Source organism: Notamacropus eugenii, chromosome 4, assembly GCF_028372415.1.
Source record: "Notamacropus eugenii isolate mMacEug1 chromosome 4, mMacEug1.pri_v2, whole genome shotgun sequence".
Classification (NCBI taxonomy): domain Eukaryota; kingdom Metazoa; phylum Chordata; class Mammalia; order Diprotodontia; family Macropodidae; genus Notamacropus; species Notamacropus eugenii.
Genome location: NC_092875.1, coordinates 182,987,093 through 183,059,181, shown reverse-complemented (window position 1 = coordinate 183,059,181; position 72,089 = coordinate 182,987,093). Strand labels below are relative to the sequence as shown.

Genomic DNA, 72,089 nt, shown 5'->3' with positions numbered 1-72,089 from the left:
CCAGAGAATGAAATCATGACAAATGGCAAAGGCCTGAGCTAAAGCTTTCTAAACAAGCAGAGCAAGAAACAAAGACAGTATGTACAACTGCTCTTTGGTAATGGTGCTGTTGTTAAGGCAATGTGGAAGGAACAGAGTGAATAGGTCTATTGCTCATTTCCGTTCTCAAATTGCGTGTCTATTAAATTAGCTAAAAAGAAGCGAGGGAGAAAAAGAGGCACCCAATTTCCATCCTTTCTTCTTAGGCTAGATAGAAGGGCATGCTATTTTTTCCTTGCTCAAGAGCTATTGAAGCTTCTCCATTACTTATGAAATAAATTCAAACTCCTGATTCTGGTATTCATGGCCTTCCATAAGCTATTTCTAGACTGTCTTATTTACTAAATCTTCACTAAGGAAGTAGTTAGGTGGAAAGAGGGAACTCGAGTCATACACATATGTATATGAGACAGGTAGGAGACAAATGAATGGTGTGGTTACGAAAACACTGAGATCTGAGAATGATATTGAACTGAAGAAACTGAAAAAACTACAGAATTCTTTAATATGAATAATACAGCATCTTAGATACACCAAAATTATTTTAACTATTCCTTAATTGTTTTTTCAGTGGTTCTAGAGCAAATTATAAGAATATGTCATCAAGTCTTGGTCATTTACCAGGCTGATTATCCTTAATTTTAGGTTATTGGAAAGAAATATTGTTTTACTGTTCATATCTGCTTTATTTTCTCTGTTGATCTCTGTGGTCAAAGTTGCCAATACATGAGCTCTGCATATAGAAAAATCTTGAAAGTCAAGCACTTAATCACCTACTTCTTGGTCCAGGGGAAGGCTTGAAATAGGTAAGCCTCATGGAGTCTTGGATTTAGAGCTAAAAGGAGTGGTATCCAGACCAACCCCCTCACTTTATAAATGATGAAACTGAGGCCCAGCAAGGTGTGGTAACTTCTCCAAGATAGCAACCAGCAGAGTGAGGATTTGAACCCATATCCTTCATCTCCAAAACTAGTATTCTTTCATGACTCTAGCGTTGCTTACAGAATGGCCTGGGTTCCCCAGTGCCTGAGTCTGAGTCACAAATATTTTGATTGAAATGAATTCCCAGAAGTTCAGGCACACCTACACTCAAACGTGAGTACAAAAACACATTCCAAAGCCAAAGGGAATTTCTTTATGATTATTACTTGCCATTTGGAATGATTACTGCCTCCTTGGTGTCCTACTTTGTACAGAAAATTGAGAACTAATTGTAATTTCAAATTAATTTAATACTAAGCTTTATCTACTGGTGTCATCACTGTCTAAATTTCAGGTTTAGTCTGAATTAGGGGAGGTCAGCAGTTCCTAATTTTGTTTCAAGGAATCACAAGGAATCTGATTCCTTAGGTCATGGGTTCCTAGAGCTATACTTGGCATTGATTCCCAATGTAATCAGTAGATGGCTCATTTTTTCCATCCTAACCAATGAACTTGCTCTGCAATGCCTCAGGGTATCATCTGACAGCAAGCAGAATGTCAAGCTTCTGCCCAACAGAGATCCCCAAACATTTGCCATTTGCAAATTTACTTTCATGATGCAAGGCCACACTCCTTTTTTCCTGTTGTTCAGTTTTGTAATACCGGGGCTCAGCATGTCCAGGAAGCCTTAACAATGTTTTCTGTTTTGACTTAGTAGGCTTTTCCTGCCCAGATAATTAGTGGTGTGGTTTGGACTAGTTACGCTGCTTCAAAAGTCTGAAACCCAAGCCTTTTGACTTCTCTAGGAAACAGACAGTTTTTGCTTGTAACATCTGTCTTAGTAAAGAGCTGGTGATTCGGACATACCGGATACTGATTTGGGGCCCTAGAAGTTAGAAGTTTTCATCCTGTTCCATCTAATAAAGGTTTATTAAGTGCGAAGTACAGCAGAAAGTTTGAATTTGACGCTCAAGAACTTGGGATCAAATCTAGATTCTTAGGTCTGTGTGACTTTGGTCAAGTATTGGTCAGTCTATGGGCCTCAGTTCCTCATCTGTAAAGATTAGAGTGTTGATGACTTTTAAAGTCCTTTCCAGTTCTAAATGTCTGATTCAGTGGTTCTACCATGTGTTAGGCGCTTCTGACAAAAATAAAACACTAACAAGCATTCCCAAAAGAAATTTTTCTGAGGACACACCTGAGCCCCTTGGGTTTTTCCCTCCCTTCTTTGAGGCTCAGAAGCTGCCTGTTCCTGCAAGTAAGAGTGAGTGAGCACTTTGGGAATTTGGGCATACCAGGGGTGTGCCCTGGCTCCAGACTGAACATCTGAACCCCTTGGGCAATACCTACTTGTAGCCAAACAGACTCCAGAGGCCATTTTGAGTTTGCCAGAGAGCTTTATTGGCTTCTGACCAAAAGTATAGTCTGCATCTCAGAATGGGCCTTTGTCTTAGCAAATGAATAACTTTGATAACAGGCACTTTCATTTAAACCAAGAATAAGAACAGCTATCTGGCTGGAAGGATAAAGTGAGATTATGGATTAGAAAAAGCTTTGAAAGTAAAAGTGCTGCACAACGGTATGGGAGGATGCCAATTGTTCCTACCCCATTGATATTGGGGCCTGAACATCCTTTTCCTTGGATACTTCTGCAAATGCAAACAACTGATGGCATAAACAAAGAAACCCATACTTATTGTCTAGACTTGGATTTTTTTTTTCATTATTTCCCTCCTTTACTCCTAGTAGGAAAATTAAAGTTGAAATAATAGCAAATTTGGAAATGGACAAAGACACCAACAGACAAGAACAATGAATACAGTAGACACTCAATTTACTTTGTTGCTTGTTTGACAGAGTGACTGACAATGAAGCCAAATCCATCCTCATCTAGAAAAGTCTCTAAGAATAATAGCTCTCATTCACATTCATTCTTTCCCTTAAGAGGAAGAAAAAAAGGGGGGGCAATTTCCATTTACTGGAGCAGAAAGTGAAGGAGACAATAAGGGACTTGAGCTTGTGACATAGAGAGGAGGAAGGGAATCTGAGAAGAGAATTCTGTTGACACAATCCTGCCTGGTCCAGTACGTCAACTCTTCAGACCCCTTTCAAAATGTATTACATCGGGCAAAATTCTACATTCCACCCAAATTTGCATAGGCCACACACACATTTGTCCAAGCTACTGCTTCCCACCTACCTCTGCTACCTTTGCCTATTCCCCAGTCCCAAAACCAACCAAACAAAAATTGAAATTCTATGAGTTTAGCCTACTCACTCTTTTAGGACCATAGAATTCATAGATTATCAGAAACCAAAGAAATTAGATGATTTGCCCTACATTACAGTTGACTGAGTTAGGATTCAAACCAAGGTGTTCTGATTCCAAATCTAGGTTCTTTTAATTGCATCACACTGCCTGCCTGAATTGTTGGTCATCCCACCAATGCTGAATTCCATGTAAGTTCTCTGAAGGAAAGGGTAATTGTCTTATTTAAAGGCTGTATCTCAGAATCATAAAACCTCAGAGTTGGAATGGACCACAAAGGCTATCTAACCTAACTCATTGCTTGAGGAAGAATTCCTTCTAATGTGTTCTCATCACAGCTGACAAAGTAATGTGACTAATGGGGTGAACAGATCACATCAGTCCCTTGCTCAAGAAGTTCCAGAGGCTTCCCATTAACTGCCCCCCACTCCCTACCCAAATGAGCTCATGATAATGGTATTCAACAACCTCTACAACTGAGCTCCAATCTGCCTTAAAGAGATTTGGGGATTTTGAGTCAGGAAAGGCTCAGGTTTAGATCTTGTCTCTGACACTTACTAGTTCCAGGACCTTGAGTAAATCACTTAGTATATTTGAGACTTAGTTTCTTCATTTATAAAATGGGAGATAATAATATCTCCAACAGAGTTGTGGTGATGAAAGTGTTTTGCACACTTTAAAGTGCTCTGCAAATGTGGGGTTTAGTTTGGCTTGGTTTTCGTCCACACCTGTGATTTCAGTGGTGTGGGAAAATCCCAGTGAGGAAACTCCCTCTCCCAAAGCAGATGGGGAATGTTCTTAGAGAGTCTCTTCTGTAGGTACAAGTTATATTATTCATTTAAATTCCAAATTAATTACACACACACACACACACACACACACACACACGCTTGTTAATGCAGACCATTTGACTTTCAGATAGCACTTTGGGTTTTTTTTCTTTTGAATCTAGATTTACACAACTTCTACTCATTGCTCAGAGTTCTGCCTTCTCTAACCAAGAGCAAGTCAGTTCTTTTTTCCACATGATAGTCTTTCCCCTACTTACAGAAAACATGAGAGCTGTCTTCAAGTCTGCCTTTCCTCAGGCCCAATACCTCCATTTCCTTCATCACCCTGAGATTGTAGTCCTCCATTACCCTAAATACTCCTTTTGGAGATGCTCTCTAACTTATTAATGTCCTTCCTAAAATGTAGTACTCCTAAATGAATACCGTACTTTAGATTTGGTCTGACCCAGGTAGAGAGCAATGGGTCTGTCACCTTCCTCATTCTACACACTGTTAATCTATTTATATGGCCTAAGGTCCAATCAGGTTTTTTTGGCTGCCATATTTCACTATTAATTCATTGATTTTTTTTCAAATAAACTAATATCTAGCCAGGGGTAGCTAGGTGACACAGTGCATGGAATGCCCGGCCTGGAATCAGAAAGACTCTCCCTAAGTTTAAATCTGGCCTCAGACTAGCTGTGTGACCTGGGCAAGTCACTTAACCCTGTTTGCCTCAGTTTCCTCATCTGCAAAATGAGCTGGAGAAGGAAACTGACAAACCACTCCAATATCTTTACCAAGAAAACCCCAAATGGGGTTATGGAGAGTTGGACATGAGTGAAAAATAACCAAACAACAATATCTAACTAGATAGTCTCTATATCTTAAACTTGTGATGATTTGGGGGGCCCAAATAAGACTTCCATTTCAATGCTTTGATAATTCCAGTAGTTTTGTCATTATACCTGTTTTCTACAACAATACAGATTCTAACTCTGCCATTTAGTAAATTTTCTACAAGACAATCTATCAAGAGATTCTGTGGCTTAAGATTAATTACCCTCTGACTAACCTGGTAATGAACCTCTCTGAATTTAGTGAGGCAGGCTTTACACCATGTGGGATCCTTGAAGAGTTTCTATTGACATAACTTTCAAGAGTCACACATAAGCTAATATGAGGTGTCAGAGTAGCACTTTAGTGGAGAAAGACTATATTTATCCACATAAAACTTGATTTTGTTAGAATATGCTCCATATTTTAGCCTTTGAGATCTTTTTGGATCTTGACCCTCTCATCCAACACAGTATCAAATTCAGCGTTATCAAGTTGATCAAGTCACCTAACCTATCTCAGTCTCAGTTTCCTCATTTGTAAAATGACAATAATAATAGCAGCTTTCTCATGGTGGTTGTGAGCATAAACTGAGATATTTGTAAAATTATTTTTCAAAACCTTAATGTGCTATATAAATGCTGCCTCTATCTTTTGTCATTATTATCCATTTTCCTACTTTTGGGTCATCTGCAAATTTGATAAGCATATCATCTATGCCTTTACCCAAGTCACTGAGAAAAGTGATAAATAGAACAGACCCCTGGGGCACTCTAGCAGAGACTTTTTTCCAAGTTGATATCTGATCCCTTGATAGCTACTCTTTTAAATCTATTTTTTTAACTAGTTCTGATCCTAATAGAATTCCGTATCATCTACCCCATATCTCTCCATCTTCTCTACAAGGACAGCCTGAGAAAATTTGTTTTCCCCAGACTCTAAACACAGAAGGTGCTTTAAAAAAATGTTTGCTGAATGAGTGAAAACAGTAAAAAGAAGAAAAAGTTAAATGGAGGCCAGTTCTCTGGGGTCAATTACATGATTCTCAGCACAGCCTTCATTTATTTTATTGCCATTCGTGGATTGGTGCTTATTTCCACAGCTGCAACACTCTACACTTTCTGACTATTACCAGGTTTAAAAGGCATGCCCTTTGCAATTTAAAAAGGGGTCAAACCTTCTTCTCTTGTGATTGGATTATAGTTGGTTTTTGTGCAGGGCAACAAGCAAAGCAGGGGAGCCCACGGCTAACAGCAGCTGAAATGACTGGTGACCATGTGCTCAGCCGATAGGCAAGTCATAACTATCTTTCAGGGGATTTAATTTATGTTGGCTGGTTTGGCTTCCTGAGCCTGTACATATTTGGTTTACGGAATGCAAGGAATTTGCTTGCTGAGCAAATTTATTCATTCTCTTTTCTCTTTGTCTCTAGGCTCTTTTCCACTGATGCATTTTTTTTTATTTTTGCAAAGTTTTTTTTTTTTAAAAGGAAAATTCCATCAATGGGCATGACCCCAAAGTTACAAAGTTGGGGTCTTTTTAAATTTGGAGCAAACCCTCTGTAGGAATGAGCTTCACTGTGCATATTTAAGAAAAGACTTTGGCCCTGACTTCTAAAGAGACACATTTGAACTTACAAATAAGGGTCAAGAACGACCACACAATGTCACCAGGTACACTGATGGGAATTCTCTGATTACTTCTTTTTAGCTGATGGCAAATAAGGATGGCAAAGGAGATGTCTTGACTGTGCACTGAAATAGATCAGGATAAATGCAAACTATCACTCTGTGATTTGTCTCCAAAACTTGTTGTCCACCAAAATAAAATAAATAATGATCATTATATTTGTGAGAATAGAATGATAACATTTTGAAACTCATTTCTATGAGTTCTGGACCCCTTTGGCAGTCTGATGAAGCCAATGGAACCTTTTTCAGAATAAAATTTTTAAGTAAAAAAAAGATAGGATTATAAAGGAAACCAATTATATTGAAACATAGTAATCAGTTTTAAAAATTCCTGGTTCCCCAATCCCTCAAGGTAAAAAACATCAACAACAAAGCAATCATCTCTGTTTTAAAGTAACTTTTAAAAAACCTAATTGAAAGATCGTTGAAGCATAGACTTACAGCTGAAAGAGACCGAGAACATTTAATCCAAACTCATCATTTTATACATGAGAAAACAGAGATCTAGAGGAGTGAAGTGAGTTCCCTAAGGTCACCCAGGTGGTAAGTGGTAGAGTTACAGATTTGAATCCAGGTTTTGTTATTCCAAATCCAGTCCTTTTTCCACTAAACTAGAAGACCAATCTCTTGATTTTATAGGTTTAAAAAAATGGAGGCCAAGAAAGATGAAATTACTTTGTCCAAAGTTGCGGTGATAGAATTGGGTCTAGAAAACAAATCTCTAGAATTCAGTTATGTTTCTACCATGGCACTGAATCTTTCTAGATATGCAGCAATATCTAGTTCAGAAATGCTATAGAATATCCCTATGCAACGTGAATATTTCCCTCCGAAACACCCCTCCAAAGAGTCCATATCAATTAAAGATATACAGTGGCAGGTTGCTGTTCAATTTGGACTTGCAAATACCCTTTGGGAAGTCATTTGCCTTTGTATTTACAAGCTGTAGAAGACTTCTATTTGCTCATGATTTATCTACTTCTTTATAGAGTGTGTACTGCTTTCAACACATTCTTCTTCCACTCAGGATAGTCTGATGCGAAAGTAGGAACCGAGTTTTCAGGCAACCCAAAATGCCCAAATCAAAAGGAAAAGGGGGAAAAAAATTTAAGAAAGATCTACTATGCCATCTAGTGGCAAACCTGGCACTCTACAAAGGAATTATTTGAAATAATCACCCCTGGCACCTGCTTAGAGAATCATGCATTTTAAAAGAAAAGAAAAAAAATGGAAGAAACTTTGGAGATCACCTAATCCCACTCCTTCATTTTAGTCCTGAGGAAACTGAGGTTTGAGAGACAGGACCAGGGTTCAAGAAGAAAAGCCTGAACTATATGGCCTCTGATGATCCTTCTAGCTGTAGAGCTGTATAAGTTCTAGCATTTAAACCTATATTCTCTGACTCAACATCCAGTGCATAGCAGAAATAAAAAAAATGTATACATAGGGGACTATATACCAGACAATACAGAGTAAAGGAGCCCTCCTATTGCGAGAAAGATAACTCAGCTTAACCAAGAGGTCTTGCCCAAGGGGAAGTTCCCTAAAGTCTCTAGAATACCAAGCTGGGGACAGGGACATGATGGAGACTGTCACCTCTGCATGTCAGACTCTTCACAGAATCTTTTCAACAACAACCTGAAGTGGGTTTGGCATTTTCTATTTCCTCTCTTACAGCTCAAAGTCAGAAGTGCCCAACGCAACTCAAAGCCATACACCCAAGGCATGAGAGGTTTTTGTTGTTCCCCAGACCAACCCTGGTGTTCTGAGCATTGTATTACTGTTCAGCTCATGTCACAAAACTGTGAGCCTATAGGATGTTCAGCTCACTACCCCATGGACTGTCTCCCATTTGCAGGATGGAAGTGTCATTGTGTGGCTCAAAGGGAGTCAGAGTAAACATCTCTTGACTCTTCTCTCCCCACCCTTTTCTAAGGGAGACTTTCATTCCCACCAGGAGGAAAAACAGGAGGTTGGGACTCAAGGCTGTTCTGCTGTCCTCAGAGAGGGAATATCAAGCTATGTTCATTTCTCCCTTAGATGTTGTTAGTCTAGGGAATATAGCTGGGTTCTGATCACTATGTCATTATTGGGAGGAAGCAGGATTCCAGGCAGGATTGCCAGTTCTGCAATGAAAATACATGGTGGTGGTTGTCCTTTGTCTTCGAAGAGGACCAAAATGACATCACTATGATTAAGTGAAATTTCAGTGTGTCTGACTGTGGCTGATCAGACCAATACAAGCTTGGAATGCTCTACCACAAGTTTGGCACAGATAGTCTGTGTGAACATTAGGGGTGGATATCCCAAATTTGTGCATCCTGCATTTACTCTGTGCTGTCTCAACTCTGCTTTCCTCAAAGAACACAGCACCCTTTCTGATGTGCACACGGCATGCTGAGCGGTCCTGTGCCAGTGTCTCCCATGTTGCACAGTCAAATTCAAAGTTCTTGAGAGAGACCTTGAGACTGTCCTTGTATTGTTTCTTCTGGCCACCATGTGATCACCTGCCCCATGCAAGTTCTCCATAAAATAGTTTTTTTGGCAAGCATACATCTTGCATTCGAACAACGTGGCCAGCCCATCAGAGTTGTGCTCTCTGAAGCGTAGTGTGAATACTTGGTAATTCAGCTAGAGCAAGGACTTCAGTGTTTAGTACCTTATCCTGCCAGGCGATCCTCCGAATCTTCCTGAGACAGTTCAAATGCAAGTGATTCATTTTCCTGGCATGGCGCTGGTAGACTGTCCATGTTTCACAAGCATAGAACAGTGAGGTCAGCACAACAGCTCTGTAGACCTTCAGTCTGGTAATGTCTAATACCTCTTCTCTCCCAAACTTTTCTTCAGAGTCTCTCAAACACTGAGTTAACTCTGGCAACGTGTGCAATCAACTTCATTGTCAATGTGTACATCCCTGGAAAGTATACTACCAAAGTAAGTGAACTTATCCACAGCATTCAAAACTTCTCCATTTGTTGTAACCAGTGGCTCCACATATGGATGGTGTGGTGGTGTCTGATGGAGCACCTGTGTTTTCTTGGTGTTAATTATTAGGCCAAAATTAGCACAGGCAGCAGAGAACTGATTCATACTTTGTTGCATTTCAGTTTCAGAGGCTGCATTGAGTGCACAATCATCTGCAAACAGAAAATCATGCACCAACACTCCCTCCACTTTGGTCTTGGATTGTAGCCTTTTCAAATTGGAGAACTTGCCATCAGTATAGTAGTTTACCTTGATGCCGTGTTCATCCTCATTGAAAGCATTTGTCAACATAACTGAAAATATCATGCTAAAAAGAATGGGAGTAAGCACACAGCCCTGTTTCACTCCATTGGTGACTAGGAAGGCACGAGAGCATTTTCCACTCTCCAGAAACCAGGCAAACATGCCATCATGAAATTGACATACAATATTGATGAACTTCTCTGGGCAACCAAATTTTGACATAATTTTCTATAAGCCCTCAAGACTAACAGTGTCAAAGGCCTTGGTCAGATCTACAAACATTGTGTACAGACCTCTGTTCTGCTCCTGGCATTTCTCCTGGAGTTGTCTGGCAGCAAACACCATATCAACTGTTCCTTGGCCCTTTCTGAAGTCACACTGGCTCTTGGATATATGACCATCTTCCAGATGAAGGATCAGTCTATTGAGGAGGACTCTGGCAAGAATCTTGTCAGCAATGACTAAGAGAGAGACATCTCTGTGATTGTCACAGGACAATCTATTCCCTTTACCTTTATAGAGATGGACCATGGAGGCATCCTTGAACTTCTGGGGGATAATCTCCTCTTGCCATGTAACCTGGAAAATTTCAGTCAACTTTTGTGTGAACCATGATCCCCCTACCTTGTAAATTTCAGCTGGAATAGAATCAGCACCAGGTGCTTTGCGACATGAAAGGAGCCTAATGGCCCTCAAAACCTCTTCTTCAGTTGGAAGTTCAGCTAAGGAGGGATTGACTTCAACCTGAGATAAATGGTCAGTGGCCTCAGCATTCATTGCTGATGGTCTGCTGAGAACGCTATGGAAGTGTTCAGCCCATATCTCTAGGATCATGTCTTTATCACTAATCAAAGTGGCTCCATCAGCACTGAGTAGTTGTGATGCACCATAGATTCTTGGTCCATAGATGCCTTTCAGGGAATCATAAAAGCATTTTGGATTGTTCCTATCAGCATAAAACCGAATTTCATCTGCCTTCTTACTGAGTCAGGAATCCTGCATCTCTGTAAGCTTTGCTTGTACTTTGCTTTTGATGGAATTAAATGCTGCTTTCTTAGAGGTGGATGATCTTTCCTGCTGGTAAATCCTGTGGAGTTCCCATTTTTCATTTAGCAGTTTCTGAATTTCCCCATCATTTTCATCAAACCTGTCTTGGTGTTTGTGAGTGTTCTGACCCAGATGAGCAAACGCAATGCTGTACATCAAATCTCTGAGAGCTTCTCACTCCTTCTCTGCACCACTGTTGACAACTATGTGTTGGCTCAACTTTCCCTCCAAGTCAGCAGCAAATTGTTCACACGCAGAAAAGAGCTCTAATTTGCTGACATTAATTCTTCTGGTAGTCATTTTGCCTTGGGGGAGGCGCTTTTGTTGAATGCAAATATTTAGCTTGGAAAGGATAAGTCTATGATCAGTCCAGCACTCTGCACCACACATTGCCTTTGTCACTCTCACATCTTATCTGTCTCTTCTCCTTACAATCGCATAGTCTATTAGATGCCAATGTTTGCTGTGAGGGTACATCCATGAAGATTTTTTTGCGTTTAGGTAAACAGAACACAGTGTTGATGATGAGAAGGTCATGCGATGCACAAGTCTTCAACAGTAAATGACCATTGCTCTTGATGTTTCCAACTCCATTCCTCCCTAGGACTCCCCCCCCAGTCTGGTAGTCTGAGCCTACTCTAGCATTAAAGTTACTCAGAATTATAAGCTTGTCCTCTTTTGGCACAGTGATGATAAGGGTCTCTAGGTCTTCATAAAATTTTTCTTTGATTTCATCAGGGTTTGTCTTGGTGGAAACATAGGTATTAATGATGGTGGCATGTCGTTTTCCTGAGAGTGGCAATCACATTGTCATGAGCCTGTCATTCACTCCTTTTGACAGGCATACCAGCTTGCTGATTAGATTAGTTTTGATTGCAAAACTCACTCCAGCTTCACAGTGCTCATCTTCACTACACCCACTCCAGAAAAATGTGTATCCAGCTCCAACTCAGTAAGCTGGCCTTCATTTGCCAACCTTGTTTCACTGAGGGTTGCTATTTGGATGTGATACCTGTTGAGTTCTCTTGCAGCAAGAGCAGTTCTTCTTTCAGGTCTACTGGATTTTGTATTGTCTATTAGTGTACGCACATTCCATGTGCCGATGGTGAGTGGGATTAGCTTTGCAGATGTTTTCATATATTTTGTACATTTTTTTGTGTTTCTACTGCATAGTGGGATTCCCTGCCTGCTGCAGTAATCAGGCCAGGGTTGGATAAGCAGATAATGTTTAGGGTACCTTTTCTAGCCCCATTCCTCACACCAGGAAATGAACAGTGCGATCCTTAAAAGGTTGCTCAGATACCCAGGGAGCTACGGAGTCCCACTGCTGCTTCCAGTGAGAAATGACCCTATGGCCTGGGCTGTCTATGTGCAGGGTTGTGACTACAGCTTCCAGCATATCCATACCTGCTGCTTCATCACTTGCCTGTTGCCACAGGACTTTGAGGCATTATAGTGAAATGGTATGGGTAATGTCTTTTGGTTCGTGCATAAATTGGATTTAAATGAGGTAGAGTTGAATGAAGTCATCAGCCTCACTTCTCCAGAGTCATCTTAGTCCAGTGGCATGACAGAGTCAAAATGGCTGATGATGGCTCAAGATGCAGTGGATGACCTTGGTGTCTTCAGTGTCTAACCAAGCTCTAAACGTTCCACATCGCCTGCTTCATCTGCCTTCATGGCCGTTGAAACATATTGTTTTCATCCGCCCATTCCACCAGATGAAGTCTTCCACCAGATGAAGTCTTCACATGCTTGGGGTAGATACCCCCTTAACTCACCAATGGGTTTGAGAAACCTTGGTTACCCTCAACCTGGTTTGACCCATCTGCTGAAACGGTATAGTGTGGTGTGGCCACTGCACATGCTGCAGCTTCTTAGAGCCACAGGTGAGAGTTAGGTGAAACAAGTGGACACCAAAGGTGGAAAGAGCCCCAAAAAGGGCTTGGAAAGGTACTGGTCCTTCCTGAACACACTCTACACTCCAGTGAAAACACATAGCACATAAGCAAAGAAACCCATTTATCCAAATCGTAGCAAAGCAAATCAGAGAAGGTCTATATAGGAGGATATATACCAGACATACAGAATGAAGGAGCTATTCCATTGAGAGTGAGATAACTCAACCAAGAAAGAGTTCTAGATTTCACCCAAGATCAAACTCCCCACAGTTTCTAGTATAGCAAGCTGGAGACAGGAACATGCTGGAGACTGCCAACTCTTCAGTCTTCCGTGACATCTTCTACCTTCCTTCTCTAAGCTGAAAATCAGAAATGCCCAGAGTGACTCAAAGCTCAAAGAAGACTGGAGAAGACTAGAACGCTACTTCTCTCTTAATTTTACCGTGCCCCTTATGCAGGGCAGAACATTCATCCTTGAAGAAAAAGGCCCATACCAATCGATTTTAGAATAGGGATTATAGCAATATGTAGCTTAGTAGCAGGAATCAAATGAAACCTGAAGTCTGAGACTCAACAATGCTTCAAGGAAGCCTCTCTCTTTGCTTCTCACTTTCCATTCCCCCAAGCTCTGCTATGTCTCCCCCCAACCCCATTCTTCTGGACCAGTGGCATCCAACTCAGATGGAAACAGGACCACTAAACCACACATATTGATTTAACCACTAATTATATTATTAAAGATATTATTATATCTTATTTATTTTATTAAATATTTTCCAATTCCATTTTAATCTTGTTCAGAAAACAATCAAGAGCGTTGCACACTGTAGTGTTTGATACATCTGCCCTGGACTCAGGGTAATGTTATACAAAGATAATATAAAAATCTATCCATAATAGCTCAAATGCCCTTCCTTTTCAGCTCTATGGATCTCTAAATCAACATGATCACCTTGATGACCTGAGCCGCAATTCAGATCTGCCAACATGTCCTCTGTAATTCTTTTGGATCTATTCCAATTTCCCACACAGGCAGGCAATAGAAACACTCCTGAGAGTAGTCATTTGAATTCCCCCTTTTGCATTATACTTCTTAGGCTTTTGATAAATCTTTCCTTTTATTTTCCTTTAACAATCTCCTAAATCAAAGCTTCATTGACTATTTCTCCTACCGGGGAAAGGGAACCTGAGACCTTGAGGCCACATATGACCCTCCACGTCCTCAAGTGTAGCCCTTTGAATGAATCCAAACTTCACAAAACAAATTCCCTTTAAAAGGATCTAGCATCTAGACCCAGATTTTTTTAAAATTATTTTACTTATTCATCATAAACACTGGAAAAACTGTCCTCAACACCTGTCATTGTGTCATGATCATAGACTTAGAACTGAAAAAAAATAATAGAGGTCATTTAGGTCCAGTGGTTTCAAAGTTGATATTGTAGAATTGCCCCAAGTTCACTTTGCTGGACTCCAAGTGAAGTCTTCTTCTCCAATAGGAGGTTAGGTATATAGGTTTCATCCCATCCTTGCTATGATAATCAGTTGTGTCCAACACAACCACATCTTTCCTAATCCTCCAACAATCCTCCACTCTGCCCTTTCCCTCTTCTATGCAAAATATCAATCTCTGAGAGAGGTTTTTAGCCGCTTAGGGCGCTTCTAACCTAAACTTAACTGATACCCACAGCAACTGTTCAAGTGCCATTGGGAAAATTATGCCTCATCCCACTCCCATCCAACCATCCAAGATCAATCTCACTCTGCTTTTAATTACTGTTAAGAGCCTCAGCCTCCCACATTTTCATTTTGGGTGGGACAAAAGGAGCCACACAAGCTAAGTAGGCATGGATGGATTGTGATCTGGATTGCAGATATTATTATATTATCTTTCCCTCCAAAAAAATCAACCCATCTTCCTAACTTCCCTGGTACTATTGAGGACATTACCATTCTTATAGTTACCAAAGTTTTTAAAATCTTAGTGTCACCTTCAACTCTATTTTCCTTCACCCCACATCTACAAATAGAATCAACTGTCAAATCTTATCAGTTTTAGCCTCACCACATTCACATTTGCCCTCTTCTCTCTACTCACACAGCCACCACTTCAATTTAGGCCCTCATCACCTCTTTAATCTGGACTATTTTAGTAGCCTTCTAATTGGTCTCCTTACCTCCAGTATCCCTCCTCTCCAATTTAGCCTTCCGCATAGATGCCAAAGTGATTTTCCCAAAACAAAAGAATGAGGATGTCACTCCACTACTCAGATTTTGGGGACCTCCTATTTATTCTAGGATTAAATATTATTTTATCTTTATCTCATCCTTCTTAAATTTCTATTTTTGTATAAGTTTTATAATGTACATAATTATTAGTACAGTATTACATGGAAAGGGATGGGAATTGAACCTCTGAGTTCATTAATAAGGAGAATTCCCAGGTGAGCAAACTCTCTTCATCAATAAAGTCTACTCTCTTCTCTGTACCTTATTTTTATAGCGTTGCCTAAATAAAAAGTGTCAAACACGTAGCTGATGGCCACATACAGCCCACAAGCCTCCAATTATATTGAACCAGAGAAAAATGTAATTTGAAAATACTTAACAAAATAAGTAAAATTACAATAAAACATAGACAGTATTAATATGTACTTTCCTAAGTCAATATGCCACCTGAAGGTGGCATGATATATGGTTTAATGGTTTTATTTCTCTTTGAGTTTGACATCTTTCAAGAGTACTGAGGTTAAGTGACTTGCCCAGGGTCAAACAGGTAGTAAACATTTGAGGAGGTGATCTTTTAACTCCATGAATACAAATCTAACACTGTGCCATATAGCTGCCTCACAAAATATAGAAGAATAGAATTTTAGAGCTGAAAGGAACATTAGAGACCCAGTTCACTCTCCAGGATCACATAATGATGGAGTGGAAGAACAGGCTTTAGAACTCAAATTTCTTTTCTTTTTATTTTTCTCCCAAATTTATTTATTTATTTTATTTGATTTTTCAACATTTACTTCCATAAGTTTTAAATTTTCTCCCCCTCCTTTCCCCCTCCCTTCTCCAGACAGCACGCAATCTTATATGGTCTCTACACATACATTCCTATTAAATACATTTGCATACCAGTCATGTGGCATAGAAGAATTATAACAAATGGGAGAAACTGTGAGAAAAACAAAATACAACAAAACATAACAAAAAAGAAAATAGTCTGTTTCATTCTGCATTCTGATTCTGCAATTCTTTCTCTGGATGTGGATGGCATTTTGTATCATGAGTCCTTTAGAAATATTTTAGGTCCTTGGATTGCTGAGGAGAGCTAAGTCTATCAAAATCAGTCTTCACACACTATGCTGTTACTGTGTAATGTTCTCCTGGTTCTGCTCATTTGATTCAGCACTCATTCATATAAGTCTTTCCAGGTTTTTCTGAAATCTGTTTGCTCATCATTTTTTTTAAAATTTCTTTCTTTATTTTAAGTTTTCAACATTCATTTTCACAAAATTTTGAGTTCCAAATTTTCTATTTTAAGTTTTCAACATTCATTTTCACAAAATTTTGAGTTCCAAATTTTCTCCCCATCTCTCCCCTCCCTGCATCCCAAAATGTCCAGCATTCTAATTACCCCTACCATCAATCTGCCCTCCCTTCCCTTATCCCCATCTTCTCTTTTGTCCTGTAGGGCAAGATAAATTTCTATACCCCATTACCTGTATTTCTTATTTCCCAGTTGTATGCAAGAACAATACTCAACAGTTGTTCCTAAAATTTTGAGTTCCAACTTCTCTTCCTTCCTCCCTCCCCATCCATCCCCAGTGAGAAGGCGAGCAATTCAGTATAGGCTATATATGTGTAGTTTTGCAAATGACTTCCATAATAGTCATGATGTATAAGACTGACTATATTTCCCTCTAGCCTATCCTGTTCCCCATTTCTTCTATTCTCTCTTTTGACCTTGTCCCTCCCCAAGAGTGCTGACTTCAAATTGCTCCCTCCTTCCATTGCCCTCCCTTCCATCATTCCCCCTACCCTGCTTATCCTCTTCTCCTCCACTTTCCTGTATTGTAAGATAGGTTTTCATACCAAAATGAGAGTGCATTTTATTCCTTCCTTGAGCCAAATGTGATGAGAATAAGCTTCACGTTTTCCCTTTCACCTCCCCCCTTTTTCCCTCCATGGAAAAGTCTTTTTCTTACCTCTTTTATGAGAGATAATTTGCCCCACTCCATTTCTCCCTTTCTCCTCCCAATATATTCTTCTCTCATCCCTTAATTTTATTTTTTTACATATGATCCCTTCCTATTCAACTCACCTTGTGCTCTCTGTCTCTCTCTGTCTCTCTCTCTCTGTGTATGTGTGTGTGTGTGTGTGTGTGTGTGTGTGTGTGTGTGTGTATAATCCCACCAACTACCCAGATACTGAAAAAAGTGTCAAGAGTTACAAATATTGTCTTTCCATGCAGGAATGTAAACAGTTCAACTTTAGAAAGTCCCTTATGATTTCTCTTTGCTGTTTACCTTTTCATGCTTCTCTTCATTCTTGTGTTTGAAAGTCAAATTTTCTTTTCAGCTCTTGTCTTTTCATCAAGAATGCTTGAAAGTCCTCAATTTCATTGAAAGACCATTTTTTCCCCTGAAGTATTATACTCAGTTTTGCTGTGTAAGTGAATCTGGGTTTTAATCCTAGTTCCTTTGACTTCTGGAATATCATATTACACACCCTTCGATACCTTAATGTAGAAGCTGCTAGATCTTGTGTTATCCTGATTGTATTTCCACAGTACTTGAATTGTTTCTTTCTAGCTGCTTGCAATATTTTCTCCTTGACCTGGGAACTCTGGAATTTGGCCACAACGTTCCTAGGAGTTTCTCTTTTTGGATCTCTTTCAGGTGGTGATGGGTGGATTCTTTCAATATTTATTTTGCCCTCTGGTTCTAGAATATCAAGGAAGTTTTCCTTGATAAATTCATGAAAGATGATGTCTAGGCTCTTTTTTCGATCATGACTTTCAGGTAGTCCCATAATTTTTAAATTGTCTCTCCTGGCTCTATTTTCCAGGTCAGTTGTTTTTCCAATGAGATATTTCACATTATCCCATTTTTTCATTCTTTTGGTTTTGTTTTGTGATTTCTTGATATCTCATAAATTCATTAGCCTCCATCTGTTCCATGCTAATTTTAAAGAACTATTTTCTTCATTGAACTTTTGAACCTCCTTTTCCATTTGGCTAATTCTGCTTTTGAAAGCATTCTTCTCCTCATTGGCTTTTTGAACCTCTTTTGCCAATTGAGTTAGCTTATTTTTAAAGGTGTTATTTTCTTCAGCATTTTTTTTAGTTCTCCTTTAGCAAGTTGTGGCTCACTTTTCATGATTTTCTTGCTTCTCTCTCATTTCTCTTCCCAATTTTTCCTCCATCTCTCTTACTTGATTTTCAAAATTTTTGAGCTCTTCCATGGCCTGAGCCCATTGAATATTTATTTTGGATGTTTGAGATACAGAAGCCTTGACGTTTATGTCTTTCCCTGATGGTAAGTATTGTTCTTCCTCATCCAAAAGAATGGGAGAAGATATCTGTTCATCAAGAAAGTAATCTTCTATAGTCTTATTTCTTCTCCCTTTTTTGGGCATTTTCCCAACTAGTTACTTGACTTTTGGATCCTTTATCAAGAGTAGGGTATACTCTGAGGATCTGTAAGATCTCAGTTTTTCCAAGGTGGCACAATCAAGCTTGTACACTGGTCTGGGAGCAACCAGAAACTTTTGTGCCCAGAATGTGTGAGTAGTAGAGTTTCCTCTCCACAACCACCTGGCCTTCAGTTCAGCCAAGCCAGCACTGGGGGGCTGAGATTCAGATAAGCTGTTCAATTCCTCCAGATGATTTAGGTGGGGGCAGGACCACCATTCAGTGTGAGATTAAGATCAGCTGCTCATTTCCCCAGGAGCTTTAGGTAGGCAGGGTAGCCACTCAGGGCTGAAATTCAAATAAGCTGCTCAACTCCCCCAGGGGCTTTACAATGAGGCCTTCAACAATGGATTTGGGTTGCTGCCTGCCTTAGGATCCCCCACCCACCCACTGCTGCCTCTGCTGCCGCAGCCTGAGGTGGGAGCTATGGGGACACCTGGTCCCTTCTTGGCCAGCTGAAAAAAACCTCTCACTGACCTTTGGAGCCTGTGGGTTGAGGGAGCTTTGCTGCTGCTAGGGATTTTATCCCTGAAGCCTACTCAGTCTTGCTCTTCTTGGTGCTGCATGGCCAAGGTTGGGCTGGGCTCCACTCCACTTCCAGTGCAACAGACCTTTCCCATTGGCCTTTCAGGTCATCCTGAGCTAGAAATCTCCCCTCCATTGTTCTGTGGCTTCTGCTGCTCTAGAATTTGAGAGTCTTTCTTTACAGGTATTTTATGGGCTGCGGAGGAAGAGCTAGTGTATGTGCATCTTTGTGCTCTGCCATCTTGGCTCTGCCCCCCCCCCATCCTCACCATTTCTTATAGCACAATACTGTTCCATCACATTCATATACTACAGCTTATTCAACTGTTATCCAATTGATGGGCATTCCCTCAATTTCCAGTTCTTGGTCACCACATAAAGAGCTGCTATTATATATATATATATATATATATATATATATATATATATATATATATATATATATATATATATATATATATATATATGTATATATATATATATATATATATATATATATATATATATATATATTGTACATATGGGTCCTTTTCCCTTTAGTATGATCTCTTTGGGATACAACCCTAGAAGCAGTATTGCTGGGTCAAAGGGTATGCACATTTTTATAGCCCTTTGGCATAGTTCCAAATTGCTCTCCAGAATGGCTGGATCAGCTCACAGTTCCACCAACAATGAATTAATATTCCAACTCTCCCACATCTCCAACTTTTATCATCTTCCTGTTTTGTTATGTTAGCCAATCTGATAGGTGTGACATGGTACCTCAGAGTTGTTTTTATTTGCATCTCACTAATCAATAGTGATTTAGAGCATTTTTTCATATGACTATAGATAGCTTTAATTTCTTCCTCTGAAAACTGCCTGTTCATATCCTTTGACCATTTATCAATTGGGGAATGACTTGTATTCTTGTACATTTAACTCAGTTCTCTGTATATTTTAGGAATGAGGCCTCTATCACAGACACTAGCTGTAAAAACTCTTTTCCAGTTTTCTGCTTCCTTCCTAATCTTGGTTGCATTGGCTTTGTGCAAAATACGTTTCAATTCAGTGTAAACAAAGTTATGCATTTTGAATTTCATAATATTCTCTATTTCTTGTATGGTCACAAATGCCTCCATTCTCCATAAATCTGACAGATTAAATCATTCCTTGCTCCACTAATTTGTGTGTAGTATCAGCCTTTATACCTAGTTGTGTATCCATTTGGTCTTTATTCTGGTATGTGGTGTCAGATGTTGGTCTATGCTCATTTTCCAGTTTTCCCAGCAGTTTTTGTCAAACAGTGAGTTCTTATCCCAGAAGCTGGGGTCCTTGGGTTTATCAAATATTTAGATTGCTACATTATGGTAGATTGCTATAATCATTGACTTTGTGTACCTTACCTGTTCCACTGATCTACCCTTCTGTTTTTCAGTACCAAGTGGTTTTGATGATATCTGCTTTATAATACAATTGAAGATCTGGGATGGCTAGGTCACCATTCCTAGCATCTCTTTTCATTAATTCCCTTGATATCCTGGACCTTTTGTTCTGAGATGAATTTTGATATTATTTTTTCTGGCCCTATAAAATAATTGTTTGGTAGTTTGCTTGGTATGGCACTGAATAAGAAAATTAATTGAGGTGAAATTGTCATTTTTATCATATTAGTTTGGCCTACCCACAAGCAACTGATGTTTCTCCAGTTATTTAGATGTGACTTTATTTGTGTGAAAAGTCAATGTTGTCTTTTTCTGAAATTGTATTTTGGTCTTCCCTTTCCCCATAGTAAGATTCTATGGTCTTTGCTTTTCTAGTTTGTTTCTTTTTCATTATGGTTGCCTTTTTCCTGGCTTTTAAAGTGGATCTCTGCTTCTGGGGGATGGAGTGCTCTGTCCCATGCTTCTTGAGTTTGTGGCTATGGGCCTGGTACTGACTTTGTGTGCTGTGGCCTCTGGTTCTGTCAGGTAGGCTGAAGTTTAGCTGGTGCTGAGCTGACTGATATGTGCCAAGGTCAAGGCCAAGTGAAGTCTAGTTCCCCGGGGTTACGCTAAAGCTCTCAGTCTGAGGTGTGCGGGAGGTTGGTCTGACTGCTGGAGGTCTCCTCCTCCTCTAGGACTACACCAGAGCACTGATGCTGGTGGGTAATGGTCCACTTGTTTCTTCCAATTCCCCTGATTATATGAAGGCATGCCTGGGGTCTTGGTGTTAGCACCTGCCAGCTCTACCCCTCTGTGGCTCAGGAACTCTTGCTGGTCTACTGAGGTGGGGCTTGTTAGACACTGCTGGGCCTGCCTTGGTCCCCTTCATACATGGTAGGAGGGACCCTTTCCTTTGATCTCCCTAGTTTCCTGAGCTAGAAAATTGTTAAACCCCTTCTACTGGCTCCACTATTTCAGGATTTTTCCTGGGGTAATATTCTCTGGGTGTTTCAGGGTCAATAAGGGGGGATGAGAGCACTTACAGTTTACTCTGCCCTCTTGGCTCCTGGAAGTTCAAGTAGGTGACTTTCAAACATTTAGTCTGTGGGCTGATAGCCCCAGAAGTGGCTGCTGCAGCTGCTTCAGGCACTCTCACCCAGCTCTACCAGAGTCTCATCCTGTGCTGAGAGGTTTGGGAATTGTCACTGCACTGGTGATTCAGTCTACCAGGGCTAGCTCTTCCTCTGCTATGGTTGGGTGTAGACTTGTGAGTTCTGCATTCTCCCAGCCTGGTGCCACATATTCTTCCCTTCAATCTTCCAGATTCTCTTGGTCTGGAAATCTGCCACACTCTGTCTCCTAGTGGATTTGCCACTCTCAAATTTGTTTGGATTCACTTTTTAGAGGTATCTGAAGGAATTTGTGAGAGAGCTCAGATGCATCCCTGCTTTTACTCCATCTTGACTCTGCCCCTTCTTTTCTTTCTTTTTAGAAAAGTATTTTATTTTTCTCAATTACATCTAAAAGCAATTTTAACATTCTTTTTTTTAATTTTGAATTCCAAATTCTCTCTCATCTTCCGTCCTCATTCCCTCTCTGAAGCAGTAAGCAATTTGATATAAGTTAAACATGTGTGATCATGCAAAATATATTTGCATATTAGTCATATTGATAAGAAAATACAGACTAAAAAAAACCACAAAAAAAGTGAAAAATGTCATCCGCGTTCAGACTCCATCAATTCTTTCTCTGAAGTGGATCGTATTTCATTATGTGTCTTTTGGAATTGTCTTGGATCATTGCATTGCTGAGAATAGTTAAGTCAATATTACTATTACCGTGTATAGTGTTCTCCTGGTTCTTCTCATTTCCCTTTGCATCAGTTCATGTAAGTTTTCCAGGTTTTTCTGAGAGCATCTTGCTCATCATTTCTTAAATCCCAATTGTATTCTATTATAATTATATGCCACAACTTGTAGGATCCAGGTTTCTTATCTCCTAATTCCTAGTGCTTTTCAGAACATTCTTGTCATTTCCAACTTTGCTCTTCATCCTTTTTCAAGTAGTCCTTAGATTGCTACTTTTCTTTGATTTCTATACAGCTATTCTGCATTCCTCCAAGGTCAATTTACTCAATGATGCCATTGTTTTAAACGACAGTTCTCAAACTTTTTGGTCTGAGCCTTTTATACTCTTAAAAATTATTCAGGATTCCAAAGTTTTTGTTTATATAGGTTATTTCTACACATCTTTACTATATTATAAATGGAAATGACACATTTTAAAAATACTAATTTGTTAAAAACAATAATAAACCCATTACATGTTAACATTTTTATGAAAAATTTTTTTTCAAAAGAAATAGAATAGGCATTATTTTACTTTTTTCCTCAAATTTCTTTAATATCTGGCTTAATAGAAGACTGGATGGATTCTCACTTCTGATTCTGCATTCAATATATGAAAAAAAATCTAGCCTTACATAAATATATAATTGGAAAAGGAAGGGATATTTTAATAGGCATATAACAGCTTAGTATAGTTACGAAAAATTTTTATTTTGTGGACCTCTTGAAAGCGTTCAAAGGCCACACTTTGAGAACAATTTTTTTTAGAAAAACCATAGTAAGTAAAGGTCTCCTCAGATATCTTCAAGCAAAGGATGTTAATTTTTCAGGTATATTATTGGGATAATTCATTTTCTTAAATGAATTGAACATGATGGTCATTGAGATAACTTTCAACTCTGGAATTCTATGTATGATCACTATTTATCTTATCTTATACTATGAAGTCCTAAAGGGTATCACATCTATATATAAGCTTTAACACAAGAAATAGTGACACTTTTTTAAAATTAATTGATTTTTAACATTTGCTTTTTAAAATTCTGAGTTCTAAATTTCATTCTTCACTCCCACCCTTCCCTTACCCCTTCAGAATACAAGACAATATATCAATTATACATGTGAGGTAATGCAAAACATATTTCCATATTAGCCACATAGCAAAAAAATAAAAATAAATAATAGGCAAGAAACGAAGAAAATTAAAACAGTATGCTTCAATTTGCACTTAAGAGTTCATCAGTCCTCCTTATAGAGGTGGATAACATTTTTAATCAAGGATCTTTTGGAATTTTCTTGGATCATCACCTTGATCAAAGTAGCTAAACCTTTCACAATTAATCATTCTTACAATACTGCTATTACTGTGCACATTGTTCTCACTTTACCTTGAGTCAATTCACGTAAGTCTTCCTAGGTTTTTTTGAAACCATCTTGCTCACCATTTCTTATTTTTATTCCTTATACAGTCATTTCAGTCATGTCTGACTTTTGTGAACCATTTGGGGTTTTCTTGGCAAAGATAATGGGGTGATTTGCCATTTCCTTCTCCAGCTCATTTTATAGATGAAGAAACTGGGGGAAACAAAATTATGTGACTTGCTCAGGGTGATACAACTAGTAAGTGTCTGAGGTCAGATTTGAACTCAAAGATGGGTCTTCCTAACTCCAGGTGCAGACTCTATCCATTGGACCACCTAGCTGCCCTATCACTTTTTATGGCAAAGTAGTGTTCCATCACAATCATATAACACAATTTATTCAGCCATTTCCCATTTGATGGCCATCCCTTTGAATGCCAATTCTTTGCAACCACACACACACACACAAAGTTGCTACAAATATCTTTGGAGAAATAGGTCCTTTCCTCTTTTCTTTGATCTCTTTGGGACACAGACCTAGTTGGGGGTACTACTAAGTCAAAAGGTACACAGTTTGATTGACCTTTGGGCACAGTTCTAAATCGTTCTCCAGCATGGTTGGACCAATTCACAACTCTACCAACAGTGTATTAGTATCCCTACTTTTCAATGTCCCTTCCAATATTTATCAGCCAATCCCTTAGCATGAGGTGTTACCTGTTATTTTAGTTTGCATTTCTCTAATCAATGCATAGCACATTTTTAAAGTATTATTTTTTTAAAGTTCTATTAATCTTTTGTTTTTATTCATCACTTCCTCTTGAACACTTCTTTCCCTTCTCCCCTCTCCGGCCCTCCCTTGTAGCAAAGAAAGTCATTAAAGCAAAACCAACAGTCACAACAACCATTTCTAACAGCGTCTATATCACACTGCATGCTTGTAGACCCTCAACTGTCTATTTAATAGAGGGTACTGTGTTTCAGTGGCAGTTATGTGGGATAGATTGTTCATAGCGTATAACAGGAGGAGAGTTACGATACCTTTAGTGTTATTTAAATAATCGTAGTTATTTTATAAATTGTTCTACTGGTTCTGTTCTCTGTACCACTTCCTGCAAATCTTTCCAAGCTTCACTGAATTCCTTGTGTTTGCAATTTTTTATAATACAACAGTCCAGAATATTAATATACACCAATTTCTTTAGTCATTCTCTAATTAATGAGCACCCACCTTGCTTCCAGCTTTTTTCCTACTACAAAAAGAGCTAATATGAATGTTTTGATATATAAAGACCTTCTGTCTTGGATATCTTTGGGATATGTACCCCAAGTGTGATGATTAGGTCAAATATATGTGAACAGTTTGATCACTTTTCCAATACAATTTTAAATTACTGATGTATTTTTGATGATGATGAAAGGAGTCACTTTTTTCATTATCAAAATTCTTAACCACAAACTTTTTAAAAAAGATAAACCCCAATTTATTTGGGGCCTTGAATCCTTTTTAATCTATTACATGATAATAAACCTTGCTGCATATTGTCAGTCTGGGTAATAGAACTTTATACAGGGATAAGAATTCATACATTAGTTATCATCTAACCTAAGAATGAGTTCAGTAACTCTTCATTCTATCTTTAGAGAACTGGAAAACTGATCTCATAAGTAATTAACACCATGCTTTAAATGGAACTTTTAAGTTACTGAGTCCTAAACAATAGCTCATTTTATGGGCAAGGCTCCGTATTTGTCCAAAAACTCAGTGAAAGTTAAGAAGGACTTAAAAAACCTCTGGCTGATTAAGATGTGAACGAGGAAAGGGTAGAGGAAAGCTTGTTTTATTATTTTTTAATGGATCAAGTAATCATGCTTCTGTTTTGACATATCAGTTAACTTCTTAATAAACCAGCCTTCAACAGCTCCTTCTCATAACAAGCAAAACCATCTAATATGTGTAACTGAACAACACACAGAACTTTTCACTCATGTATTTTTTAAAATAAAGTAAATGCACTTTTACCCTAGTCTTCTGGTACCAATGTTATACACCTTAATCTTGTCTTTATTATGCAGGACATTCTAGTTTCTCTTGTTCTGTATCAAGTCATACAAATATTCCCCATGATTCAGTGAATTCCTTCACTCTACCAACACACACTTCCAAACAACTGAATAAGAAGCACTGAGGGGAATTTGTAGAGGTAACTAGGTGGCTCAATGGTTAGAGCGCTGGGCCTACAATCAGGAAAACCCAAGTTCAAGTCAGGTTTGACACTTACTAGTTGTATGACCCAGGGTAAGTCACTTAACCTCTGCCTTAATCTACTGGAGAAGGAAATGGTAAACCCTTCCAGTATCTTTGCCAAGAAAACTCCATGGACAATATTGGAGTGCTGTGGTTCATGGGGTCACAAAGAATCAGACAAGACTGAACAACAACAAATGTGGTTATAAGGACTCCAAAAGTGGAATGGTTGCTTCTTCAGTGAAGTCTTCCTCCTTAGAGGTCTCAAATCAAAGGTTAAATGACCACTTTCTGAGAATATTTTAAAGGATTTTGAAGTCAGGTAGGGATTGGACAAAATCACCTTAAAAGTCCCAAACAATAGATTCTGTGAAACACATATTTGAGAGCTCTGGACACCATAACTTGGATAAACCTAAGTTTCAAGTATATAGTAATGTCTAGTATTAAAAACAACCTAGAACATCTATGACATTGTCATCTCTTTTTCCCCTTACAGAAACATGGTGTAATGGAAAGAACACATGGGAATCAGAGGACCTGATTTCAAATCCTCATTCTACTATTTACCCAAAAGGCTTTGGACAAACTATACTCTATCCTGAAAATGTTTCATCTGTAAGAAGGATGGAATGGAATTAGATAGTCTCTGAGATCCATTTAATTTTCAAATCCTATGAACTTTAACTTTCTGACCCTGGACAATTCACTTTATAAGTTTCACTTATAAAATCAAGTCAGATTCAATGACTTCCAATATCCCTTCCAGTTCTAAATCTATGATCCTATGATATTTATTTTCCATTTCAATGCCTCCCATGTCCCTCTATTTTCTTTTTCCACAATCATTTTTCTTTTTCTATCCACCTCCTTTTCACTTTCTTCCTCAATTTATGCCTTCTCCTCCTTTTTGTTCCATCTTTTCACTTTGGACTCTGTCAATACTTTTTCCATCTTTTCTACATGCCAACTTGTACTGTCATTGCATATCTACCTAACCAATTCTTACCATGCACAGGAAATTCTATGTGAAGACCGATTTGTTGTTTTTCTTTTTAATGAGGAACAAAGAAGACTCCAAGTGAAATTTAAAAGTCACTTCAATCCTATAAATGACAACATTCAATGCTTAGTTTCAATTACTTTCTCAATTTCAAGTTAAATGCTTCATCTACTCTGTCAGTGAATCCATACTGAATCAGATTTTGATAAAGATCTTTCTATAAATTCTGAATCTGAGATAAGAAACAGTATAATTTCCTCTGACCTCAGATACTTAGTAGCTGTGTAACCTGCACAAATCACGTAATCCTGTTTACCTCAGTTTCCTAATCTGTAAAATGAGCTAGAGAAGGAAATGGCAAACCTCTCCAGTATCTTTGCCAAGAAAAGCCCAAATGGAGTCATGAAGAATCAGACACACCTGAAATGACTGAACAACAAGCTAAGACAGTCCTCTACTGCTGTATAAGTCTTTAATTGTGCAGTATAATGTTTAATGAAATCCTGAGGTGAAGATCACTTTGACCTATTCACAATTTTACTTAGAGTCAATGTTTGTCAGAACTACCCCTACATCTTCTTTTGGTTTTTACAAACCCAGTCGATATGTCTTGTTCTAGAAAACTCAGATAATGGCAGGGACAGAAAAATGAAGCCTCAACACATTTTTACCAAGTAAAGTTTTACTCCTTTCCCTCACATTACCAACATAAAAATAAAAGTACTAGATGAAGCTTTTAAAGACAGGTTTATTTATAAGTGCATGAAACTGAATACCCAAATTTTATTAAAATACTGTATATTACAAAGTTTTAATCCAATAAATCTGTAATGACATTTAAGTGCTGAATTCATTTATAACAGTTGTTTGTCCATGTTATTAAAGAGTTCACCCTGTCTATTACAAATGACAAGTACCATATATGAATCCCAGAAATGTTCTTAGATTAGACAATGGGTGATACAAATTGTGCATCTTTGCTTTAAAGCAATAAAGTGTAATCTGTAACCTGTCTTTGCAGACCAACTTTCTATAACCAAAATAATTTGCATATGTTTATTGCTGCCCTTTGAAGAAAATGGGAGTGCAAAGAACTTAAAATGAACATCAAAGACCACACTAAGATGTTTACTGAAATTAAAATACATAAAATTCACTGCAAAACTTTTATTATCCAAGAAATTATACTATATACATAATGAGGTTTATACATGAATAGGGAAATTAAAAAATTGTTTTTATAAAATTAAAAATCAATAGTATACAATATTTACAACTTCAATTATATATCATAAACATAAACTTTTACCATCCTTCAAATTAATTTAAACTGTATATGTAAACATGCAGTATACATACACTCATATAGTGTAGGTTATATTCTTAACTAGAGGGGAAAACCATTTTCACATAATGTAGGGTACTTTCAAAGATGTATTTATTTTTACAGCATTAAATTACTTCTTAGCTTTTATTGTCCCTATCCATAAGCTTCACAGTACATTAAAATTCTTTATAACAAAAATAAATCCCTGATGATAAACTTATTTCTATGGGTTACGTAAAATGTCTGCCCCAGGATTTCAATATAAAACTAACACTGCCACACTAGATTCTCTTATTGGCAATGAGAATAAAATAAGAATCTACATTTGATTTTCTTGGCTACATTCTTCCCCATTACACATCAACCTGGTAGAGGAAAGCATAAAGAGAAAGAGTAAAAAGAAATGAAAACTCAAAGAAAGTATTTCTCAACTATCATGGTCCTTACATTATAGACAATAGCAGAAATAACTAATAACCCCCAAATCAGACTGGTAGTAGTATAAGAATCATGTTGTCAAAGATTTTATTCTCTACAAATTTGTTTCAATTTCTTGATATCATACCTCATTATACTATCTTAAAGTACAAGTAACTTGAGCAAGTCCTATTAATCCCTTCTTGGTCCTGAATCCAGTAAATTCACTTTGCAAATATGTCTTAACTCTTAGAAGGCACTAAGACACCATTTAGCACTAAAAACAGAATGATATTTTGCTAAATGATTTTTTAGTGGTCTCAGAATTAACATAGTTTTAAAGTGAGCCTTTTACTGGTCCTATCAGTACTTCCACACTGTTGCAATTTAAATACAGAGATTTTTACTGAAACTATGTAAGGTTTAATTTTTTTTCTAGAATGACTAAAATCTGAGACCAGCACATACTGTTACAATAATCTGAATTCAACCATGTTACTAAGCGAAAGTTGTATAGAATTCCAAATTAATGAAGACTACATGCATGTTAATGCAGCGACTAACAGTGTAGGAAGTTATTTTTAATCCTACACGTCAAAAATTCATCCAGTACAAAAAATCCAGTTCTAAAAAGTATTTCCAGCAATCACTTTCTTAGAATAGCATTTTATCAAAGTAAAAGCATCAGTCAAAAAACTTTCAACTTAAAAAGTCATCTTTTTTTTTTTTAAATTCAGGGAAGTCAACATATTTTGCTTTCTATGAAGTTTCTTTGAAAATATTTCATTCCAGAGACATGACTACTAACAATTTCAGTTACACACAAAATAAAATGCTCCTATTTATTGATAGTAATTTCAAGCTAACACTGTTGTAGGTCCGTGACTAAAGTCGTCATAATTTATTGGAAAGAAATGACTAATAGAAAGTAATAACTGGGAAAATAAAAATATAAAATAATGCAATTAAAGGTATACAAATTAAGGAATTTAGATAATGGTAAATTACAAGCAGTAGCTCAATGCTTAGGTATCACATCCTTAATTTCACTTACGTACATATTTTCTGAAAAGGATGCAGTCATTTGGACATACTGGGTTAATATGCAAATTAAAAATATATAAATTGTTTGCAAAATTGACTTCCCTAAAAATAAGAGATGCATAGCCAGAAGGCTCTTTAGAATATGCTCTTCTAAACCAGGGTCATAAACAAAACTATGTGTGGTACATATAATCACACATAATTAAACTAATACAAAATTTCCAATTAGGGGACTTCAAAGTAATATCAAAATCGACCTCAATAATACCCTCAAAGGGTGTAAAATTGTACCTGTGAAAACTTATATAAATAATAAAGTGAGTTCATTAATTTCAGGGCAAAAGAAAATTAGAGTCATTAAATCCACTTCAGTGTTTCTATTAAATTAATGTAAAACTTATCAGCACATCTAATAAATTATAGTGGAAACATTACAAAAATTAAATATTCCCCAATAGAAATTTAATAATAGATCAAGTAATTTAATAAGTATCAGTATTCAATCTTGACAATAACAAAAATACTGTATTTCCTACAAATAAAGATTATCAAAGGGAAATGTAATATTTGACATCATTAGAAGGTAGGACTAGATAATCTTAAGATCTCTTCCATTGCTTACATTTTTAAAGTCTATAACCCTAGTACATGTCTTTAGTATTGACTCTCCGGAAAGGCTAAATAAAATTTCACCTGATGTACAATATATTAGGAGCATTTGTATAACACAAAGAAAAACAACATGATTCCTTTTGCTATAAAACAGTACAAATATTTGAAAATCTTTATCGTAGTATATTTACTCACATAATTTCTTCTTTTCTCCTCAATTTCACTCTAAGATGTTAGGGAGTTAAGAATTTTGGGGGGAGAATTCTGAGAATGCTAGGGTCCTGGTTCATTTCCATTGTCAAAAGTTTTCATGCAGTCTAAAGTTCTTAATATCTTATATTAAACATGGATTTATTCACCCACAGTTACAGGGTAATTAAGTATCACAGTTATTTGGGATATATTTCTCTCAATATTTTTTCATCAGTTCTTCACTGCTTAAAGCAAAATACTACTTTAAGTAAGGTGAGTAAAAAGCAAAAGAAATTTGCAAAATCATGTTTATTTTTAGAACTTAATTAAAAAAAAATTACCCTTGTATGTGCAAAACAAAAAATCTATTTCCTTTCAAGAGTCAAGCTTAGGACTGAAGTACTTTTAATTCAGGAAAAGGAGGTAGCTCCTGTACCCCTAATTCACTGCTCATGTCTTCCTTCATAACTGGCAGTATATACTAAGGTGCTTTTATAAAATTTCACCCTCAGTGAGAAGAAGGAAGGAGAGCAACGGAGATAAGGAGATAAAAGCATGAACAGTACCCTGGAGGGTTTGGTAGGGCTGAAGGTTGATTAATTCTACCATCCTTCCACTCCAGTCTGTAGACAACCCTTATTTTACCTTTTGTTATCCTGGAAAAAAAGAAAAGGACATTCTACTTAAAGAAGTGTCTCCTGATAATGATGATGTTCTTCAAAGTGGTATTAGAGGCTGGAATTGAAAGATGCCAACAAACAAATAAATTTTTCTGACGTTGCTTGTGGGAGGCAAAAAAGGAAAAAGAAAGTGAGTAAATTCGGAAAAGTTGTACCAAATCCAAATGGTATTTCTTGGAAATTACAAATGATCATTAATTTTTAGCAATACCTCTACCTCATTTATAATGAGAATGTGGAATTACATTTGATACTGGGTAAGTTGGAAAAATTAGAATTTAAAGATAAAAAGGAGTAGGGCTCCAGTATATCATCCACATCTTTTTTGGACTCAGAACTATCTTGTAATATTTTCAACTGACTTGCCCTTTAAAAAAGAAAGTGTTGGTTAACAAATCATCTCACTTCTTTTCTTTTCAAATAAAATAAGAATTATGGCTAACAGTTATGTATCTTCTTTATCTTTTTTTTTTTTTTTTACAAAGTACCTTATAAAAATCACCTCATTTTATCCTCACAACTCTATGCAGTTGGTTATACAAATTGTTTAACTTACTTAATCCTTACTTCAAAGCAAGAAGAAAACTCTAATGAAGTAGATTTTTACTTAAAAATAGAATAACTATCCCTTTCTTTACACTGTCCTGGACACTTGAAGAATAAGTTACTGGGATAAAGAAAAAATACTGAACTAAAATTATGTCTGCCATAAAGTATACAGAAAGAATAACTATTACAAACCCTTTGGTCTTTCCTTATTACTGATAGCTAAAAAGAACCTTCACAAGGGGTAAGTTATTTAAAACTACTCAGCATTAACTTGATCATCAGCCCTAATGGGCAACAATAAACTCAGATAATTTGTAATTTATACTTTGAGTTTTGCCTATGGGGCAGAAGAAAGACTGATTTAATACTTGATATTCATAGACTGCTTAGATTTTCAGGAAACCCTCTTCACAGTAAACAAGATTTCCCAAACATTTGTGAAAAGGGAGTGCAAAGTGCAAGAAATACAATTCAAACTGGAGGATCTCTAAGGAGTGGGAATAAGAAAAACAGAGAGTTAATTTAAAAGATACAAACTGTAGGAAAACGAAGATGTGAGCAAGTAGAATAAGGATGCTTTTGCTCTATCATGAAAACAACCTCTTGCCACTACTCTTACCACTACTAATTCAGGAAATGTTTTCAAAGTACAAACATTTCAACCGAATACAAGCAATCCTGAAAGATTTAATTCAACCGATTCACTAGTCAAATAATCCACTAGAACATGCTCCTGTGTTTAAGAAAAAAATGTAAAATGACTCTTCAGTTATAGCAGCCTTAATTGTTTACATAACACATTAAAATCTCTATGGGAGACTAAGCTAAAAACTGTTACCACAGAGAAATGGCTATTGAAACCATTGACAACAAACACACTAATCATCAGCTTTAAAAACCACTAAATGTAAGCTTCACAAAATCACAGTAGAAATAACAACTGATGATATTGCAAAAATAATCATAACTTAAAAATGAGGAAAAAAGTATACCTAAAACATCTTGGTAATGAGATGACCACAATATCCCTATACAATGAACATATCCAATTATATTTCTACACTACAATAAAAACAGGAATTTGAAAACCTCTTTGGTCTGTTTCATAAATTCAACTAGGTTAATATCATTTTTATATTATAGAGCATATGTCCTTAACGAGCATGTTACAATGTGATCATCTTTAAATTAAAAGTGAAAATGCATTAAAACAAGTAAATTTTCAGCATTATGTTTTAAGAAAAACCAACTTCAAAACGTGAGTGGTGATATCTACTAAAAATGGGGGCCTATTTTCATTAATTTTTAGAATAACAAATATAAAGAAAATATATCTTATCTTAAAGAGAAGAAAAACCCTTCTAATGGACTTAGAAAATTTATTTTAGGTTAGTGTGCCTAAAAGGGCACATCTCTATAATTAAGAGAACATAAGGAGAGGCAGCAGGGTACACTGGACTGGGAGTCAAGAGACCTGTCTTAGTTCTGGCTTTATCACTAATGGTAACTGCAACCAAAAACAAATCACTTCACTTTTTCATCTGTAATAATTGGGGTGCTTAGATGATCATTAAATTCCTTTATAGTTCTAATAATCTATCAAAATAAATTTACATTTACTATTATTCTAAAGTATTTCTATTTATAAATCAGACTCATATGTTCAATTTCTACACATTCCTACACTATAGTGTTAAGACAATTCTACCCCAAAAACTCTTTTGTTCACATAAATTATTAAATTTCTACTTTATTTTCCTTCTCAGATTTTTGATGACAGATTTTGAGGATAGAATAAAGATTTTTCTTCTGTCTTCAATGGGGTTTGTCGTAAGCTTAACACCCAATCTAAACTACATTATGGCCAGAATGCAATGCATAAATAATTTGGGAGATTGTCAATCATTTTTTATCTCCTAAAATTTACTTCTCTTCCCATTAGTATAAATTATCAGTCATCCACAAGTGTAAATGGTATAGAACATTTCAGTAGGAGGCAGATTTAAGTTCAGCCATCTTCCTGTTTTCCTTATTTTCTAACCCCCTATAAACAATCACTTAAATTCTAAAACCTCTTAAACTGTTTTGTAATAGAGATGTTTCACATGCATACCACCTTAATCCTTGAACTTGAAAAAAGAAACAAATCTTAAAACACCTGACTGTCACACTAAAAGTACAATCTCAATTCAATAATGGGTCAAGCAGATAGAAATCACAAAATTTTCCAATTCTATTATTGATAAACTATATTTCAAATATTGCATTCAGCAGAATTATGATGCTGCCATATAGTCCAAACATGATTCCGCCCCTCCCACCTATGTTCTTTACTCATCTTCAATGAGGTATTTTTTCCCCACTGCCTAATTTAGGCCACATGTTACAGTTAATATGTTGAATGAAAACCTTTTAAAATGTTTTTAAAAATCAAGATTTAACTGCAACAAGTAGTGTAATCCCATTTCAATATTAGGAAAGAAAAGCTTTCCTATGAGATACATAGCAAATACTTTCTTTAGAAGGGTGAAGGTATGCAACATGCATTTCAGATTTTGTTTTTACAAAATTTATAAGAAACAGTTCAAATTATATTTTTGTGCATACACAAACTGTAATCCATGTTTGACTAACAAAGTCTCCAACTTCTGGATATAAGTGGATAGAACATACATATATTTGTGAGGGAAAACCGTTAAAAGAGATTTAAGATAGTGAAAAATGTACCACACAGATCTACATTATGAGTCTTCAAAGTGGTTTAGAGCTTTCCGTGATCACAATCATTCCTAGACAATTATACTAGATCCCTACATCTCTGTAATGCTCAATGTTAAAAATCAAGTAATATGTACCCATATTGAATAGGTATTCAGCATTCTTACTGGGATTTAGTATTAGGAAAGTTAGTCTTACAATTTTACCTGAATTCATGTGAAATATGTTCACAGCGATACTACTTCTACACTTGCAAATCATCCACATGATCAATGTTTAAAAAAAAAAAATTCAAGTTTGGCACATATCAGTTCTTCAGAAATGTCCCTGTACTTTATCATAACACTGTTAAGAATAATGATCATCACTCATGTTACCCTGATTGGCAGCTAAACAAGGTGCTGTTTCTTGTAGCTTCCTTCACATCCAGTAGAACGGTTGCACCTTGCCTGGGACAGAGGCACATAAGGTGCGATGCAGTAAGTAGTGCCACATCTTGGACACTAGAGGGCAGTCTTTTCCCACAGCTCAAGGCCTCTAGACGGAAAGGGCACAATTCACATTCTCACACAATTTTTTATCCACTTGCCACTGGAACTACTTTCAGGGAATCTGCATGTGCATTTCCTTATATCAATTGAGAAGTTCAAAGTGTTGCAAGGATCCTCGAAAAGGAGATGATTAACGTCAGTACAGTCTGTCCAACCCCTAATACCAACGCTTCCAAGGGAGCCATGTTTTTCCCTGCCACTCTATAAATGCCAGCTACTGCTGCACCTAAAGGAGAAAGAAGAGAAGTAAAATGACATGCTAATTTATTAAATAATGATATCTGTAGATCCAATTATAATGTAATTTTATTCATTCACAGAGTAAAACATTAGTTTCCAATTTTATAGAGTTTAAATGATAACTTTCTACTCATATTTGAACTCTACAGGCTCAAGAGACAAGTATTTTCTTCTAAACTTCAAGATCTATGATTAAAAACTGTACACCATAGATTTCAAACTGGAAAAGACTGGATACAATCTAGCATGTCACCCTGATTTTATAAGTGAGGCCCAATGAATTTAATTAATATGCCCATAGTGACAAAACTACAAAGTGGTCATCAGAATTTGAACCCAGGTCTTGACTCCCAGAGTCTAGTGCTCTTTAAACCAAACCACATTATCTGCTTTAATAAGAGCTGATGTAGTAGTTTTGGATTGTCATTACAAACAAAACTCTGAATACTACATTATCAAAGGCAGTGTTCAACTGTTTTAAAATTTATATACTTTAAAAAGAAACTATGATTTAACTGATAATTTGGGTGAAATCTCTATTGATGCTGACCAAAACTCAATGCCTTGGTAGAAAGACTTTATGAATTTTTCTGGCAAAAAAAAAAGTCTATCTGATGGCCAAAGTTTTGGCAATTGGCCTCTCTGAACTTAAGCTATTCCTTGAGGGGGGAACATTGGAGGAAGAGAAGTAGTAGAATTAATGACAATTTGCTGCCAGGTCCATATTAGAAGACTTTTTAGTTAAGTAAACTTGCTAATTTTATTAATTCATCCGGCATATTCTTCAAGTGCCTCAAGCTCAACCTTCAGATATGAGCAAATTTTAAGTATCATAATACTTCATATCACTTATTTTTTTAAAAGTAGACAATTTACATACACTATGACAACTGGGTTAACTATATAACATTCATTCCATTAATCACATTAGTGTCACAGTACGAATACCGCATTGTGAGTCAGGCAGTTCTTTGTTCAGATATCTGCTCTGTGACTTAATTGTTGCATGTGTAACCTTCAGCAAGTCAACCCATCTGACCTAAGTTTGCTCACTGACAAAAATGGGGATTCTAATCCCTGCAAAGAGTTCTAAGACCTACTGAAGTATGTACACAAAGAACTTCATAACCAACAAGTATTATATCAGTGCAGTGAATTAAGTATCAAATGACCTAGGTTGCTGCTAGTCCTTGCACTGCCACTGACTTAGGCCTATGCCCTTAGACAAGCCATTTAACTTCTCCAAGTTACATATGCAAATAATGATTACTATATTAAACGTTACTAAAGTATCAAATTCTATTAAAACTGAAGTCTGAAAACAATATATTGTGTTTTCTTTTTAAATCCAACAAACACCTCAAAGTAACTAGTTCCCAGTAACATTCCCAGCCTCTTCAAGACAAAAATCAGATGGGGCTCCTTTAGAAGACAAGAATTTAAGTGAGCAGCTTTCGCTTTTCCAAACATTTGTTTATTAAAGGTGTTTCACTGTCGAGAGATGGTTCAAACATTAGTATAAGCTCAAAACTAATTCAGTAAACATTATCAAGTTCAGTATATTTTTGAAACTTCAAAAAGCTTCTGAACAGGTGGATTCACATAATAAAACTAAGCAAAGTTTAGTTTTACACAAGTTAAAACTATATCCACATGATACTCTACTATCTATTCAATTACATCTAAACTTCTTAGTGTGACACTCAAGAACCCTAAACAATACAGCCCCAACCAAATTTTGACTATTCTCCTTATAATGAAATATGCAGGCTAACTCCACCATCCTCAAATATATTTTCCTGCTTCTGAAGCAATGCAGATGCTGTTTCCCTTGCTGAGAGTGACATTAGTCCCCTATTTCCACTTGTAACCCATCCTTCAAGGTCCATCTCAAATTAATGAAGTCTTTCCTAATTGCCCCCACTAGGAAATAATCTCATTGCCGTCAATGAATCCAACACACCGTAATAATCTCTTACCACTTATCACATTCTGCCTAACACTGTAGTTATTCGTGCATATCCTGCCTCTTGCCTCTTTCTTTTAATTCCTTTAGGGTTGAAACTGTGTCTTTTATTATTCTTGTATAGTTGATAGTGTTTAGCATAATGTGTTGCAATGAAGATATTCAATAAATTTCTGCGTTAAACATAAAAATAAAGGGTTTTTTTTTGATAGTCTCTACAATTCAGCCAGCTAATTTCTCCTTCCCATTACAACATGAAATTTTAATTTTAAGACAAAAGTTGGAAGAAGATCTTTCACAGAAACAAGTGATTCATTCTGAGTTACACAGCTGTAAGTGGCACAAATCACTGTATTCTAGACCTAACATTTTTCACAGAAGCATTAACTATTTACTGAGTTCTCTTAAAGTTTCATGTTTTGGATTTAAATATCTCTAGTTTGGAGGAAGAACAAATAAATATAGCTATAGACCAAGCTCAATGATCCTATTTCCTCTAGGATCAAAAGTTTATTGGAAGGTCAACAACCCTGCTCCAGAGCTAAAAAATAAATTGTACGTAAAAGACTACTATCAGGAGGACATTGTGATTGAACATTATAGTCTTGTCAAAATTTTTGAAAATTGTGTTTTTACACAAACCAACTTACTGGTTATCATTGCTCCTGTTATGGAAGCCAGAAATCCAATGCTGACTACAATGACAGAGATGACTCTTCCTTGCCTATGTCTCTGTAGCATGACAAACATCAACACTCCTGCAGCACCATGGACAAAAAGAGAAGAGAAGAGAGCCCACAGAAAAATCCAGTACCACATCTCTGAAAAGAAAATCAAAACATTGTTAATTTTATTGAATGATTGGTAGAAAATAGGTATCTTAAAGCTGCAAGACACAAAATGAATTCAAAAGTACTAAATAAAAATATATGTAAAGTGCTGCTCAAACTTTAAAACGATATATATATATATTAGTTATTTTGACCATCTATATCCTTATTTACTAATTTCTATTACTGTAAAGTAGATTTTTTATTTTTTTCTTGTTCTCTTTTTACAATAATATTTTGAAATCAACCTACTTAGGAATATAAAAGATCTATATAAGAATAAATATAAGACTGTTATAGCCAAAATAAAACACAAATGACTGGAGGGATAGTCAATGTTCTTGGATAGCAAAATTTCAACAATCCATAAATCAATCTACATATTCACCATGATGCCAATCAAAATACAGAGGGGCTTCTGTAATGAACTACGCAAAATCTTAATAAAATTGATATAGAAAAACAAATTCACAAGAACATCATGGGACACACTGAAGCAAAAAGGGTTTAAAATGATGAGGGTTTAAAATACTTTAAAATGCATTATAAAGTGTTTATTACCAAAAGTATCTGGAAATAGGAAAAATAAAAAAATATATCAATGAAACAGAAGAGATATGTCATCCATCCAACCAAACAAATACAAAATTTAGTGTTTGGTAAACCTAACGAAAATAATAACTGGGGAAAGAATTTCCCCCAAACCCCAAATTTCCAAAAATTCCATCCTGAGACCATGTGCTAAAACAGGGAAAGCTGTCTAAACCTGGCTGTCAGGGCCTTTTTAGGTCCTATGATGTGTAAACTTTAGATAAACTCCAGATATCTGCAGTAAGATAAGCAGAATTCCATAGGGGCTGATAAACTTTGAGATTATGTAGCTATGTTAATGAACTAACCCCAAGGTGACATGGATAAGAGTTAAGTCCCCTCACCAAAACCTGACAGGGGTGGGGAACTTGCATCATTGCGACCACATGTGACTCTCTAAATCCTCAAGTGCAGCCCTCTGACCAAATCCAAACTTCACAGAACAAAGTATAGTACTTTACAATTTGCTAAAGCACTTTCCTCACAACATTGCGAAGGAAATAGCATAAGAACAAATTTGCTCTGCTGTAGAAAAATCAGACTCCAGATTCCTGCCCCCTGAGCGCTCTTCCATTTCCTAAGGGTCCATGCTGCTCCAGTGCTCGGATAAGTGGATTTTCCCCTTCTCATTCTCTTCTCCACATTGACTTGCCTTACTCCATGACCCCATCTCCTTCCATACACATCTCCCTGCCTCAGTGCTCTCCATCCTTTTGCCACTTGTCTGTACTTTTTGAGCTATTCACTCTGCATCTTCTGTATTTTATTGAAGTGTGAATGAAGCATTAATATTCCACTGCCATCATGGTCTTTCCCAGACAGCACCCAAAAAAACATATATGCCTGCCCCATTTCATAATTCCATAAATTAATTAGCAATTCGAGTGCAAAATGAATAAATTGCAAGAAGAAACTTTAGAGAGATGATGACATATCGATAGCTATTTGGGAAAAGGTCAGCTTCATTAACAATGAAAGACATAAAAATTTTTAAAAAAACAACTCTGTGGTACTACTTCACACCCATCAAATTGACAAAAATAATCAAAAGAAACAAAATTTGAATCAGGCAGAATTGTAAAGAAAATAGACACACCTGTACATTTCTAATGGAATCACAAACTTGCAGCACCTTTTCAGAAAGCAATCTGGCAGTATGCAGCAGAAATTAGAAAAATAATTATCTCCTATTACCCAGCAATTCAATTGGCAAGAGATCTTGAAAGTGTTTTCAAAACCAAAAAGAGCTATTTGTTCAAAGATTTTAAGAATGGTTGCCATATCAATGACATTCTGCTTCTGCAATCTTTTCACTACTGTAAGAAACCTCCAAAGATTGTCTTAAATATTTTGAATTCATCATTATAATTAAGTTTTGGGCCCTTGATCTCTTTCTGCCAATTGCAATTTTACTTCCTAGTGCAAGTGCAGCACCCTTGGCATTTGTTTTATTTGTGTCTTCGGTGACAAATGCAATATTTTTAAGTGGGCATTCAAATATGATGATCAGAATACATAGCTCTTAAATTATACCTTAATTATTTTTTAGTCATTACATATATTTCCTTTTCTCCCCTGTGAGAATATCAGCATCAAACAAATCAGAGTTACAGAGAGTGTAGTAAAAGCCATGATGACCTAGAATACAGATGTCTAACAGCAGGCCCACAGGCCCACTCCCTGGTGAGGAAGCACTAGAATAAAATATAAGTAGGAAATGTTCAACATAATACAACATAGATAATGGTGATTTGTGGTTTTCTTGATCAATATGTGGCCTTAATGATGTTTTTATTTGAATTTGACACCACTGGTTCAGAAAATCAAAGGACCCAATAAATCAAGGCTTGATTTATATCATGTGCCAATTTCTGAGGTATGAAATTCTCACACCAAAATGTGGCTCCAGCACACTCTGGTAGCCATCTATTCAAAGGTTTAAGAAGGCCTGTCAAGTACCCCCTAGTAATTTTCTATTTCAAAATTTCAACTAGTAGTCATCACGCATTATGTGTGATTTTTAAGTGCACTCATGAAGAGTGGTTTTAATTACATTTCTCATACTCTTACTGATTTGGAGTATGTTTTCAAATACTCGTTTATAATTTGCATTTACTTTGAAAGTTATTTGTTCATATTCATGGAACCTTTTCTCAAGGGAACAGCTTTTAATCTTAAGTCAGGATGATCTGAATTAAAACTTGACCTCAGACACCTGTTAGCTATGTTGACTCTGGGTATGTCATTTTATTATCTGTTTGCCTCAGTTTCTTCATCTATAAAATGGGCATAAGATGGTGCCTAGTTCCAAGGTTGTTCTGAGGATGAACGATGAAATAATTGCAAAGTTGGTAAGTTGTTGTCCTGTCTGCTCAAAGAGGACCAAAATTACCTTCCTAGGTCAAGGTAAAGGTACAGTGTGTCCAATTGTGGCCAGTCAGATCAGTATAAGCTTGGAAGGCACTACCACAGGTCAGGCACAAATAGTCCACATGAACATCTGGAGTGGAGATGGTTTTAAATTTGTGTATCTCAGGTTTCTTTTGAGTTACTGCAATTCTGCTTTGCTTAAAAAAAAAAAAAGGATACAGTGTTTAACTGTTAGCTGTATTATTATTAGAAACTTGGGTCAAATTCCTACATACTTTAAATTCCATGTTTTTATAAGTGATAATGTAATCATTTTCCTAACTATACAGATTGTTTTGATTCAGTCTTCATTGATTGTCTTCATACATTTTTAAAAGTTATGAAATCAAAAATGTGTATTTGATCCTTGTTTCTTTTAATAATTCTATCCTTAACCATAGTTAAGAAAGGTAGGAAGCATACTTTAAGTCGGAAAAATAGAGTTGGATGATATATTCAAATTCTAGCCCTACTAATTACCTGTGTGACATAAGCAAGTCACAACCACTTGAGGCTTCAGTTTCCTCTTCTGCAAAAGGAAAGAACTGCACTTCTAACCTCCTTCTAGCTCTAAATCTAAATTTCTATGATCCTATGACCCCTTCTTTATGATGTCTATTTTTTAAAACTCAGGCTATGAATCCATTTTCAGGCCAGTGTGGTAAATGGGATAAGAGATTGGTCTAAGCCAGGTTTTCTTAACCTTTGTTCTTAACCTTTTTTTGTATTATGGCTCCCCTCTGGTAGTCTATGGACCTATGGACCACTTCTTAGATTGCTTTTAAATGCATAAAATAAAAATACACAGAAACCAAAATAAGTTAACAGACCGAAAATCAAGCATTCCTCCCTGGAATTGTTTTCCTGTTTCTCTATGAGTTCTTGTCAAAAAGTCAGTCTTTCTCTCAGGAATTGTTTCTAACTTTATCAAACATTGTGCTTTTATTTTTGGTTTCTTCTTTTGTCCGTCTGTTCCAATGACTTATTTTTCTGCTTTTAATCAGTATCAGCTTTATTTAAGATCTGGTAACGTCTTCTTTATACACTAGTTTTCCTTGAAACATTTTTTTTGTTCCTCCAAATTAATTTTAATACTGCATATAGTTCTGTGAGGTATTCCCTTGGAAATATGACTAATAGAGCATTAAAAATGCAAGTTAACTTAATTTGTATTGACATTTTTATGATGGTCCAGTCTAAGCAAGAATAGTATCTATCTTTCCAGTTATTTAAGCTTTCTTTTATTTCTAGTTTTCTAGGTACAAACATATAAACATTGTATCTTGATATGCTAACTTCCAGACATTTTATACATTTTATAGGAACTTGGAATAAAATTCCTCTACCATTTCTCATCTATCTCAATTAGTTTCTTAGAAGACTCCTGGGATTTTTCTAAGTATACTATCATGCCATCTGCAAATAATAATAATTCTCTCTCCTCTTTTTCAATTCTTATTTTAATTTTGTTCTTTTGTTTTATTATTGCTATCCTTTCTAAAACTATGCCAAATAAGAAAGAATAAAAACAGAGAACATCCTTGCTTTAAATCCTGCTTGCACTTGGAAAGCTACTGGTGTTCCTCCATTACAAATAATAATGAGCTTTTGGTTTAATGAGTGATTTGAGCATTTTTTTTACCATAAATAAAAGTTTTAATTTTATAAAGAGTTTTTACCTGCATCACTTGAAATAATAATCATGAGGTTTTATGCTGTTTGTATTTTTGATTATGCTGTTTTCCTAATGATGAGTCATCTTTGTCAAAACAGAGAGAAATGAGAAATCTCTCCCCTAAAGCAGTTTATAATCTAGCAAAAGAATATAACGTATATGTATATGCATAGACAAAAGCTAAATGATAGGGTGTGAGAAGGGGAGACTAGGATCTTAGGGGAAAGGAATATGGAAAGACCTCATTGTAGAAAATGAACTTTAAACTAAGTACTGAAGGAAACCTAGGATAATGAGAGAACCTGGAGAGGAGGGAATGCATTCCAAGTGTGAAGGATAAGGGATGAAAAGGCATCAAAGTAGATAGGATTGCAGAACACCCTACAAAGAACACCAAGAAAGCCAATTTGACCAGACTATGACATAGATAGAAATAATGTGAAATATAATAAAAATCATTATTTGTGATTTTAGAAAATCTGTTTGGCAGCTGTGGGAAAGAAAGCTTCAAGAGGGAAAAGAAGTGAGGCACAGAGTTCAACTATAATACTATATTTAATATAATAATATGATAATAGAGGATACATCAGTAATGTAGTCAAATCAACAAGCATTTATTTAATGCTTACCATATGGTAAGTATTGGAGATATGAATAAAAACAAAAACAGAAAATCTCACAGTGCCTTCTCTCAAGGAGTATGCATTCTCGTACAGGAGAAAACATGTAAATATCTAGGTATATTCCTCAACTGATAAATGGTGAAGGGTATGAATAGCAATTTTTAAAGAAAGAAATCCAAATGACCACTAATAGAGAAATGTTAATTAAGGAAAAAAAAACTACGGTACCACTTCAAATCCACCACACTGGCAAAGCTGACAATAAAAGAAAGGAACATGACAAACGCTGAAGGTGCTATGGGAAAACAGGTCATTAATGCACTATTGGTGGTGTTATAGACTTTTCCAGCTGTTCTGTAAAGCAATTTGGAACTATACCCCAAAAGTTCTTAAACCGTATATACCCTTTGACCCAACAAATACCACTACTAGGTCTACAGCCCAAAGAGATCAAAAAAAGAAGTATCATATGTACAAAAATAATTAAAGCAGTTCTATTTGCAGTGGCAAAGAATGGGAAACTGAGGGAGTGCAAATCCATCAGGGAATGGCTTGAACAAGCTGTTAGAAATGATGAAGGGGATATATTTCATAGAAACCTGGGAAAACTTGTATGAGTTAATGCAGAGTGAAGCAACCAGAACCAGGAAGACAATTTATATAATAACAATATGATAATGACAATCAACTTTGAAAGACTTAAAAATTCAGATCAACACAACTGCCAACCACAATTCTAAAGGACTCATGATAAAACATGCTACCCAACTCTTGATACAGGTGATGGATTCAAAATGAATACTGAAATAACAGTTTTTTGGATGTGGCTAATGCAGGACTTTATTTTGTTTGGCTATACATGTTCGTAGCCGAGGTTCTTTGTTTTTGTTTTTCCTCCAGCTTTCCCAATAGGCCTAGGAGATAGAGAGATGGGTTTGAAGGAGGGAAGAAAAGGCTGATCTTTTCTGAAAAAAAGAAAATTTAAAAGCCTAGGTACTTTCTGTGGCAGCCTGCCAAAGTAGTTCATCAATGTATATATTTTGGACAATAAAGATAACAATAAGCTTGACCTAGAATTGATAATTAGGAAGACATCAGACTGATTCTCACTGAGGAATCTGCAAAGTTCTTTCAATGATCTCTAACGGCTTACTGCTGGAACAGTTCATTTCTTCAACATCAATGTTCTCCCATGTATGTAACATGACTGCAAATCATAAAACATCATGATCTTGGAAAATCAGAATTAAAAGCAACTCAAATTGTAGCAGAAAGATACATGGTGGATACAAATAGGCTGTAATATGCTAATGACAAAGATTAATTTGCTGCCACTTCACAGGCATTATGAAGATTGTTTATGCAGAACCAGGTAAAGGAGACAGGTTGGTCATACAGTAAGAATAACTGAGTAGAAATGGACAGCCTTATTGCACATTAATAACCTTTAGATGATAAAAGAGACAGAAAAAGCCTTATAATACATATAATGCTCTCTGTGGGGAGTTTATGGAAAAACAGTACATGAGTATAATTCACAAAGGATGAAAGTGTATGGAGAAGTTTTAATATGTATCAGTGGAAAAAGCACCAATAAATATACCAATAAAATCAAGAATCCTGTAAAGTACCATGGCAGTCACTGTTCCTTCCATCCCAGTTCCTTCTTAATCATGTTTATTCTATCATTTCAAGTCTAAAAATTATATTTCTAGGTAATAGAGAGCAAAACACCATTTGTGTGGTTTTGCTTTCTCTGTCATCTGTTAACATTACACCATCTGCCACAAACAGTAAAGTGAGTCCATTCTTTGTCTCACATCTTCAGCAGAAAAAAGCTTTTTAAATGCTTTCTGATTTATTTTCTTCAAGCCCAGTCTTGTTCTTACCTCTACAACCTGTGAGACTTTGGGCAAGTCATTTAAACTCTCTGGGCCTATTCTCCTCTTCTGTACAATGAGCGGGCTGGACTAGATCACTTCTATGTTCCTTTCTATAATATATTTATATTATAATCTATATATTAAATCTATAATCCTATCATCATTCGGGACTTTATTCTTAAAGGTCCTTACCACTTGTTTATATTATTCCTTAATTACACACTTCTACTTATGCCTTTTGCACAGTGTTCTTTTTGAAGTGGAGGTCATTTAAAATGGTATGTTGAGATGAACTGTATTATCATTATGTACTACTGAATTTGTCGATTTTAAATAATTTGTGTTTTAAAAAAACAATTTTAACTGATCACAGAGATATTTATAGCTTTACTTTTATGAGACTGACATAGATGGTTTACAGAATGTTAAGTCCTTTGGAAATGAAGCCTCCACTTATAATTGTTCCTTTGAGAGAATAAAATCAGTTTTCCTTAGGATACATTTTATGCTGTCTCCAGAACATTGTGGCAAAAAAAAAAGTAAGGTCCATTCCCATTTGCTATTGACCTGACTGTTCTTTGTATCTCAGGTACTTTGCTCTTGCTCACCATCCTAGGCTTCATATGGACAAATGTCACTCTTTTCAAAGGAGGAAGGGTGTAGGTTCTTCAAACTATAGGTCAGTAAAGTTGACATTGATTCCTGAAAAAATTCTAGAATGTGTTATTAAAGGAGCATTCAGAAAAAAAAAAATGTTAGTGTCACAGATTGCCTACTGCTACACTGGCCTACTTAGCAGTTCATCAAATATGACACTTCATCTCAGTTCCTTTTGAAGGGGCTGTCCCCAATACCTGAACCCTCACCTGTGCCTCGTGGTTTCCCTTGTTTCCTTTAAGACTTAGATCATCTCAAAGATGGTGGAGTAGAAGCAGGGACCTGCTCAATCTCGCCCCTCCAAACTCCTCAAAATACCTGTAAAAATGACTCTAAACAAATTCCAGAGCAGCAGAAGTCACAAGATGGAAGGCTGACATGAAGGATTTATTGTACCAGGCTTAGAGCAAACAAAGTACTGCCCATGCTGTGCTGGCACAGATAGGAATGGAGCAGGTCTCAGGGCATTGAATCATTGGAAGCTACTGTGGATTTTAGACTTCTCAACCCACAAATACCAAAGAACAAAGGTCCTTGAGAAAGCTTTCTCACCTGCATGAGGTGAGCAGCATGGTACTAACCCAAATGAAGGGTGGCAGCAGTAGTGGGTGCTTCTGTAGCTCACGGCCCACAGGTGGTGGGGGAATCAAGTAGCTGATCTGGGTCACAGTCCTGAGTGGCAGTCCTGTGGTGAGAAGGAACGCTGGCATGGTGGAGCTGGTGGCAGCTGTGGAGAGGGAACCATATTCACAGTTCCAGGGCAGAAAAGAGTGATTGTGGTTGCTCACAGATCAGAGCATTGGCCAGGAGAGGAGTAAACACCTCTCCCTTGATTATACTTCTTTGGAGGAACTGAGAACTTACAGATCCCTAGAGATATCTCTGAAAACAGCTGCACAAAACCTCTGAAACTTGGGGTAGTACATGCTCCACTTAATAAAGAGCTCAAAAGTCAAGTGCTGGGAAAATATCCAAAAAGATGGAAAAATAAGACTATAGAAGATTACTTTCTTGTGAAAAGGTATTTTCTTCTCTTCTTTCAGATGAGGAAGATCAAGTATACAACGAGTGGTAGATCAAAGCATACAACAGGAGGAAGATAGCAAGGTCAAGGCTCCTATATCCAAAACCTCCAAAAAATATATGAAATGGTCTCAGACCATCAAAGAGGTCAAAAAAGGATTTTGAAAAGCAAGTAAGAGAAGTAGAGGAAAAATTGGGAAGAGAAATGAGAGCAATGCAAAAAGAAAATCATAAAAAAGAGTCAACAGCTTACTAAAGGAAATCCCCAAAAATGCTGAAGAAAATAACACCTTTAAAAATAGATTAAACCAAATGGCAAAAGAGGTCCAAAAAGTCAACGAGGAGAAGAATATCTTAAAAAGAAGAATTGGCCAAATGGAAAAGGAGGTCCAAAAACTCATTGAAGAAAATGATATCTTAAAAATTAGAATGAAGCAAATGGAAGCTAATGACTTTGTGGGAAATCAAGAAATTATAAAACAAAACCAAAAATATGAAAAAAATAGAAGACAATGTGAAACATCTCATTGGAAAAACAACTGACCTGGAAAATGGATCCAGGAGAGATAATTTAAAAATTACTGGTCTACCTGAAAATCATGATCAAAAAAAGAGCCTAGACATCATCTTTCAAAAAATTATCAAGTAATACTACCCTGAGATTCTAGAACCAATGGAAAGAATCCACTAATCACCTCCTGAAAGAGACCCCAAAAGGAAAACTCCTAGGAATATGGTAGCCCAATTCCAGAGTTCCCTGGTAAAGGAGAAAATATTACAAGCAACCAGAAAGAAACAATTCAAGAATTATGGAAACACAATCAGGATAATACACAATTTAACAGCTTCTACACTAAGGGAATGGGGGGCTTGGAATATGATAGTCCAGAAGTCAAAGGAGGCAGGATTAAAACCAAGAATCACAGAAAATCTGACTTTCAAATACAAGAATCAAGAGAAACATGAAAAAGTAAACAGGAAAGAGAATAAGGGACTCATTAAACTTGAACTGTTTATATTTCTACACAGAAAGATGATATTTGTAACTCATGAAACTATTCTCAGTATTAGGGTAGTTAGAGGGAATATAAATATGTATGTGTGTATGTATATTATATCTGTGTAGGTGTGTGTGTATGTGTGTGTGTGTGTGTGTGTGTGTGTGTGTGTGTGTGTGTGTGTGTATAAACAGAGGACACAGGGTGCACTGAATATGAAGGGAGAATACCTAAAAAGTAAAATTAACTGTTGAGAGAAATGTACTGGCACAGAGGAAAAAGAGAGAAGTAGAGTGTAGCAAATTTTTTCACATAAAAGGGGCAAGAAAGAGCTTTTACAATGGAGGGAAAGAGGAGGAAGGTGAAAGGGTATAAGTGAGCCTTACTCTCATCAGATGTGGCTTAAAGAAGGAATAACACACACAAAATTTAGTATGTAAATCTATCTTACCCTGCAGGAAGGCAGGGGGGAAGGGGATAAGAGAGGGAGGATACCAGAAGGAACTGCAGATTGGGGGAAGGGGTAATCAGAATATGTATGTATACATATATGTATAATGAGGATGGGTGGGGAGGGAGAGAATGTAGAACTCAAAGCTTTAAAAATAAATGTTAAAAATTGTTTTTGCATGCAACTGGGAAATAAGATGTACAGGCAATGGAGTACAGAAATCTATCTTGCCCTACAGGAAAATAGACGGGAGGGGGATAGGAGGAGGGTGATAGAAAGGAGGACAGCCTGGATAGGGTGCATGCTCTCCTGGGGTGAGGGGTGAGAAGAGATGGGGAGAAAATTGGGAATTCAAAATCCTGTGGAAGTGAATATTGTAAATGCAAAATAAATTATATATTTAAAAAAGAGAAGTAATCTCATCTTTCTTGGTCACTCCAACTGCTAATGCTTTCCCCTTTTGGATTACTTTCATATACTCCATATCTAGCTTTAGGAACCTAGCTAATCTTTAAAATTTTCTTTCCTTATTTTTTTCAAAGAAAGATCAGCCTTTTTTCTTCCCCTCCTAAACCTCCCTCTGTATCCCCCAAGTCTATTGAGAAAGCCAAAAAAAAAAAAAAAAAAACACCTGCTGCAAACATGTACAGCCAAGCAAAATAAATTCCTGTAATGGTCATATCTGAAAAAAAAATGTTGTCCATAAAATGAGTTCCAAAAAAATGAGTCCATAACTTCTCTATCAGGAAGAGCATGCTTCATCATGAATCCTTTGGAATTGTGGTTGGTGATTACGTTGATATAAGTTCCTAAGTCTTTCACAGTTGTTTGCCTTTATGATAGTTATTATTTTATCTTGTTTAAAGAACGAATAATTTTAGATAATGTTCCCAATCATACAACTACGCTAGTTTTATGTAAGAATGTGAGTATATAATTTTGCCAAGATGTGTTTGCCTGCTAGCTAATTTGGGACGATTTAAAGAAATAGAAGGCAGGTCACTCTATGAAGGTTGATAAAATATTTTAAACAATACAAATTGTTGAGTAATTTAAAACTTTTTTGTAACTGATAATGAATTTTTTTTTCAATTTTGCTTTCTATAACTACTAGAAATGGCAAACCACTCCAGTATCTTTGCCAAAAATAGACTCATCCAAATGGCAAACAAAAACACTCAAATGGTGTCACAAATAATAAGACATGACTGAAGAAAGACAACAAAATCTCATCACTATGCTGCTAACTCAAGCCTTTTCATCACTCTCCTAGCCTCCTCTTCCCTTCGATTGAAAGGCTAGATGGTGGAGTACCAAACTCCTCCCACTGTCTTCCTTTCTAGAGTACAGAAACTGGAGTTTTTGGCTCACTGTACTCTGCATTTGTAACCCTGCCTAGTTTCAACTCCATGAAACAAGAAGCCCCCTGCCAGGTACCTTCTGGTCTCCCTGCCCCCTTTCCTGCCTCTTTTTGTGTGCTTTTCACTCCTTTAGATTATAAGTTTCTTGAGTATAAGGATTGTCTTTGTTTTTATTGTGTTCCTGGGGCTTTGCACAGTGTCTGGCACGTAGTAGGAGCTTAACGTGTTTACTGGATTAGACTAGATTATTAATACTAATTGGGACCTAGTTGTATTGCAGTACTAGCTTCGTATATTTTTTTTTCTTCTCTAACTCAGATATGGGCAAAACATCTCCAAAATATAGTTTTCCTCCTTTATCCCTGGTACCTACTGCTAAGAATCAACATGAATTCCTTTAAGACAGGCCATACCAAATTAACCTCATTTCCTTTTCTAAATGATTACTAAAATGGGAGAATTAGATCCTATTTTTTAAAAATATTTTGACCCAAAGAAATACTTATTCATAACAGGTGCTTAATAAATGCTTGCTGACTGATTATAAAATAGGGGGCTTTATTAATAATCTTCAAGGTTCATTTCAACTCTAAATTTCTTTGATCCTATATGTTCTCTGTTAGCAGCCCCTGGCTCTGGTTGCTACATCAGAGAAAATTAGAAAAGTAGAATCAACAGGCACATTGAGAGGAATTAAAAGAGCATATCCAAAGCCTCTTTCGATTTCCCCACTCTCCTTTATCAGCTTATTGTCTTTATGAGAATGACACCCAGACATATGTGTGTGTGAATAGATGTGTGTATGTGTGTGTGTTTATGAATGTATATATGTATGTATGTATGTATCAATCTATCTACCCCCAATCTCTGCTAAAATCTAATTCTACACCACCAATTGCGTGCTGAATATTTTAAATGGGACATCCAGGAAACATCTTAAACTCACCATGTCAAAAACAGAATTCATTAGCTTTCTCCACCAAAGCACTTCTTGTCAAACTTCCCTCTTCCTGTCAAGGGCATTCCCATTCCTCCAGGCTTCCAGATTCATAACCTGGGTGTTCTCCCCAACTTTTTCACTATCCTTCTTTCCACATTCCAAGTGAGAAGCCAAATTTCCTACAAACTTTGAAATTTCTCTTACATATGACTCCTTCACTCTACTTACATAGACACTAGCTTAGTTCAGGCCCTACCTCTCACAAAGACTAGTGGAAATACTCTAGTAATTGGGTCTGATTGAAGTCTCTCTCATCAGCCCAATATATCCTCTGCATAGCCGTCAAATGGGTCTTCCTGAAGCACAGTTATGACTATGACATTTGCCAACTCAATTAACTCCACGGATGTAAAAAAAAAAAAAAAAAATGCTAGGATCAATTACAAACACCTGTTTAGCTTTTAAAGCTCTTCACAACTTATCTTTCTAGCCTCATCATACACTCCCTTTCCCAAATTCTAAAGTCCAGCACAAATGGCCTTCTTGCTTTTCTTTATAGATAGCACTATCTCACAGATAGTACTATCTCCCATTTCTGTACTTTTGTACTGGGTATATCCCATGCTTGTAATGTGCTTTCTCCTCACCTGCATCTCAGAATCCCTTACATTCATCAAGGCTCATCTTAACCATCAGCTTCCAAATGAAGCTCTTCCTGATCCTCACAACTGGCACACCCCTCCCTAACGACCATATATTTATTCTACATATATTTACACAACAGATACTTCTCTACCTACATATTTTCTCTCCCTGTTAGAACATAATCTCCTTGGGAGTGGTAATTTTTTTTCCTTTTTCCCTTCTCTATCCTCACTCTAGTATTAGCCATACTCATGGTCCTTGATACACTAGTCCTGGAAGAGGAGTACGTGTAACTTCCAGACTCTCCCTTTATCTCCTTCATACAAGGAACCATTGATCTTTTAAAGTCCACTCAATCCAAATTATGGTAACTGTACAGATCCTTAGGCCATTCTCCCTTCTTTTTCGAGTTCAGAACCAGGCTTCACGTACCTTCCTCTCCTCTACAACGCTTGCCCTTATACTACAGGAGCTTTAATATCCATTTTGATGTTCCTTCAAGTTCCTTAATCTCTCAATTCCTTAGTCTACTTAAATACCATGATGTTTCACTTCACTCAGCCACACAAAAAGATATTCAAATATTTATTATTCATATTCTACTTCCAGAAAGTCTGATATTCTCCCTTTAAACATAAACTCCTATTTTTCTAACTGCTTCATCCCACTTAAACCTATTCTTTACCCCTCACCAAGACCTTTAATCTCTCTTAGCACTTTCTCAGGGCACTACCACTGCTTTGACTTCATTTTCATCCATCTCCAACCTCAGCCCAATAGTTAGACATCTCAAAATTCTCTGTTCTTGTATGCCTTGCCCTTTTGTGCTATCTGCTGCTCATCTTTTGCCGAACTTCAGTCCTGGATTACTTCTACTATTTGCCCTACTCAAGAGCTGTTATAAAGATCCATAATGCAAGGACCTAAAACAATCCCCATGGACTCTTGAGGCAAAATGCCTTCCATATCCAGAGAAAGAACTATGGAATTGGATCGCAGAATGATACAGAATGTTTTCTCTTGTGCTATGTTTTGTTTTGTCTTTTCTCATAGTTTCTCCCATTCATTTTAATTCTTCTGTGCAACATGACCAATGTGAAAATGTGTTTAATAAGAATGTATGTGTAGAACCCGTATAAGATTGCATACCATCTTGGGGAGGAAGAGTGGAGAGAGGATGTAGGGAGGGGGAGAAAATCTAAGACTTATAGAAGTGACTGTAGAAAATCGACAAGAAATAAATAATAATAAAAAAATAAAGATCCAAAGTCAAGAACTGCTGAAGGAGTTATGAGTAGAAAAAAGTTTTAAAAGTACTGGGCTAGAATAATGAACAAACAAACAAAAAAAAATCCTCATAAAATTTTTATGGTGACAGGGAAGAACAAGAAACAAATCAAGAACAAAATTAGTATAAAACAAAATGATGACAAAGTCCCAAAGAAAAATGCCAAAAGTCCAACCAAAATTCTTTGAAATTTTTGAAAAGAACTTAAAATTATTAAACAAAAGAAGTAGAGGAAATATGGGACAAGATATGAGACCTGGGAAAGAAAGATATGAAAGGAGAAATAACAGCTTATAACAAGAGGTATAAAACCTTACCCAAGAAAATAGTACCCTGAATTATTAGAATAGACCAAAGAGAGGTCAATGACTCCACATGACATCAAGAAATATTAAAACAAAATCAAGAGACTGATAAAAGAAAAGAAAAGAAAATGTGAGGTATCTCGTAGCAAAAATAATTGACCAAGAAAACAGATCAAAGGGAAATAATTTAAGAACCACTGGATTTTCTGAAAACTACAACGAAAAAAAGTCTTAAACTTCATATTTCAAGAACCCATAAAAGAAAACTTCCCAGACCTAACCAGAGGGCAAAATGGAAGTAGAATCCACTGATCTCCTACTGAAAGAAACCTCCAAATGAAAATTCCTTATTAACACTATAGCCAAAATCCAGGTCAAAGAAAAATATTTCACGCATCCAGAAAGCATTCAATTACTGAAGAGACACAGTAAGAATCACACATAATTTAGCACCTACCATAAAGGAACAGAGAATGTGGAATACAACATTCCAGAAGGCAAAGTATAAAGGCTTAACAACCAGAAATAACTTACCCAGGAAAAATTAGTATAATCTGGTGATAGTAAATTGAACCTTCAACAAAATAAACTTCCCTTTCCTCAGAAAAGGATTTCTGAGCATTCCTACAGAAAAGAAAAAAGCTAAATAGAAAGTGTAACAAACACAGTCAAGAAAAACATAAAAATGTAAATATGACTGAGCAATCATAAGGGACTAAATTGTTTGCATGCTTATATGGGGAGATGACACATGTATCCTCTCAGAAGTCTACCATTAACAAAGGTCATATAGGGAGTCTCATTAGATAGAGGGCCTGGGAGTAACTTTTATTTTCATGAACTCAAAAAAAAAAAAATGGGAAAAGGTGGTGAAGAGGAATACTCCCAGAGGAAAGGGAAGGGAGAGGAGAAAATTATTTCACATATGTGAAGTACAACAATACAAGTCCACATAAGAAGGATGGAGGGAGAGGGTAATACTTGAACCTCATTTGAAGTGATCAAAGAAAGTAGGAACACAGTTAAGCAAAAGGGAAGAGGCAGAGTAGACTGAGAGGGGAAGGCAGATGATGGGAAGGATTAGTAAGAAGGAAAAAACAAAACTCTTAAAGAAGGGGGCCAGGAAAGTATAAGAGAATAAGATGATGAGAAATACATAACTAGTGATCATAACTGTGAGTGTGAATGGGATAAACTCACCCATTACAAGGAAGAGGATAGCAGAGTAGATAAAAACCAGAATTTAATAATATATTGTTTACAAGAGACACTCTTGAAACAGAAAGATAAACAGTGCTGAAATAGGGGTATAGTACGAAATCTATTATACTTCAGCTGAATCAGAAAAGGCAGGGGTAACAATCATGATCTCAGAAAAGCACAGTAAAAACCAACAATTAAAAGAGATAAGTAGGAAAACTACACTTTGTTAAAAGGAATCATAACCTTAGACCAGGGCTTCTTGAATTTTTTCCACTCATGATCCCTTCAGCACTTCTTAAACTGTGGGTTGAGACCCCATATGGATTTGGTAGGACTGGAAGGGCTGGTAGATAATGAAAAGCAATGCTAAACAGATACACCAAATGGTACAGCATTATTAAATTATTATGTATAAATTATACATTATTTATATAAATTTTAATTATTGATATATTATTAAAGGAAAAGTTAATTACAGAGAGAAATTATAAAACTATAATAGCAAAGGCCCTCAATTTACTATTATGACTCCTACATAAATCCATCCAAAAGATAAACAAAAAAGAAATGAAGGATCCAAACAGAATTTCAGAAAAATTAGATCTGATAGATCTCTGAAGAATATTAAATTAAAAGAAATATACCTATTTCCCAACTGTATATCATATCTTTACAAAAAATGACTGTATTTATACAGGCATGAAAAACCTCACAAAAATGCAGAAAAGCAGAAATATTTCATGAATCTTTTTACTGAACAAAATATATTAAACTGTTTTCAGTAAAGGGCCTTTGAAGAAAAAATTAAAAATTAATTGGAGACTAAATAACTTTAAAGAATGAGTTAGCCAAAGAACAAATCATAGAAATAATCAATAATTTCATTAAAGGTATTGGTAACAATGAGACAGCATACCAATAAATACCATACATTTTTATCAATAAAAGGGCAAAAGAGCAGATCAATACATAGGCATGAAACTACAAAAATCAGAAAACCAACAAATTAAATACCTCAAATTAACACAAAAATAGAAATTTTGAAAATCAAAGGTAAGAAACATAACTGAAAGCAAACAATAATAATAATAATGAAAAGTAGGAGCAAGTTTTTTTAAATCAATAAAATAGTTAAGCTACTGGCTAATTTTATTTTTTTTTACAAAAAGAAAACCAAGTAACCAGTTTCTAAACCTAAAAAGGTGAATTGTAACTCAATTAATAAAACAGGGGAGGAGGTGCTATTAACAGGCTGCACACACACACACACACACACACACACACACACAAACAAACACACAATTATCTTTTTTAAAAAGGGAAAACTCTAAGTAATGAGGAGGTTAATTTTAGAAAAGCATGAAAAGACATGAAATAATGTGTAGAACCAAGAGAATGTTGTATACAGTAACAGCAATACTCTTCAAAGAATAACTGTAAATGACTAATTTATTTTGAGTATTATTAATATACAAATCAACTACAAAGGAAGATGCTATCAACCTCCAGAAAAAGAACTGATATACAGAAGTATACATAGTATGGTTTTACAGATATAGAAAAAAAGATCTATAGATACATGTGTATAAATAAACAAATTTTTAAAAAGAAAAGGGAAAAGACTCATTTATATAGCTTTTCAAAATTTACAAGCACTTTTTTCTTGCAATCTTGTGAGGTTGACAATTATCTTCATTTTACAGATAAAAAGGCTGAGGCACACAAGGTTGCAGAGCTCCTCAGTTTTAAGACTAGAACTCAAGCTCTCCTGACTGCAAGAACATTGTTCTTTTTCACTTCACCACATTGTTTATTTATCCAGTGATTCCCTACAGTTCCTGTCCCCATTCCTCATTCTACTCTTGACCCTATGCTGTCCTTGAATGTCATCCAATAACTAGAAGCTGGTGTAATACTTGATCCTATAGGCTAAGAATCAGCAAGTCCCTGATATAATTTCAGGAGGGTAGACATGTTTCTAGAATGGCAAATTTTAAGATTAAATGAATTTTCTCAAGCAAAACACTGATACATATAGTAATTAGTTCTGTAGTACTATTAGTAGAGTATCATACTTTCCAGGTATGTTACTTTTTTTAAAAAAAGCTTCTGTCATATAACTTTTGTAAAAAAAAAAATTCCAAATTCAAATGAATGATTCAGCAAAAAAACTTTTAGAACCTGATTTATCATTGGAGACTATCTGTATAGGAAGTATTTAAATGAGAAATATTTCTTTTCCTTTTGCTTTTATAACAGGTCAGGTTTATTAAAGTAAGGTTTTATTCCATAATAAACACTGAAATTACTATTTTTCACATCCAATAATTAAACAATCAAAACCTAAGATAAATACCAGAATATGTATTAAAGTTTCACCACTGAAGAAATAAAGTCATAACACAGGATATGCTAGGTAATAATGTCCTTAGATTTTCAGGAAACACATACAAAAACTTTTTCTATGCTATTGAGATTTTTTAAAAAATCAACTGGAACTGAGGTTCAGTTTCAGGTGACAGATTATATAACTAAAAAAGCATTATGATGAGACTTCAAATCTAAAAACCTAATGAAAATAATTCCAATAAAACTGAAAAAAGACCAATGCAGCTCATTCCACTGTTGGACAGCTCCAATAGTTATAAAGCTTTCCCCTACCTCAGCCAAAATCTGCCTATATGCAACTTCTACCCATTGCTCCTACACAGTTTTGCTCTCTGGAGCCAAGAAGAACAAGTTTTCCCTCTTCCACATGACAGCCTTTTAAGACTTATCATCCCCACTTCTTTCAACTAATTCTCCTACAAAATGAACTGAAAACATACCTCCCTCACCTAGTCACACTTTTCTTTAAATGATCTTCAGCTTATTAATGAATGGTTACTTCAGATGCGGTCTGACCAGAGCAGAGTATAGTGGACCTCTAATATTCTGGACAACAGCCCTTTCTCAATGTGCTAAGAGGTCATTATTTTTGAGAGAAAGTGCTACATGCTACATAACAATGATTCCCCCATCTGGTAATCAGGAAGCAGGTTCTTTTGAACTTAAGTTTGTGACTTTAATCTTGGCAGTTTCAGTCCATCATTCTAGCTTGTCCAGAGGTTTCTGGATGCTAACTTTGTCATTCAAAGTATTACTGATAAATCTACCTGCTTTACAACACTTGCAAATTTGATAAGCATGCCATCCATTCCTTCAATCAAATCACTGTGTTGAACAATATGAACAACAACAACAATTCCCCTGTACAACACTACTAGAGACCTTCCACCAGGGTGATATTAGGTCTATTAATAATTACTCTTTGGATCCTGTCCTTCATCATGTCCTCAATCCACCTATCTGTACCATCATCTAGACCATATCTTTCCATTTTGTCCACAAAAAAAGACTGCCAAATTCTTTGTTCAAATCTAAGTAAACTATGTTTATGATGATATTCCCCTGGTCTACAAATCTAATAGCTCTGTCAAAAATTTAAAAAAGAAAAGAAAATGTTAATCTGAGTCATTTTGCAATGCATTTCTCTTTCTAGATGTTAACAGACCATTTCTTTAATAATATATCCTAGAATTTTAACAGCAACCAGGAGCAAGTACCTGAGCCTCTTTTTAAAAAATCATTTTGTCTAGTTCTAGTTCTGCACCTTTCCTATTCTCTACTTTTTACTTACTTTACTCAGGTGAGATCTTCATCACACTGTGAGCTTCTTGATGGTAAGGACTGTCTTTTGCTTCATTTCCTATCATCAGTGTTTAATACAGGGCCTGGTACATAGTAGGTTCCTAATAAACGCTTACTGACTAGCTACTGTCTTTTAAGGATCCCTGATAGTGTCTCAACAATCTGCTAGTTCTTTCAATTACACTAAGGACTAGTGATCCATATCCTCTTACATCTCTATAAACTCATTATGGAATGATATATGTACATATTTACTGTATCCTTAATGAACATGAGAGAAGAAAATAACTATCACATATTATTCTTTAAAATAGAGCACATTAAGTTACACAACTGAAAAAAATATAAAAAATGCAAGATTCCCCTGTGCTTAAAATCTTTTGATTTTAAAAAATCAAACTATGTAAAGACTCTAGGTCTCCCAGGCACCGTTAAGATGGTTCCCATTGTTACTTGAAAGCAACAGTTTTCAAACTGGATTCAGGTAGGGAGTCTGAATGGATCAAAAATTTGAAAGCCTCTATTTTAAAACAAGGTATCTTAAGTTTAAAGCCAGGTCCTTAGTTTGATGTTCCTTAAGTTACAACTTAACTGGTCTTAAAATTATGATTTTTCAAATAAATATAGTTCAGTAACACTATATATTTTAGTTGCAAAGACTATCCCCTAGGTTATACATGGGTTGCCTTCTGAGTTGTTCAACAGACTGCCCAAACTCATGAAACCATGCTTTTCTGAAGTATATTACAGTATACTATTGCTATCTTTCCTAACTGTTGGGTCCATAGAATGCAACCATAGAAATAACTGTTCAACAATCTTCTGATTATTAAAATGAAGTGAATCATACAAACAGGAAGGTATGCTGAAGTGTGTTTGCCATTAACATGAAAAAACCAGCATAGAAGCGTATCATATAGATTGACATCATAGGATTCTCTAGATGTTTCTGACTGCAAAGGACAGTGTGCTAATTGCATCAAGCCCTGGCACGTAACTTGATCTCCTTAATTAACACCATGCCCACACAAAAAAGAATGGCCATTCTGAATACTGGAAAAACCATATGGGTGAAAAACGAAGATTATGAAATGCAATGACATGGAAAGTCTAATGATTTACACTAGGAGCTGGCAAATTATGGCCCCAGCTTGCTTTCTGTAAGGCCTTAAAAGCTAAAAAATGTTTTTTTACATTTAAAAATAAAGTTTTATTGTATTCAAAAAAGTAAAAATTATTCCTATTTCAAGGGTTATACAAAAACTAGCTTCCCTAGATTTGGTCCTTAGACTTAGTTGGCTGATCATAAACTTATTGTGAAAAGTCACTTAACCAACTGTGAGCAATTACCAACCATCATTCCTGAGGACTTATGATGAAACATGCTACTTACCTCCTCCTGGCTGAGAAGTGATGGATTCTGGGTGCAGACTAAAAAGTTTTTTAGACACAGTCAAATCACGAATTAGTTCTGCCTGACTATGCATATTTGTTACAAGAGTTTTGCTTTCTTTTTTTTTGATAGGTGGATAGATGGAAAGGAGAAAAAATATTTTTTTCTTATTGAAAAAAAATTTCTTAAATAAAATCCCTTTACAATGTATTTTTGAAGTACATTGAACTTAGAAGAGAACTGAATATGAGGTGGAAAGCAATCTATTCCAGATGTTTTTGGGTGCTAACTTTGTCATTCTGTTGTCATGCTGGTGGGATTAAGAAAAAAATCAACTGGAATTGACATTCAGTTTTAGCTGACTGATAAACTATATAACTAAATATACACACACACACACACATACACATATACACAAACTATTACATATAGTGTGTATATGTGTATATATACATATATGTGTGTATGTATGTATATTTTATGTGTGTGTATATTTGGTAGACTTAATGATAAAATACTACAATCTCAGAAGAATACAAATTACAAGGGATCCAAAGGTCAATGGAAATAATAAATAGTATTTAGACAGCATTAAAAGAGTTTTACAAATACCATTTTATTTTATTCACATAATCGCTTTGGGAGGCAGGTGTTATTATTAACCCTTTTACAAATGAGGAAACTGAGGTAGACATAGGTTAAGTGACTTGGCCAGGGTCACACAAGTAATCTGGAGTTGGATTACAATTTAGGTCTTTCTTAAGCCAGGTCCAGCACTCTATCTATTTGTACTACTGATGTGTGTGTGTTTGTCCTTCATTGCTGAAAAAGACTATGCCATCAGAGAAATAATGACATGACTTGCACTTGACTTTGTTTTTGAGTGAGGGAGGGCTGTGCAGGTCACCAGCCTCACTTCTCCTCCAGAGCCATCTGAATCCAGTGACCAGATATTCATCATGATCACTGGAGATGACCCAGGATGAGGCAATTGGGGTTCAGTGACTTGCCCAAGGTCACACAGCTAGTGAGTGTCAAGTGTCTGGGGTGAGATTTGAACTCAGGTCCTCCTGACTCCTGCACTGGTGCTCTATCCACTGCACCACCTAGCTGCCCTGTACTACTGATATGGAAAGACTCAAGGTAGTTTACAAGTCAGTGATAGCATGTTACCAAAGAAGATTTGTACACACAAAATAACATTAAAAATACCCACCAGAGCCATGTATAACCTAAAAAGAAGTTGAATTAGTCACAAAGAGTAAAAGTGAAACAGTGGACAAACCAAGGGATGTACTAGAATTCATAAAATATTAAAAGACTCAAGAGGAAGTTCTCTAGTGTGTTGATCAGATTATCAAGGATTTATTCAAGAACATTAACATGAATCATAACAAAGTGAGAATATATGGTATGGGTTACAATCTGCATTGATGGATGAGACTGCATATTAAGAACATATAGTGTCCAGATATTAACCAGATTGTTTGATCAACAGACCATTCCAAAACATAACTGATAATATTTTTTTACTTCCAAGAACTATATTTTCATCAGTGTGGGCAGTGCCACCAACAGCTCAGATAGTAACCCACTGATAACCTTTGAGAGTTGGTCACAGCCAAAATAATATTACTCAACTATATTTATTCAAAAATCGTAATTTTAAGACCCGTTAAACTGCAACTTGAGACACATCAAATTAAGAGCCTTGCTTTAAGAACAAAGTATCTTGATTTACAATTGATTTATTCAGAAAAACTTCCCTAACTCAATTTGAAAGCTACTGTTTTCAAACAACGAGAACCATTTTCAAAGGAACTGATGTCATCTATGAACCAGGTAGCTGACACTGCTCATCAGAGTCCTAGGACCTGAAGTTGCATGTAATTTTTATTGTGTTAGGGATTAAAACAAATAATTATTAAAGCAGGGTTACAATTATACAATAGACAACCCCTCGATGCTACAACTTACCCAGATTAATTCTGGATGTTTTAAGGGGGAGAATTTCAAGTAGCACTGTAAAATGATGGATCAATTTTTACAATTCCCTCATTTACAACTAGAGTTATTAGTAGACTTATATTGAGTACTAGTGTTTATTCTTGCTTTTCTATTTGCATTTCCAATGCTTAGCACACAGTAAGTACTTAATACTTTTTCATCATTCATCCTGTGCTTATGTAAATATTTATGTTAGTATTTCTTAATACAGTAGTTTCCATATTGTACAAGTTCAGTGTCATTGTGTTTGTATCTGATACATGAACTATACTCAATATGGTAGAATCCAGTGGTTTTCAGTCTCTTCAATCATCTAATTTTGCAGTTTTGCATAATAGTAATTATGCCAATACATAGCCAATGACTGAGGAAAAAAAAAGATATTGCAGAGAATGGATTCCCTAGCTTCACCAGAATATACAAACTCACAACTGGGAAACCACTGATAGAGTGGAATATGTACTAGAACCAAGTTTGAATCTAGGGTCCAACATCATTATCTGTGTTGTCTTGTTCAAAGCATTTTACTTCTTTGACCCTCAGCTTCCTCTTGTATAAAAAAGTTATAATACTTGCCTTCCTCCTTACCAGCACTGTTGTAAGGAAAGTGCTCCATAAATGTGAATTCATAATGTTTTAAATGTGCTAAGACAAAGCAATAAATAATTTACTGTTTTCTAAATATATTTTAAACCACTTCAGATATGCAAACGACTCATGGTCATGAATGTATATAATAAATATATGCTCTTAGTAAATTCTTCCTCTCAATCCCAATACAAATCCTTACAGAATAAGCAATTTCAGTTAGCTTGTTTTCTAACTTTTGAGGATGAAAATCTTTCTAAAAATGTCTCATATACTACTTTGCCTTCTTAAACAAAATATATTAAATCTAATTTTGCCTTTCCTTGATGACTCAGGGTCATTTCAAATACTATTGTACTGCATAATAATACTTTCAGAACCTATTGAAATCTACAAGTCCATGTGTCCAAGTTAACGTCCCTAACCTCTGCCTTTTGCAATCATGAAGCAGCAAAGCACTGTGGGGAAAATACTGAATTTGGAATAATAAGATCTTGACTGGAATCATATCTTTGTGCCTTTCTTTATGTAGCCTTGGACTTCAGCTCCTTTGTGTAAAATAAGAGGGGACTTATCCAGTTCTAAATCTATAATCTAAGTGTCCCCTACCAAGAAATAACATGTCACCTCATACTGCTGGTGGCGTGTTGGCCTAAAACATTCCTTCTCCTGGGCCATCTCATATGCTAATGAAAACTACATGATAAAGTTTGTTAAAATTGTGCATAAAGAAAGATTAGACAGGTTCTGAGTTAAAGGCCACTGAAAAAAAGACTGATCATATGCTTTGGTTGTTCAGAGGCCTATTTTTTCTTTTCCTTTTAGTTCCTCAGTTAATTTCCAGAAAAATGAAGTCACCCACAGCTGAACTGTGGATGAAGACACTCCATTTGGCATTCATATCAAACCACGGAGAAACAAAAGAATCTATAATGGTTTGGTTCATATGGTTTTCCTTAGGCTGTGGCTCTTTCTAAAAGTTAAATCATAAAACAGCATGCAGCTTTTATTTGAATATAGCTTAAGAATATAAAAACCAGCGATTATCTTAATGCCAATTTGCCCAAAGACAATCCTTAACATCATAGATTCCAAGTGAAACTATAAAGCCAAATCTGTAACCTAAAATCCAAAACAATTTGTTCACTTTGAATTGAAGACAGCTAACTTCCTTTAAGCCATGCTTATCTATAACTCAATTCAAATTCCTCTATCTACTCTCTGGAATTTCATTCCATATAATATCAAATATTAAATTATTAATTTGTTCTGTGTTCAAGAATCAGTAAAACACCCTCTGTACTACCTTTTCACACAAACATTCTGAAATACTACTGTTCTACAAAAATAGAAAGTGCCTAAGATACTGTCAAGAATTAAATCCTAAATTTTCAAGTGTATTCTTTGAATTACTGATACTGAGTAGCCATAAAGAGCAACTGAACTTCTTATACTTAAAATCATTTTAGCTCTAAGGTCACTTACAGCGCTAAATACATAGCTATGGTTATGTCTTCCTTTTATAATGAAAAAATATACTTTTAAAGATGTGCACATTAACAAAAAGCAACATGACTTCCATATTAAATGCTTCACAAGACAAAACTAAGCTACCCATATATGTATATTATATCTTTATTTTCATTATTTTGTTATCAAACTAATTTCTAAAAACTGTGGATGCAGAAAGCAAAAATGATGTGGTAATACTACACTTCAAAGGGAGGAGAGGGCAAGATCTTCCACCACGACTTCCAGATTGAAATGCAAAAGTAACTAGTTTAAGTTATTGTACTTTAAAATAAGATGGGTTCAAACTTCATTGTTCTGGATGTGAACTTAAAATACGATACTAAAGAAAATTATGTACCACAATCACATACAGTTAAGTATGTTCCATTTCTAGAGTATGTTCCATTTCTAGATTATGTGCATTTCATTAGCCCCTGGGCTCAGCCCTGTTTCCACTGTAGTCTAATTAAACAGTCATCTCCATCATGAGCAAGGTAAATTGTTGAAGCAACCTGACAAATTGCTATGATCATTTAAGTTCATTATATTTCTTGAGAAGATTTGAAAAATATCTAATTTCTTACTCTACATCTCCCCCCTCCCTCCCCTCCCCTCCCATGACTTTTTCTAAGTCTAAACACTTAGAAGAGATGTCTGGAAAGAAAAAGCTGCTTATTTTGAGCTTGGGTCACTACTAATAATTTCCACATATAACTAAAACTATTAAGAGTACTACAGAGACTAAACAACCCTTAAGACACCCCAAAGAGCTGGACTACAAACTTCTCTTTACACAATTTAAGGAAATGAACTGGGGCTGAGTAAATGGTACTGGGTAGATAATTAAGATTCTCCGCTATGAAGACCAGTAATACATTTCACTCAAAATGGAGACAGTGCTAGACTCTGAAGGCCCCGAGTTCAAATCCTTCCTTAGATAGTTAATTACTAGTTTTGTGACCCTCATTTAACGTCTGTTTACCAGCTTACTCATTCCTAAAAGGAGAATAATGACAGCACGCACTGGGCAGGACTGCAGGAGGTGCAGATAAGATGATAAAAATAAAGCGCTCTGCAAACCTCGGAGCGCTATATTAATGTGACTATCGTTATTATTATTGTTCCTATTCTCCAAGATGGGAAACCTGCCCCCCAGCTCGGGAGAGGGAAAAAAGCTAGAGCTCAGGGAAGGGGTGGGGGGTGAGGTACTGCTTTCTACAGACCTAAGAAGTTCTTAGCCATCTTTTTTGTTTCATGGACCACTAGGACAGTCTGTTGAAGCCTACAGACCTCTCTCTGAATGTTTTTACATGCACAAAATAAAACACAAAGGAATGCAATGATGAAAAAAAATGTCTCTAAATTTTCAAAAGGCCATCCAGGGTGAAGACCCCTCGTTCTAAGGGAAAGGGGCGGGGGGAGGGAGAGGCTGGCCAGGACTGCTCGGTCCCCACCCTCCGGACCGGCCCGGCCGGGCTCCCCCGGGAAGGGACGCTGACTTTACCCGTTAGGTTCCTCAGTACTGTCCCGTGGGCCCAGAGGCTCAGGACCTGCTGCACCGACAGGTTGATCATGGAGTTATCTGCCCCCTCCGCCTTCATCTTCCCCGGGGGGCGCCCGCCGCTCTCTCCGCGGCTCAGGGGCGGCGGGGGCTGCGAGGCTCGGGGGTCGGCGGCCGGGGGTCGGCTCCTCCAGGCCGCCACCGCCGCCGGGGGCGGGGGCGGGGGCGGGGCGCCGCGGGGGCCGCTGCCGCTGCTGCCGGGGCTGCTGCTGCTGCTGCTGCTGCTGCGGAGGGGCCGCCGGGAGGGGCTGCTCAGCGCGTCTCCAAGGCAGCCCCCTCCCCGCCGGGGAGACATTGAGGCCGGCGGGCGGGCCGGGGGAGGGAAGGGGCCCCCGAACGCAGGCCCTGGAGGACCGGGAGGCCGCCGCTCCTCTTCAGGGGCAGCGCCGCGCCGCGGGGCCCAGCGGGATGGAGAGGAGGCCGGACTCGGACGGGGAAGCTCCGGGTGACAGGCAGCAAGCAGGTGCTGTGGTCGCCAGGATCCCGCTCATCGCCGTTGGAGCTAGAAGAGGCGGAGGAGGAGGAGGAGGAAAAGGAGTAGGACAAGGAGGTGGACGCTGCGGCCGCGGCGGCGGCGGCGGCACCTGCCACCCGCCTGCCCGCCCGCCGGCCCTTGACACTCGAGGAACCGCCCCCTCCACCCAGGGCCGGCGACACCCCCCCCCCCGTGCGCGCACCTGCGCGCCCGCGCGTACGGATTCCTAGCGCCGCCGACCCCGCCTTTCTGAGGCTGTTGCGCATGCTCATTCTGCTCTCCCCCACGACCCGCTCGCCTCTTTTCTCTTAAGCGCGCGCCACAGCGCGTGTGTGTGAAGGTAGGCGGGGTAGGGGAGGGGGCAGAGGATAACGTCACCAGCGCCACCGGCCAGATCTCAGCCCTGATTGGGTGTTGAAAGGAAACTCCGCCCCCTGTGCGCCACACACATACACACACGCAGAGCCTTTGACACTTATCCCTCCTACTTAGGAGGAAGCTGCTGGTGGGGAGTGGAAATGGACGCTGAGTGGAAAAGGAGTGGGGAGCTAGAACTGAGACTTTGGGGTGAGCAAATTCTAGTTTTGGAGAAGCAGCTGCCCTCTTCCGTCCAGGACCCCTTGGGAATGTGTAATGCGCGTCAGGGTTTCAGTTCCATTACCCTAAAAAAGCTGTTTTCAATGAAGATTTCCCTGTGAAGTTGGGGCCGGGAGGTGCGGGGCGGGGGGAGGGGGGAGGGGAGGAGGAGATGCAGATTACCTGAGCAGTGGAGGATTCTTTCCACCACGTTCTTTCTGGGAGGCCGAGGTGTCAGTGCACGTTCTCATAGGATTTCTTACCTGGCAAGGGTCATATTTTTATACTAATGGTGCAGCAGAAGCGTTTATCCAAGACCTCGTTCTCTTAACCCGGAAAGATGATCTTGAATATCTGCCTTTGCTTTGGATATGAAGTGTAGGGAAAAGTCGTGGATTTGTATCAGAGGACCTCCATTCAAACTGGGACTCCTGTGACCCATCAGTTATGGAAAGGGTTATGTGATCCCTAAGGTGTTTCCACCTCTAAATCCTATGATCCTCAGCTGACTTGGTGATATAATAGAAGCAAAGACAGAACTAGCATGGAGAGGCCCCCCCCCCCATATGCCAACATCCTTGGGGGGGCCATTCCTCCCATAGGGGTCCGCCCTGGCACTGGTTGCCCTACTTGCCTAGTAGGTTGCAAGCCCTAGGATCTCCTGGCAGGCATAATCCTTCCCTGGTTGCCTTTACATCAGCGTGATACGGCTCACCTGGTCATCTCTGCCTGGCCAGGAACCTGGACCATTTATGACTCTCAACAATGAGGCAGAATCTCTTACCCTCTCCCCGACAACTTCTGGCCACACCCCTACTACTCTATCTCTTCCCCTTGTCCTCAAAGAAAGCATAACTAGCCCTTCCTGGCTCCTGTCCTCTTCCGACCTCCATTTACACTGCATTCTTTGGACTCCTTATTTTGCTTCATATCACAAGATTTGTAGCCAGAGGACCCGAGTTCAATTCAAACAGGTGTCATTTACTAGTTCGATGAACCTTAGGAAAATTACTTTATCAGTTTGCTTTGGTTTCCTCATCTGCAATATTTTTTTCAGACTAAACTGATTTTTATTAATATGCAGTCTTCTAAGATTTTTGTTCACTTTACAAGGGAAGTAAAGAGTCTTAAGCAATAGCAACAGAGAATAAAATATCTTTAAAGAATAGTTTGACAAACGTGCACCCAATCTAACTCATTCTGGCAATGATCCCTTGTAATGACTTATTTCCTCCTATATAACTTTCAGTTCAAGCTAGAATTACTTATTACCAAGGAAGGTCAGGCTAGTTTCCAGGATTACATTTTCATAACTGTACATAGAATGGAATGTCAGTTGTACATGTGTACCACATAACTATCTCCTTAGACATTTATAAAAAGATTAAACAATAAGAAAGTGAACTCTGGCTCAAAGTACCTGGAGTTAGGTCCACACACTATGCACACAAGGAAACACTGGTCAGATTTATTTTAAATATTCATTAACAATTCCAAACTATTATTAAAACTCAACAATTCAACAGAAAACTTGGAACTGAAATGCTTTCCTATTGTTTTCAATTATCCTGTACATGACCCCCTGACTCCACCCCAACATCCCCCTCAAATAAAGCAAACTATAACCAAATGGAGTAAAATTTCATAAAATATTTACTTGCCCACCATAATGCATACTTCTCTACAGAGATATTTTGCATAAGACAACTCAAATAAAAAGGTACAAAATAACTTTTTTTACATAATTAACATTTTTTTTCCTAGTAGCATCACTAACCAAATACATGACCCATCTTTTGTCCCCTTTTAAAAAACTATTTCAAATGCTTCACTACTATCTCTCCCTCTTATTCTTTTAGGTTAGACACTGTGACAATGAATGGATTTGGGCAATGTCCAACATAAGTGACCAGCATTTTACATATGTGCATTAATAATATTATTTGGTATAGTTTTTCAAAGATTCCTGAGTATGGAATCCATTTGAGAGTTAACTCACAAATAACTACCCATTATTCTTGAAGTAAGAGGTCTCTGCTCCTACAGCTTTAACTACCAACCACACGTGATGAAATTCTGACTTCTCACTCCAGTTCTGCAAAGAAGTCTGCTTACATTCCATGCTGTGTCTTCATCACAAGATGGGAAACAACTGTTTACAGTAAATTTCATAGAAAAATGTAAAAGAAAGCAGTCAACTAGATGATCTGATTTTTTAGAAAATTAAAAAAGAAGTTATTCTTTTATGACTTTATTTTTGATGAGGCTTTAACTCCCTCCATATTGACAAGGATCACATAGCTGAGAAAACTTAAATAAAATTTGACTTCCAAAAAAAAATTGGTTTCCTCATCTGTAACATTAAGGGGTTGGACTACATGACACCTAAAGTCACTTCCAATTCTAAATCTAGGATCCTAGAACTCTTCCTGTCGTGTTCCTTCCTTGCTAGTATTCACGGAAACCTAATTTTCTCCTGAAGGAAATTCATCTTCTTTGACACCTTGACCAAAGCAACATGAAGGAGAGGGAAGGAACAGCAGTTATTCATTAATTACCTACTCTGTGCCAGGCATTGTGTTAAGAGCTTTACAATATGATCTCATTTGATCATGACATGGGAGCAAGAGTACTCACTCTGGCTACGGAGTACCAGAATTCAAATCACCACCTCTGACGCTGCCTAGAATTGTGTCAAAATGAAGGGATGCAACTGAGTTGACGCAGAGGTCACTTTCAACTCCAGTTCTATGGTCCTGTGCTTCTTGTCTGTCTTCCCTAACATACATACCAGGAAAAGGAATCAACTTACTCCTTCCTCCCTCTTCTGCCTGATCAGACATTCCCTCTGTTAAAATCATCCAGAAACTGCCTCTCTTCTTTTCTTAGTTTGTTACATCCTGTTCAGATGTTTGTTGTCATTTAGATACTCTGGGCTGTCGTTTAGATACCTCTAGGTTCTTCCTCCCCAAATGAGATTAGTACCTGATGTATTGTCTTCTCCGTTGGGTCACACACATACACACGCACACACACGCGCACACACACGCTCAAAAGAGTAATCAGTTATTAATTATCGTAGTGCCCAACAGATGGGAATGCAATGATATATAGTATTTTCATTTATAGGCCTTTCTCAATTTGATTTGTAGCCATCGTGCTCTAACCACTGCCCTTGGAAACCAAGATTTTATTTACTGTTGTGGCTTTTCATAGGTGCATGGAAGTTAATGAGAGAAGGTACCTCAGAAATCATCAAGTGACTAGAATTACAGATGAAGAAACTGAGGACAGAATACATGGAGTGACTTACCAAGATAGCAGAATTTGGATTTCTGTGTATTCATATAACTTTTTTGGTCAAACTTAATATTGAACATCAAACATCTCTTGAGATATTGGACATTAGCCCATAGTCAAATGTGTTGAACATTATGTTTTCACATACCAGTCATCCTCCTTCCTATTTCTAGTGTGTTTATCCTACTTCCACCTTTCACTCTGATGGTCAAAATAGGTGATAGGGAAGTGAAGAAACCCAGGCTGTAGCAATACAACAAAATGTTGCAATGACTTTGTTAGAAAATAGCCATTTAAGCAATCATATTTTTAATGAACTGATAATTATTTTAACCACTTACAGAGCAGCTACACCCTAAAAAGAGTGATTGGAATTGATTCTATACAGGGTTTCAGTTGATGGTCTAGCCCCAAGGAAACTAGACTTCGTAAGACTCGATTTGGAAGAGTTCAAGTCTCAGCCCTGCAAGTTACTCTGGGACCCAGTTTCCTCATTTGTCCAATTAAGATAATCAGATCAGATGACCTTTAAGTTCCCTCCCATCTCTAAAATGTCATGTGGTCAAACAGAAATGTTTGCAAGGGATCTTAGAGGTCATTTAGTCTAATTCCCTCATTTTACAGAAGAGGAACCTGAAGCCTAGAGAAGTGCAATGACTTGTGTGAGTTCACTCAGGTAATTAGTTACAAAACTAGGACCCAAAACTGTGTCACTCCAACTTCTATTGCAGGGTTCTTTCTACCATAACACACTGCCTCTTTTTGTCCTACTATAGTCTTCTTCAGATCTTGTGGGAAGGGGAAAGGGAGCTAGAAAACTAGCTTAACTTGGTTGATTGCTGTACAAGTCTTTGTTTAGTGTATCCACTTTGGTTTTGGTCTTGATTTGTGATTGCTTTAGTATGGGGAACTCCTGTTTGGAAATTTTTGAGAAACACCCCCATATCCCCATCCTCTCATCCTCACAAATGGATACCTCCTCTGTAATTTATAATCTTAAAGACTTCCCTAGAGCAGTCAATAGTCAAATCCATTTCTTGGGTATTTGCCTAGGTTCCAATAACTAGAATTTGTCAGGGAGAGGACCTGAACCCCAGTCTTCCTATCTCCAAGGTTAGTACCTTTCTCTATATCCATATGATCCATGATTTTATAGCTTTGAATCAGTCAATCAACAAGCATTTATCAAGCTTCTCTATGTGCCAGATAGTGTTCTAGGCTCTGGGGATACAGATCCCAAAATGAGATAGTCCTAACTGGCAAGTTAGCATTCTACAGGGGCTGAGGTAGGAAGAGGAAAGGATACAAAGGTTCACAAACAAGTAAATACATTTTATATATGCAAGTATGTATATGTGTATAGGTACATATATACACATATGCATACATATGTGTATATATGTACATTTATACATACATACAAAATAAATCAAATTGATCTGGGGTAGAAGACATTAACAATCCAGGATTATATACAGTTCAGAAAACCCAGAAGGGCTTTCTAATAGATTTCATTGGATTTCTTATTTATGTCAAGGATTTTTTTTAATACCAGTTTATTTGAAAATTTCATCATAGCTCATTCTCATTCAAAACACATAGCTTAGAGGGTGTACTTGTGTACTTTTTTTAACAGCAAGATTTTACTTGCTTCACAAGTAAAAATGTGTTCATAAGTGTTATTAAGAAATGGTATTTAAATCTTAATATCTGAACACATGAAAGAAGGTATCAAAGTAATAAATGCTTTCTGGCAACTCATCATATCTTTCTAGAAAGGAGACAGACCTATGTTTCATAAATATATTTATTGCATTTTATTTATGTGTAGAAACCTTTTAATATACCATTTTAGAGGCTACATCATGAAAAACTATCTCATCTCAATTAATTATAATATTCCCCAAAAGCAAGGGTTATGAGATGCCAAAAAAATGTTTTCATGATCCAGAGAGGTCAAAGGAATCTTATACATCATTTACTCCAATTCCCTCATTATACTGATTGAGAAAATGAGAGATGCACAAGAAAATGAAATGACTTGCTCTAAACTTCAAATCCATATATCTGGGTCCCTCCTTGAAAGCCATTCCTGTGAACAAAAGCCTTGGAATTTCTTTCTTTAGAATAGCATTGATCCTTTAGTGTGGATGGTTTAGATATAGTCGTGTGAGGAAGTAAGTGAGAGACCAAATGATTTCTCTAGAACTGTTTCAACCCTATGCTCTCATGTATTATTTAACTAATAATATGCAACCCATTCCGAATATACTTGCATGTAAATAGGAAAACACACATATTATTAAGTATTCTCCTTGCTAATTTACTACAATAAGCCCACCAGAAAAGCTTTTAAACCTAATTAAAATATACAGAGAACACTCTGCTATTGAGACAAGTATAATTTTCAAATCCATTTTCTGCTCTATGCATTCTTTTCCCTTCAAAGGTGTACAGCGTAACCCATGGCATCACTAGATTTCATTTGTCCCTGAATCTTCAACGACTCACATGGGTGGCTTCAACCCTAGAAGATGGGTTCATTTAACCCACCACCTGCCAAAATTTATTTGAATATCTTCTTTGTGCTATATAATCCAATATGTTAACATATTATATAGAGAGGTGTAGATATTACTTTGAGATTTTAATTAAACACATTCATAGAATTTTGGTAATATGTAGCTCTTAATTCTTGAAAGCTATGCCATTTTCCAAATTTGATCTAACCTTATCATTCTTCTGTTTGATTCTGAGTCTAGCTCACTATCTTCAGTAACTATCCAAAATATGTATTCTCATAAACTAACTTAATAGATTGTCTATTCAACTGAATGTTATAATTTGAGCAATACATATTCTTCTTCTACTTGGTTTTTCTATGTGGATTGTTACACTAATCTCTTTTGAGAGATCATTAAGAACATAGGATCAAGGATTTAGACCTGGAAGGGACCTACCTTACAGTTCAGTTCTAACACCTTCATTTTACAGGTGAGCAACCTGAAGCACAGAGAGTTTAAGTGA

The 72,089-nt window shown here is 36.8% G+C and overlaps 1 protein-coding gene across 1 annotated transcript; it reads right to left on the bottom strand.

Moving 5' to 3' along the window:
• Positions 1-27,512: 27,512 nt before the first annotated feature.
• Positions 27,513-65,099, bottom strand: TMEM170B (transmembrane protein 170B). Its single transcript, XM_072603824.1, has 3 exons — positions 64,655-65,099; positions 37,729-37,899; positions 27,513-35,098 (listed from the first exon to the last, which is right to left on the bottom strand). Exons 1-3 carry the CDS (start codon positions 65,004-65,006, stop codon positions 34,968-34,970), a joined length of 654 nt encoding a protein of 217 aa, XP_072459925.1. The 5' UTR covers positions 65,007-65,099; the 3' UTR covers positions 27,513-34,967.
• Between the last annotated feature and the right edge of the window lie 6,990 nt (positions 65,100-72,089).

Excerpts from the sequence above, each read along its gene's own strand:
- TMEM170B (XM_072603824.1), bottom strand. The coding sequence starts at position 65,006 with ATGTCTCCCCGGCGGGGAGGGGGCTGCCTTGGAGACGCGCTGAGCAGC. Across the intron at positions 37,900-64,654 it reads AGTACTGAGGAACCTAACGG|AGATGTGGTACTGGATTTTT; the intron begins GTAAAGTCAGCG and ends TTTTCTTTTCAG. Across the intron at positions 35,099-37,728 it reads AACAGGAGCAATGATAACCA|GTGCAGCAGTAGCTGGCATT; the intron begins GTAAGTTGGTTT and ends TTTCTCCTTTAG.